General features: G+C 37.5%; 1 long non-coding RNA gene across 1 annotated transcript; it reads left to right on the top strand.

Moving 5' to 3' along the window:
• The first annotated feature begins 6882 nt into the window (after nt 1-6882).
• On the top strand, nt 6883-57067 carry LOC111525868. Its single transcript, XR_002726223.1, has 4 exons — nt 6883-6987; nt 18776-18912; nt 30746-30844; nt 56963-57067. It is a non-coding gene; the product is annotated as an uncharacterized LOC111525868 (long non-coding RNA).
• Nucleotides 57068-72089: the final 15022 nt, after the last annotated feature.

Raw genomic sequence — 72089 nt, forward strand, 5'->3', positions numbered from 1 at the left:
ATCCTGCAATTGAAAGCCTGAGCATTTCTGGATTTCCAGTGGAGGTAAAACAACTCAGGACAATATGCATGAGGGATTTCATGCCTGTATCTAAGAAATGTAAAAGTAATTAAGTTAAAGTGATTAGGAAAAGAATAAGATAGAGATGAAGGACATGATAGAGATGGGATGACATCCGGGGATGTTTACAGTATTGTTCTTGGTCCTTCACAGGACCAAGATACATAATGAGTGAATGAATACAAAAATGAGTGAATGAATAGAATTCTGCCTTCTCAAGTATTCATTTGAAGGAAACTTTAAAGAAAAGGGAAAGACAGAGAGACTATGTATGACCAGTTGAGTGTAACATTACTTGGCCAGTTTAAGGGTTTTATAGCTTTAGGAAGCATATACAGACTTTTAGTTAAGACAGCACTATTCTAGGCCAAAAGTGGCAATGCTGGATATTGCAGGGCACTATCTATAGGCAGGGAGTGACCAACAGACATAACAGATCAAAAAGTGAATGTGAATGGAAAGTGAGCAAAACTAGAAGACATTAATAAACGTCAGAATGATTTATCTATCATGAGCAGTTTCTTTCTCTACTTAAAGTCCATCCAAGTCTTCTTTCAACCTTCCTTTTAAGCTTCAGGTCCTACAACTTTCTCTTGCTGCATTCTATTTATCCTAGATTGTTTGCTCTTTCCCAAAATAGCTTATAAATATAAATGCGATTCCTTCTGCCTGATGCCTGAAATGTACTTTTTTTTTTTTTTTTTTTTTTTTTTGAGACAGAATCTCACTCTGTTGCCCAGGCTGAAGTGCACTGGCATGATCTTGGCTCCCTGCAACCTCCACTGCCTGAGTCAAGCCTATTTCCTGCCTCAGCCTCCAGAATAGCTGGGATTACAGATGTCCACCACCACACCCAGCTAATTTTTGTATTTTTAGTAGAGATGGGGTTTTGCCATGTTGTCCAGGCTGATTTTGAACTCCTAACCTCAGGTGATCCACCAGACTTGGCCTCCCAGAGTGCTGGGATTACAGGCATGAGCCACTGTGTTAGACCAAAATGTACTTCTTACCCTCCTCTTCTCACGTGTAAAACCACTCATTCCTTAGGATTCAATTCAAACGTATTGTTCAGTGCGAATCCTTGTTTCATTTCTGTTCCCCATCCTCCAGCAGAAATAATTTTGTTTTTCTTCAATAGAGTTCCCACTATAATGTTACTACACTAGCCATATTTTTCATAATTAGATATTCACATCATTTTCCACTAGATTAACAATTATTTGAGAGCCTTTGTATCACATTAGTGTTGAAATTTCTAGCACCTACCATAGTCCTTAGCATATAACAAATCTGGTAAATAAATGAATAGATGATGTGAAGACTGGATGGTGAATATGCACCTTTGAATGACATTTATGCATCCCCTAGTCATTTATTTATTTATGCAATCATGCATGCATTTAGATGGCCGAAATAAACAAATATATTGAGTAACTCCTATGCTATTATCTAGAAATATTATTTCCATCATGGGGCTGAAAGGGTTGACTTTTGCACAGTTTTACCCTCCTCCAAACCATCCCTGACGTGAGCTGTTCAGTCTTGCAGTCCATGATAACTGATAGTTTGCTCCCATGCTTTCTTTACCCCAGTGACTTACTGCTGCATAGCTGGTAGCTGAGTTCTCTAGGGAAGGAACCTGTTTCCAGATTTGATTTGTGCCTGAGCAAAACCCTGGTAGCCATTTGGAGGTAAGGTCAACAGTTCTGCAAGGGTTTCTGCTCTTTGATACCATGGACTGCCAGCTTGTGAGTAATGTGGCAAACTGGATCTAATAGCAGTTAATGAAGCCAGTCCACATTTCCTTGGGAGGCACCTTAGTCCCTGTTCTCCATATACTTGAACTAAGATGTCTCCTGCTAGCTTAGTGTGGTGCAGAGGAGAGGGCATGGCCTGCCAGATGTGAGAGTACGGGGGCAGAGTAAATTGGTACAAAGCACCCTGTGAGTGCACTTCATAATAATGGAAACGTGTTTCAATCAGTCCCTAAGATAACCCTCTGCAATAGGGATTATGATCTTCCTTTTATAGAAAGAGAAAAGGAGGTACTGAGATACTGAGTAACTTAAGTTAGAGTCACAGCTACTAAGTGATAGAGTCAGGACTGAAGGCCAGACCTAGTTGATTTCAACGTTCAAGGGTACATTGTTTTTCTGTACAATCAGGTATCATCCCAGGAAGGTTAATTTCAACTCAATATGAAACAAGACTTTCTGAAAAATAGAGCTATCAAATGAATAAATGTCTTCAAAACTCAGTGAACTCATTAAGCCGAATTCAATAAGAGGTCAGAAGAACATGACAGAATAAAACTGTCAAAGAAGCTGGAAAATGAATTGCTCTATTTGTTGGAATGTTGGTTTATATATTCCCCTTTTTGTCTAAGATTCTGTGATTGCATGCCAATTATAGACAGACAAACACACACACATGCACACACACATAGAAAGCCCTCATTTAATGCGTAAAAGATTAACATACGTAAAACTGTGTGTGCCCCAAATGTAAGTGCAGACAAAATTAATAATAGTAGCTAGTATTAATTGCACCTCTACACTACATTCTCCTTTATACTAGAAGATGTGCCTAACACATTTCATGCATTATCGCATTTAAGGGACACCATAATAGTAGGTACCATATGGGAATTTTATACAGATTAAATTAATACATGTAAACTGCTTAGAGCAATGCCGGACATACATTAGGTGTTAAATGTTATCATTATTACTATTAAATGTTAAATTACTACCAAATGTGTGTTACTATTGCTAAAAACTAATAAATGTTTATTGCTATTACTAATAATTGCTATTAAATGTTAAGTTCCTATTAAGTGTTAAATGTTATCATTATTACTATTATTCCTTGCAGCAAGGAATAATAATAGAGCATCAATGAGTCGCATGTTTTGGTAGACTACAAATTCAGTAAGGAAAGAGGGAAAGAAAATGAGAGGAGAAAGGAGCAAGCAAGTTGTCTTACATTTACTATGATGTGGGTAAAGGCAAGTTGGTATTTTAACCCACAGTAAATATTTAGGCAAGTGTCTTAATCTTGCAAAGCCTTAATTTCCTTACCCCTAAAAAGGGAATGATTATAGCACCTACTTCATAGGGTTGTTCTGAAGACCATATAATATCGTGCAACCAAAGTACAGAATTTGGTGCTTTGAAAATAGATGTCTTTAGAAAAATCTCCAAATACTTAAAATAATGTAAATTCACAACTTGGCATAAAATAGCTCCAGATTTTTTTTTTCTTTCTGTTCTCACTGTTTTCTCTCCCCTAGACAATTCCATTGAATCTAATAGGGCATATCAATGCCCAGTGTGGTGGCTCAAGCCTGTAAGCCTAACACTTTAAGAGGTCGACGCAGGAGGATCGCTTGAACCCAGGAGTTCAAGACAGCCTGAGTGACATAGGGAGACCCCCATCTCCCTTAAATAATAATAATAATAATAATAATAAAATTAGCCAGGTGTGGTGGTGCATGCTTGTGCAGCTACTCGAGAGGCTGAGCAATCGGAAAGATTGCTTGAACGCATAAGGTGGAGGCTGCAGTGAGAGAGAAACAGAGAGAGACAAGAAGGAAGGAAGGAAGGAAGGAAGGGAGGGAGGGAGGGAGGGAGGGAGGGAGGGGAAGGAGGGGAGGGAAGGGAAGGAAGGAAATTAGCCATGCATGGTGGTGCACACTGGTAGTCTCAGCTACAAGAGAGGCTGAGGTAAGAGGATTGCTTGAGCCTGGGAGGTTGAGGCTGCATGAGCCTTGCCACTGCACTCCAACCTGGATGACAGAATCAGACCCTGTCTCTAAAGAAAGAAAGAAAAGAAAATAAGGCTAGTGGGATTTGTTAGAAAACAGAAAACAACACAGAAACAAAGATTTATATGGCTCCAAAATGAATTTCATGATTTTACTGAAAATACGATTCAATAAAAATTTATTAATTAATAAAAATGTATTAAGATTTATGATGTTACAAGAGCAATTGTATTTTTCTTAGTGATGTGAAGGAAACCTGAGTATATGAAAATGCATAACATGGAAAAGGCATGCCTTTAGTAGTCAGAGAGCCTAACTTGAAATCCCACATATATATTGAAGAATATTTTGGGCCACTGTTTTAACAACTCTTGGTCTCAGTTTCTCCATTCACAAAATGGGAATGATAACAGTATCACATAGACAGTTGTGAGGATTAGATAAAATAATCATGGCAAATGCTGGCACATAACAGGCATTCCATGTGTGTTAGTCATTTATTGTATGTAAAGCAACAACAATTTCCAAATAAATAATGCTATACATTGACAATTTCATGTACTTTCATAGTAACAAAACAGAATATTTTAAAACTAAAATTAGCATGAAATTTTGTGATTTAGAATCACTCCCACACACATAATGCAACCTCCAAAACTTTATAATTTTGATGAGAATAGAATACTTGCACATAAGTAACAACCAAGAATAAGAAACACATGTAAATATATATTGAAATGTAATAGATCTCAACTACAGAAAAAAAGTAAGTATAAAATGGTAAGCACAACGGATGAACCCTGCACTAATGGTAAGCTCTATAAGGACCAAGACCATACCTCTTTCATTCTTCATTTTACCACCAGTCCCTCACACTGGGCCTGTCACACAGTCTTTGTTCAATACTGTACTTATTGTATAAATTTTAAAAGTGCAAAAAATGATGGCTATAAAGTCCACTGTAGAACCACTAGAAATGTTTATGTTATTGTATCCTAGAGAAAAGCACAATATAATATTCTAATTATATATTACTAAATATATTTATTTATCCATATAAACCTGAACTAAAAGGATTTTTTTAAAATAAAATCTCGCTGATATGTTAATTCTGTAACATGTTTTATTTCAACCCACGAAGTTTGAAGACATCTTAAAGAAATACTGATTCAATCTGCTCAGGTTACAGACAAGGAAACAGAAATCTAGAAAGGAGAAGTGATTTACCCAAGTTTGTTCAGGATCAAGTATCAAAGACCAGATTTGTCAGTCCCCTGTTTCATTCTACTGGACCAACCACACTGCTTCATTCCTACTCCACCAACACACACACACGTGCACACACGCACATACACACACACACAGAGTTAAGCACTTGCTTTAAGTAAATTTTATTTTTATCTATTTATCCAGTATTTCTCAATGAAGTTTAGGAAAATAATTCATCTATATTACCCATTATAATATAGGGCACACAGAATGTGTTCAGTAAATGTTTATTTAAATATTGATTCCCTCCAATGGAATTAATATAGAGTTTCAAAAGATAACATTTTTCAGATCTGGAAAAGGGGCAAGATGAGAGCTCTTTTCAGTAGATAAGAATTTGACAATATTCTGTCAACAAATATTCATGCCATACTTACATATTAGGCTCTAAGAATAGAGTAAAAAACAAAAACTCACAGTGTTCCTGTTCTCACAGTTCTCCCTGCATTGTCAGGGAGGTAACATTAATTAATTAAATAGCTGTACTAGCAATGTATAATTACAAACTGAGAAAAATCTATGGACGTAAATTAACATGATTTTGTGAAAGCATATAATGAAGTAATCTTCCACCAGAAAGTGATACTTGAGTTTGAATATCGGTTGACGGATCAGTAGAAGTTAAAGTATGACACCAGTATAACATGATGAATTTGAGGCTCTGTGAAGAGGCTATCTGATCAGAGTGATGAAGACATGGTGATGAGAAATGAGATATGGGAAGGATTATTAGAAATCAGAATGAACAGATGGATGGAATCAAGGCAAGATTATGAAAAATCTCAAAGATATAATAAAAAGATCAACAAAAAAGGAGACATTAAATAATAGTAAGAAATAATAGAAGATACAAATAGTAGAAGATACATATATATATACAAATAAAAGTAAGAAATAATGGAATAATAGTAAGAAACAATAGAAGATACATCTTATACGTATACATATACATATACGTATACGTATAAGATGAGCCTGATTAAGTACTTTATAGACATTATCTCCTTTGACCTAATTACTTCCATATTTACAGATGAGGAAACTGAGGCTCAGAGATACCAGACAATTTACTGAAATATGTCAATCAGTAAATGCTTACTTCAACCCGTGACTGCCTGCATTTGAGTAGAAGTTTTCCAGAAGAGGACTGAAGTAATGACAATTGATGATGCCTTATAGAATAGATTGGAGAAACTATATAACAATCGATTATGGCTTCTAGAAGGGATTGGAGGAACTAGGATCACGGGGCTGTTTCAGAATCCAAATGGGAAGAAATCTGGGCCTTACGCCAGAGTATTGGTCATGAGAGAGGATAAAGCCAGACAAATTGACAGAATAAAATTGTCTTTAAAAAGAAATTTGAAGAAGAAACTGGTTTTCAAGGAGGCGGGTGTTAAATTAGGAGGGGGAGAAGTCTATTTAAATTTTATACATGGAGTGCACTAGTAAGAATATAAAACATTTTTTAAAAGTTAGTAATTCAAGGTCCAAGGTTCAAACTTGTCTGAAATGGGCTTTCAAATATTCATCAGAATTTATGACTCAATGCCAAATGTATTCAACTAATACATATGTTAAAACGCACACTACACGTCTTACTTTTGACTAATGAGATTTCAAATCCACCCTGATTCACTCCCGTTTACAGAAGGAAATTAAAAAATTGATTGGTTACTTCCTTGGCTGCATACGGACACCTTGATTGGCCAGCTGCCGTGGCTAGGCAACCAGGCGGAGAATCTTTGGAACAAGTAGCAGACTTCATCACAGCAGGAGCCGTGAGGCAAGAAGCTCTGGGATCAATTAAAATGCCAGGCTTTTCCAGGCTGGTTTCCAGCGCATCTGTGCATGATTCCACATAAATTTAGGGAATTAGAGATCAGACAAAGGTAAACATTTCTGTGCTTTGCTTAGCATTGATTTAGAATGCGAAGATGAAATATACCACAGTCATCCAGCCTGGAGGGGGTTTACACCTTCAGCTGATTTTTTTTTCCTTCCTCAATTGCTTCATTATTTTAGGTATGTTGTAATCGAAGGCTGCTTAAATCATCTGTGTGTTCCTTTGGGGAGGGGAGGAGAAAAAGAAACAAAAGAAAAACCAGTTCCTACTTTCATAGACTAAACAGTAGAATGACTCATTCTTTAATTTTATAATCACACCTCTTAAAATAAGAAATTATTAATGATCTTCATTTTCCAGCTATTTGGTTTCCTGAACTTCGGTTAGATAAAAAGCTCACTCGTGTCCTCCTAGAAAATGAAAGACTGTTTCTCCCTTAAAGTCTGGAAAGTCTAACCTTTTGTGGAGTCTTCTCTCCCTTTTTTTGCTTGTTTATTTGTTGTTGGTTTTTGTTTTCTGTTGTTGTTTTCTTACCTTATCTATCAGTTAAAATCTAAGGTTTTGTTTGTGTTCTTAGTACGGAAGGTCTTTTAATGCCTGTATGTTGCGGAGAGGTTTAACTTCTGCACTTCCTTTGTACCTGGGGTGAGGTGAGGGTTAGAGGTTTATCTTTGAAGTACCAAGCAGCATGACAAGGACAGTACAGAGATGAGAAAAGTACAGACAAGTGGCTGGAAACAATGACAAGGCAAACAAATATCATGAACAGCAAATTACAGATTTTAAAATCCTACAGAAAAAGACAATTCCCTGATATCACAGAGGTAGTACAGACTTACCCTTTTATTAAGTAACAAGAAGAAAAGCAGAAAACCATCAGGCTTTAGCTGAGTATTAGGAAGGAATCAGAAGTGGGGCTTTAAGCCATCTTCCAAATGAACATCACCAACTCAATATCTCCTACCCTATTTCCACACCAGTAATAAGTGTTACAAAGATGTCCAAAGTTCTTTTCAGCTTTATGGTTGTAAAATTCTGTGAATTAATTCAAAATTTTAGAAAAGCTGAGGAGAAAATTAACATTTATTGAGCTCTTGGGACTGGGTTCAATGCTCAATACATTTATTCTATTTTTTAATTCTGATGACAATCCTGTGAGGGAGACAGTATCTCAATTCTACAGGTGAGGAACCTGATGTTTTCATTCTATTAATCAAGCTCATATTATTTCTACTTCCTCTACCCTCTGAATTATGTCATCCTCAAGAATTCTTATACAATGAGGACTACCCACCTAAAGTTTGACTTAGGTGAAATAAATCATTCATTCTATATGCATTGTAAACATAAGTGCAGTATAATATAAATCTATAATGACCACTTCCGGGAGAACATAAAAGCTTAAGAAAACATCAGTTAACGATCTCTTGCCATTTGGTCAGCAGACTGTGTGAGAAATGGCAACCTCCCAACAGAACACAATATACGAGAGGGTTGAGAGTCAGACTCTCAAGTCTGGTATTCCAACTCTAGATACCTTCAGAGTAAGGTGATACAGATCTTGCCAAAGTACATGGTGAAATATTTTAATGCGAGAGTGAGTGTAGGTTAAAACTCCAGCAGCTTGGAGTTTTAATATTCTGTCATCCACAAGTGCCTGTAATTAATACTGCTTACATTCAGTTGGCATATTTATGAGTTGAGTTTCCTCCATATATCCATTCTTCAGTTTTTCCCTACCTATTAGCAGTGCTCAGAGACCAGGGAATAACTGACTGCAATTCAGTTGAAGCAGAAAAAATTGCCTAAGAAGACATCAATAAAAGAATGATTTCCATAAAGGAACAATTACTTCTGCTACATTCTTTGAGCTGATATAAATCTAATTTTAAAAGTTCTTCATTAGTTTAGAAAAATTCTGCTTCTTCTCAAAGGGAGTTTTGCTTTGCTTTTGCTTCTTTAGAAAGAGAAGTTCCTCAGTAATACAACTCTAGATGGTAAATTGCTATCTTAGTTCCCCACCGGGAAAGGACCATACCCCTGAAGTTTCAGAACCCGCCATGGGTTGTGTTGGAAGCTCTGCTCTGTCAAAACCTGATGCTCTCTGAATTGCCTTTGGGCTATTCTTTTTCTTCTTCTTCTTTTATTTTTTTTTTTCAAGAATAGTACAAATTTACAGCTGAATAGCTTTATCATTCTGCCCTGTAGAAGCTAAGAAATTTGAAAGTCTTCCTTTATTTCCATTTATTCCACTCTCTCTCTCTCCCCCTTTTAATTCAAATTGGCTGTGATTCCACTCTGTCTGTCCCTTTTAATTCAAATTGGCTGTATCTTTGCTGTATAACCCCATCTCTATTTCTGGCTTCTGTTGAGATGGCTGATTAGGTTCATAGTTCATACCATCATTTATCAACTTAACAAAATGTTGGTCAGTTACCCCCTTGGTGTTCTCTTATGAACGTACCTGCTCATTTTTGCAACACAGACAGGCTGAGAATTTTCAACATCTTTAAGTTCTGGTTCCTTTTTACTTAACAATCTCATCTTCAATTCATTTCCCTCTCCTCTCATTTCACTATAAGGAGTCAGGAGGAACCAAGATGCTCCTTCAACACTTTGCTTAGAAATCTCTCTAGCTAAATATCCAATTCTATCACTCACAGGTTCTGCTCTCCACAAAACACTAGAATACACATTTCAGCGGCGTTCTTTGAAACTTTATGACAAAGAACACCTTTTGTTCTTTGTCATTAATATGTTTCTCATTTTCATCTAAGACCTCTCTAGAATGGCCTTTATCATCCATATTTCTACCAAACTTCTGTACGTGATTGTGTATTCTTCAAGATGGGCACTTTCTCTATAGTTATTTTCCTTTCTTTCTGAGTGCTTAACAGATTCATCTTTAATATTCCCTTCATCCCAATATCTGCTTTTTCTAGCATGCACCTCAATCTCTTCCAGCATCTACCCATTACCCAGTTCCAAAACTGCTTCCACAATTTTATGTATTTGTTATAGTGGCACCCTATTTCTTGGTAATAATTTCTGTCTTAGTTTGGGTAGTGATAACAGAATATCATAGAATAGGTGACTTAAAAATATTAATTAATTTCTTACAGTTCTGGAGGCTTGAGGTCTAAGATCAGGGTGCCAAAATGGTTAGGTTCTAATAAATCTCAGTGGCCCTCTTCCTAGTTTGCATGTGGCCTTCTTGCTGAGTCCTCACGTGGCAGGAGGAGAGGAAGAGAAAGAGATAGAAAAAGAGAGAGACACAGACACAAAGAAAGGAAGTTCCCCCCCATGTCTCTTCTTATGAGGGTACTAATTTGATTATAAGAGCTTCGCTGGGATGTCCTAATTACCTTCCAAAGGCTCCGTCTCCAACACCACATCACAGTGGGAATGAGGATTTCAACATATGAATTTAGGGGAACATAAATGTTCAGTTCATGGAAATTATTACAGGTTTTGAATTCAATGAAATAAACAAGCTGATTGTAATAGCATTAGACATTGAGTTTTCAATAATGATTCAGAGAAGGTGCATTGCACTTATTGATAATTTTGCACAAAATGTGTATTCACAAATATGTAAGAAGACACTTCCGATTTTGGTAACATGAATAACATATCCAACATAGACTCCTCACCCCCTCAAAAATGCACAATAGTAGAAGTTAACAATAGCAACAACAAATGCACACAAATGAATAGGTGTACTCAGGAGAATTAGTAAAAATCCCAAATTTTAGGAAAAAAAAAAAAAAGAACTCAAAAGAAAAAGGTAAGCAATTTTATTAACCCTGTAACATCCTAAGGAGGAGAAAACCCTGATATAGGTCCTATAATCTAGTACTTAGGGTGTGTTTCTTAGGGATAGAAAAACAGTGGTTTAAAGCTGGAACTTGGGGCCCTGAGTAAAGCTAGAAGAGCATTAGAGCAGCCTCCTTCATGTAAGTGAGACTAAAAACAATCAGTCCATAAAAAAGCAAGGAAAGTTGACGCTGATTGGGTCTTGGAGTGTGAAAAAGTCTCCAATTAGCAACCGAAACTCTGAGCCTATTCCACATGCAGGTGTGGAGTCATTTTAGCTATCTTCTATTAATCTATATATTTGTCAGCTTGAACTACCACAGCAAAACAGTTTAGCCTGCTTAAGCAACAGAAATTTATTTTCCCATGGTTCTGAAGGCTGGAAGGCCAAGATCAAGGTTCTGATCAATTCGGTTTTTGATGAAGGCTTTCTTCCTGGCTTGCAGTTGGTTGCATTTCACTATGTCCTCACATGGTTTTTCCTTGGTGCATGCATGTAGGTAAGGCAAAGAAAGAATGAGAGATGATCCACATAATTAGGAAATGCAAATTAAAGCTACAAAGTCATACCATTTCACATTCACTAGAATATCTACAATAAAAAAACAGACAGTATTATTAATGGTGAGAATGTGTAGAAAATGGAACTCCCACATATTGGCAGAAATGTAAAACTGGTACAGCCAGTTTGGAAAAGTTTAGCGGTTTCTTAAAAAGTTAATCATAAACTTACTGAATTAGTTTCCTACAGCCATCATAACACAATACCACAGACTAAGAGACTTAACTAATGGAAATTAATTTTCTCACAGTAATTGAGGTTGAAAATCCAAGATCGAGGTGTTGGCAGTTTTGGCTTCTCTGGATGCCTTTTTGACTGTAGACATTGGGCTTCTCATTGTGTTCTCACATGGACTTTCTTCTGTGCACAAGCCTTCCTAATGTCTCTTCCTCTTTTTATAAAGATACCAGTCATACTGGTATGACAGGTCATACTCTTATGATCTTGTGTCACCTTAATTAACTCTTTTAAGGTGCTATCTGCAAATATAGTCACATATAAATTTTGGCAGAACACAATTTAGTCCATTACAAATACAATCCAGAAATTCCACCCCTACTTGTTTACCAAAAGGAAACGAAATAGATGTTTACACATATATTTTACACATATAAAGACATGTATGTGAATGTCACAACAACATTACTCTTAGTGGCTATAAACTTGAAATAATTTTAATGTCTGTGAACTGGTGAATACATAAACAAAATGTGGTCTATCTATCCAATGGAATAATAGCCATAAAAAACTACCGGTCTATGCTACAACATGGAAGAATCTCAAAGCCATGGTGAGTTAAAGCAGCCCCTCACAAAAACCTATGTATTGTATGATTACATTTACATGAAATATCCAGAGAAGACAAATCTATAGAGACAGAAAATAGATCAATATTTGCCTGAAGCTAGTTGTGGTACTACGAGTTAATCACAAAAGTGCACAAAGGAACTTTTGAGAGGGATATAAATGTTTTAATATCAGATTGTGGTAATGGCTGCTCAACTCTATAAATGTCCTAAAAGTCATTGAATTGTATATTTAAAAATGAGTGAATTTTATGTTATAACTTATACCTTAAGCCAGGCACGGTGGTTCATGCCTGTAATCCCAACACTTTGGGAGGCCGAGGTGGGCGGATCACCTGAGGTAGGGAGTTCGAGACCAGCCTGACCAACGTGGAGAAACCCCATCTCTACTAAAAATACAAAGTTACCCGGGTGTAGTGGTGCATGCCTGTAATTCCAGCTACTTGGGAGGCTGAGGCAGAAGAATTGCTTGAACCCAGGAGGCAGAGGTTGTGGTGAGCCGAGATCGTGCCATTGCACTGCAGCCTGAGCAATAAGAGTGAAACTGTGTCTTGAAAAAAAAAAAAAAAAAAATATAAATATATATATATATATATATGTGTGTGTGTGTATATATATATATATATATCCTTGGAAAGCTGTGAGGAAAAAGAAACATTTAAGGAATGAAATAGTGTAGGTGTTCATAATCCTTGCACTTTCTCATTCTCCTTCTCCATATGCCACATTCCTTTCTGAAAATGACCTGCTTATTTTCCAAGTATTTCTGGGCATTTTTTAAAAAAACAACTTTGAAATGAGCTATTGATCATGAGCCCTTGGTCTCAAGAGAAATTACACAGTCAGTGCTGACTTTCTCTTATGGAAGCATTCATTATATGGCATCTTTCTTTTTAGCACTGTTTTGTTCTGATTCAACACTAGACAGTGAATTTCTTTCAAAATGTTAAATAAACATATTTTTAAGCATTACTCTTCTCTGGTGGCAAATTAGAAGTCAAATGCAATATACAGCTCTCATTAATGACCAAGGACACACTAGACATCATAATATAGGTAAGATGTAAATTTGTTTTCTTAATAAATTACATGTTGACAATTACATTCATTTTATAAATTTTCGTCCCAGACATTTTCCCTTAAAGGAAAAATCATAGACCATGAGATGGTCTTTCACATTCATATTTCAATTAGAGAATTTCAAGTGACTGTGGAAAGGTTAATGCCACTAAGATGCTTTCTCAGAGCCCAAAAGTCTTCACAATCCCTTTGGACCTGGCCCCATTTCCCAAGCCGAAAGTCATTTCCATCTGTATTCTAAGAGTTTCATTGAGCTTTTAGATTTGTATTGTGCTACTTACAATTTCATACAAGTTGGATACACTTTTGCATCTAGAGGCAGTTTATGTCTTAGGCCAAACCCTGAACTTAATTAACTTACCGTAAACCTTCTTACCTTATAGCTATATCAGACCATAACACCAGTGCCCAGTTTGTGAAATCGATGTAAGGCATGCAGTAGGAATCTCTTTCTGTGTCAGCTAATGAGGAATTCTTTTCAAATGTCAAAACCTTCTACCAGATAGGCATTTTTAATCATTCCATTTTGATAGTACAGGGGTCAAAGTTCAAATTATAATTGCCATAGGACAACAGTAAGAAGCAGATCTTTTCCTAATTTCCTTGAATTGCAAGTTTAAAAAATCAGATATTAAGTGATAAAAACAAAAACTGAAAAACTAGATTTGAAGTATGATATGATTAAAATTGACCAAATTCAGATTCAGGTGGATCTGAATTTAGTTTCGGTATTGCTTCTCATTAGCTATGTGAACTTGGGCAAGTAATTATTTTACTTCTTTAATCTTTTTTTTTTTTAATGATAGAAGGGCATACGAATATTTATTTCCAAGACTTATTCTGAGGAATGAGTGGGAGTTCTTAAACTGAGATATTTGAACTACTTTCAGGGTGATTGTGAAGCACTGAAACTACAAGAAAACATGTGTAGGTTGTTTGAGTGTTCATAGCTTTCATCAGTCCTCAAAGGAATTTCTGTGTTCATGAGTCACTAAGAAGAGATACATAGGTGTTTGTAAATACAACTTTGATAACACTTGAGAATATGTCAGTAATGTCAATAATCTATTTCCTTCTTCTTTCTGAAACATGATCATATTAAAATTACAAACAATATAAGATTTCATATTAAATACTGTTTTATACCACATGTATAGATGTTTTCAACAGACAACGAGAAACAACACTCAGTTTTGTTCTATACAGACCTTCAACGGATTGAGCAAAGCCCATCTACTTTGGGGAGAACAATCTGCTTTACTCAGTCTACTGATTCAAATGTTATTCTCATCCAGAAACACTCTCACAGATACACCCAGAGAAATACTTAACCCAATATTGAGTACCCATGGTTCCAGTCAAATTAACACATAAAATTAACACTGACATAATAGATTATGAAATAACTGTCCCTAGAGGTAAAATACATGTTCTTAATATAACTTAGCAGTTATTCATGCAATAGTTTACTTCCAATATTTAGTCTTATAGAAACCACAATTGAAACACGTATTTCCTACACTAAATGCTTCCATGTTGACTAAAGATTGCTAATATCTAGAACTTCTGCTTATAACCTGCTTTCTCCTATTTTATTTTCCAGTTATTATCTTTGTAGAGTTTTATTTTGTCTAATAGGTTATTTGTTCTGCCCTGTAAAGTTGCACTGTTTTTTTTTGCAGTTTCTCAGAGTTTTTGCAAACCATTCAGCAATTTTCTTCAAATTTTTAAACTATTAATAAAGAAAACCTCAAAAAAGTATACAATGCTTACATTTTTATGCATTGAGTCAAGTTCAAAGTTAGTAACATATAATTTGTAAACTTATTTTCAATGAGATTAAGTAAATAAATACTCAGAAACACACATAATTCTTACAGCAGTGACTGCGTGTCGGTTAACATTTCTAGGCTGAGCATTCCAATTCTGAAAACCCCAAATCTGAAATGCTTCAAAAGCCAAAACTTTTTGAGCATTGATATGACAATAAAGGAAATGCTCACCATAGCATTTGGGATTTGGGATTTTCAACCAGTAAGTAAAATGTAAATATTCCAAGTCCAGTCTGAAATTTCCAAGATTTAACTGGTTTGGTGTATAACTTTAGCGGTTTCACCTAGTATAAACTTTAGATTTAAGACTTATTTTTCAGGGTCTTTTCACTTAAAGAGACACATTCTCACTTTTTTTATGAAATATTATTTTTCAGGTTCTTTTTATGATGATTCTCTTATCCTTTGAGTTTTTAGTTAAAACTTCATTTTTTTAAATAAGGTCTTTCTTGACCATAAAATGTAAAAGAACCAAATTTCACCCGCAGTGCAATTAATATTTTTTACTTCCTCAGACTCATCAGTATCTGAAGTGCTCATTTGTTTACTTATTAAGACTTTCCCTCTCTCAAAGGAAAGCACTTAGTACTTTCTATATAGAGACTGAGTATCCCGTATCCAAAGTGTTTGAGACCATAAGGGTTTCAGATTTCAATTTTTTTTTTTTCAATTTTGGAATGTTTATGTTATACTTACTGGTTGAGCATCCCAAACCCAAAATATTCCAGTAAACATTTTCTTTAACCATCATGTACTCAAAAGGTTTTGGATTTTGGAGCACTTCAGACTTTGGATTTTTAGATTTGCAATGCACAACCTGTAGTAATTACACAATAAACACTGAATAAATAAATGAGCTAATGAATGCTTAAGATTATGTTGCTGTGTTAGTCCACTTATGTTGCTGTAAAGGAATACCTAAGACTGGGTAATTTACAAAGAAAAAAGGTATATTTGGAGTCACAGTTCGGCAGGCTGCACAGGAAGCATGGCACCAGCATCTGCTCAGCTTCTGGAGAGGACCTCAGGGAACTTATAATTATAGCAGAAGGTGAAGGGGAGCCATGTATCACATAGCAAGAAAGGTAGCAAGAGAGACAGAGAGAGAAGTGAGGTCTCAGACTCTTAAACAGATCTTGCATGAACTCAGAGTGAGAACTCACTCACTACCATGAGGACAGCGCCAAAACATTCATGAGGGATCTGCCCTCAGGACATGAGCCAAATACCTCCCACCAGGCCCCACATCCAGCACTGGGGATCACATTTCAACATAAGATTTGGAGGCAACAAACATCCAAACTATATTAGTTGGTTGGAAAGATCATATGAAAACTCTTTGGAGTACATTGTAAATATATATACGCCTAAAATGAGTTTTAAAAACTTTTCTCTGATGATAAGAAGAAATAAAATGATGAAAACCCCCAGGCACCTATAAATTAAGGAGAACCAAGGTGGAACTGTGGTGAGAACTGTGTGAGAGAGAAGACTCTGGAGGAATCAGAAAAGGAGAATTCAAAAAGTAAATGCTTTGGGAACATTGTTATCCATGGATCTTTCTCATTTTTATACTGTTTGCAAACAAAGGCACTGGCTGCCATTGTTCCCCATCGTATTTTCAAGGCTGCTTGTATAGCAAATGGCCTTGGTAGATGTAGATATAATACCCCCAACTCCCAGAGCAAAGGGTAGCTTTGATAACTGTCTGGTATACTAAAGATAATGTCTCTTCCTGGAGCAAAGGTCACAGGAAATGTGAATGCTTAGAATCAGACAATCTGTATATGAAATCTGGTTCTGACACTTATTGGTAAGGTATTTTACCCATTTTGGATATCAGATTTCTAATTTTGTGTGACAGTTTTAAGAAAATATGCCTCAAGAACTGTTTAAATAAATAAATAAAATGACATGATGACTTGAACCATGTGTCTTAGTCTGTTTTGTGTGTTGCTATAACAGGATACCACAAACTCAGTAATTAACGAAATACAGAAATGTTTCGGCTCACAGTTCTGGAGTCTGTGAAGTTCAATATCAAGGTGCTGGTATCTGACACATGGTTTCTTGGTGTGCTATGCTATGTTGGAAGGTGGTAGGGTAAAATGGAGAGAGAGAGGGAGAGAGAGCCTACACCTGAAAGCCCTTTTATGAAGGCACTCAACCCTCAATAATTCTCCATGGTCTAGTTGTCTCTTAAGTCTGTACAATGGAAATTAAATTTTAACATGACTTTGGGAGGGACCAATCATTCAAATCATAACAGCATGATAGGCATATCTTTTGTGCACAATTGCTTACTATTTCTATCCTTGTTTCACCTTCCTTTTTCTCTGCCTTTCATCTTACCTTCTTTGAACTGTCTTTAGAAAATCAAAATGCCCCCATTTCCTTAGACGATCACAACCCACCTCAAACTGATAAAGAAACTGACATTTATAGAACACATCCAAATATAATCATCCTAAAACTTTTTGGACAAAACAAACTAACAAACATAAATACAAAGCAGAGATTATAGAGGCTTAGACAATTAGTCAAACTCCTCTATCACAAAGTATGTCTTTCACCCAGTTATCTTTCCCTGACATACCAACCATCTATTGCGCACTCACCAAGTGGGTATATTGAGAGAGAAGAGGAGATGTACTAGTATGAAATGAATTCAGCCCAGATAATAGGAAACCCAGCCAACAGTGGCTTGAACAAGTAAAAGGTTTATTTGACTCTTGCAAAAAGAAGCCCAAGATAATTTGGTTTAAGTGTAACAATGCCATCAAAGACCTTTCTAATATGCCACCCTCAACATGCAGTTCTTCAGCTTCTAATATGCCATCCTCAACATGAAGGTCTTCAGCTTCAAGCTTCTCTCTTCTTGGTAACATCAGATGAACTGTGTGAATTACATGCATTCAACTCTAGTACCTCTTGAACTCTCCTTTCAAAGTTCTTTCAGAATTCCCTAACAGCATTTACTGACCAGAGATCTCACAGCCTACTGGTATTTAGCCTCAGAGACATTTTACCCAATGGGGAATGGAGCTGTATTCCATTTCCAGAGTGCTGAAGGTTGCCACCAGCCTTATACAGCTTTCTTTCCATCAGAAGATCCATGGTATTTTCTGTATCCCAATATGGGACAAGGATCAGGCACCAAGCTTTTTCATGTTCTCTTGCCCTCTCAAGTAGAATTCTTTCTCTCTCTCTCTCTTTCCCTCTCTCTTATTTTTTACCCTAATATCTTTATTATGTTGAAATTAAACAGATTGTTGCAAGTGATCATATCTCAGGTTACATTCCTTTTCTTTCTCTGAGAACACCAAGAAAGATTCACCATAATCAAGAATGGCAGTTCCAGTGGAAGGAATGACCCTCCTGATCCCTTGGCACAGGCACAACTAGGTGGAAGCCTGTCAACTCCTAAGTTGAGGCCATGAGAAGGGTGTAGGTAGGAGGAAAAAACACAGTGAGAGTATTTCTAACAGGCTCATAATTAGGTAACTGTGTACACATACAAATATATATGTGTGTGTGTACATATATATATATAATGTACACACACACACACACACACATTTTAGAAAACAAAAAATTCTGTGCCTGAGTAGTTACATGTAGCTACAGCAACTTCACAATGAATCCAGAATCTAGATCCTTCCATCTTTCTGTGTGACTAACCATAACTAATGTTTCTTGCTCATAGTTATAAGATAGCTGTTGATGTCCCACTCACAGTTATAAAACAGCTGTTGATGTCCCACTCACCAGTTAGAAGGATCGAGAAGAAGCTGCTTTCCAGGAAATCCCAGTCAACTTCCAAATAGATCTCTTTGGTCAAACATGTGTCACAGATCCAACTCTTTTTTTGTAAGGTAGTATGGGGAATAAAATATTTAAGTAGTAAAATTGGGCCTCTGCCAATAAGAAAGAAGGAGAAGATAGATATTGGGTAGATAACTAGCAGCATCCTCCATGTGATAAACTGGAATGAAAGACATGCTAGCTTTGATAAATTACATCTGCCTCCATTTGTTAGCTCTTGTCACATGTTGAATTATTTTCTATTGAATCCAAGGAATGCACTTAAATTACATTCAAGTTTTCAGTTCGAAATGAAAGTACCACATTTGTTCCACTCTACTCTTATTATTTCCACCAAACCCTGAATTTCTCCATTCCTCACCACTATGTTCCATGGTATTACATTCAAAGTCTCAGTCACAGCCCACTGAAATCCATAGCAGTCAAATGGTTAAAAATCAGAGTTCCTAGAAAATCCACCTGAGATGATTAGTTAAAGCAATCTGAAAAGCAAGACATTTCACTGCCTGCCACATAATGTTTCTCCAGGCTCAGCCCCTGTAAAAATAAAATATCGTTAATGGAAGCCAACTCGTTACCCCATAAAATTACTACAACACATGTGCTTGAAAATGTAAGACAGATATTCTTAACTTGGCAAGCCACAGGGAACCACAGAAACGTTCTCCAAGAAATGATTTCATTTTGTTGGTTTTATATTTAAAGTCACATTTTTGGCAGGCAATCCCAAAGACAAAGTTCCAAGAGTAAACTGGCCTATGGGATAGAACTCAGACTTCTGGTCACTTGCCCACACGTGTTTAAATCACTTACCTGTCCTTGTATACCTGACATAATGATCTGGGAGCCTAGCTCTGTTCCTTCTAGTTGTAGACCTCTTTTTGCCATCTTTTCTTCTACCCTCCATACTGAGTGTAGTTTATTACTTTAGCACACATATGTGGGGTTATAAAACAGTCTAGATTTGAAGTGCTACTCTGGCACTTAATAGTAATGTAACTTAGACAAATTACATAACCACATTTTGCTTCAGTTCACTCATCTATAAAATAAGCATCACAATAATGTCTATGTCATAAAGCTGTTACGAAGATTGAATCAGTTAATGTATTAAAGTTCTTAAAATAATGCCCAGCATGTAGTGTGATATAGGTGGTAGCTCTTATTATTATCACCCAGCTGGATAACAGGACATGACCTAAATTAGCCAGCAAAATGACTCCCTGAGGTAAGTCAGCTAAAACCTGAATAAAAAAATTCTGTAGAAATGTGTGTGGAAGCTGACAGATATTCCCCTAAATACTACAGTGATCAGGGAAAGTTACCTGGGATTCAAATTCACTATTTCCTCTGGATGCTTAAGGACTGTGAAATTTTAGTGAACAGAAGATTCTCAGGGTTTATCTCATATAGTTCCTTCATTTTATAAAGAAAAACTCGATCTATGAGTAAATACAAGGTTATAAAAGTAATTAGTGGACAGCTTCCTGGGCCCTGATGCAGTGACTTTTTTTCTTATATTAAGGTAAGATAATTTCTTTATTCCCTCTCAAGTGATGATAGGAAGAGAAAGACAAGAATCTGAAATAGGATGTAAATCTCCATAATCTCTGCTTACAAAGAGGTCCATTCCAACTCAGAAATATTTACTTAACACAGAATCTTGAAACTGTAGAAGTAGTTGGGCTTGGAGCTTTATAACTGTTTACTCAGCTGATTATCTCCATTTCTTACAGTGAAATGTGAAACTTGTTTTTTAAGAGTGTATGTGCAGCTTGAAATCTTCAAGAAAGGCAAAAAAATGTGAGTTAGGTTTTCCCATTTGGGTGCCAAACTTACAACCTTAACCTTTTCTTCTTCTCATCTTTGCTTCTATTATTCTGATTTCAGAATAATGTCCAGCCCCATTATATACATTTCTGTAGCATTTTCAGTTCCCAGGGGTCTTCCTGATTTGACTTATATTTCTCAACAATTGTCCAATTAGCTTTATCATCCTCACTTGACCAATGAGGAAATCAAACTTAGGAAGGATTCAGCGACACTCTTCTATGATCACTAAGTAAAGGGGAAGCCTGATTAAAAAACGACAACAACAAGAAACAAACAAAACAAAACAAAAAACAAAGAGACAGGTTTTCTGAGTCATTCTCTCTTTCATTTATTCAATATTATCTTGCCAATATGACTGTGTGTTTCCCATGTGCACTAAGGATAAGTGTTTTTTTTGTTGTTGTTGTTGTTGTTTTTTTTTAAAAAGTCACTCAAGATCCTTTCTTAAAGCTTAGCTTATATCCAGGTCAGTTATGTTTTTTTCTAACACACAGTAAAACTATTCAGTGTTATCAATGAGTTCACATAGTAGTCAAAAGGTAAACTATACCTGAGATATCAAGTATAAAGAAATAAGAGGTTTTTAGAGTAACTTAATATAAAACAAATTATAAATGTGCTGAGGTCAATAAATCAGTGACCAGATAATTAGAGCCAATCAGAACTACAGACATAACTGAGAAAGACTATCTGTAGGTCAGCTTCACTGCTTCCCTCCCAGCCTTACTGCCCCAGTCACTCTACAGCTCCCAGGTTTAGTCACACTAGACTAGTTTCATTTCTTTGCACACCTCATGCAATTTCATCATGTCTTCCTACAATTTGTATTTCCTTTTCATCTTTTCTTGTGCTTCTATTTTTTAAAAAAATGACTTACTTATCATTTTATTTATCCTTCAAAGTCTACTTCAAAAGTGTCCAAGACTGATAAAACTACTGTTGTTTAGGAACCCTCAACCAGTAACTGGAGCCTCCTAGGAATTTAAGAGACTCTAGGAAATAAGAAGGAAAAGTCAGTTAATAATAACTTCTCATCTTCATGAAGTTTCTCATCCTCATGACGTCAGGAGACGATTAGAGACCAAGAAAGTGATGATGTGATGTTTCCTGCTCATCCCCTAGTTCAACAATTTTATTGAGCACCAACTATTTTATTTTTCTAAGTAAAAATGCATCATTAAATAAGACAAAAATTATCCTCTTATGTTGTTTTTATTATGATAGCAAGGCAGACAATTACATATATATATATTTAACAACACACATAAATATATAACTTAAAATTGTGGTGAGTGTAAAAACTCAAAAAGACAGTAAGATTATATTTGAGGGAAATGTAGACATTTTGGTTGAATCTCCAGCACTTACTTCATCATCTCTTGATGAATAACAGCAATGCATGATTTGGAGAAGGATTTCAGTTCAAATGGTGGTGACTCATATCTCATATTTATAAATTATTCCCATCTACTTTATCAATGATTGGTTCAAGCATAATCATGTGACTCGGTTCCAGTCAAAAAAATGTAAAACCAGTTTACTGCAGGCATCAGAGAAACTTTAAAAAAAATTTTTTTTATGGAAGAACCATAACAAATTAATAGTTTTATGGTATTAACAAGGAGCCTTGTGGCCCAGACTTTTCCTGAAACCATTTTTACCATCATGAAGGGGGAACCAGCTGTAGGAGGAATATAATGATATGGAAGCTGGAGTTAAAAAAGGAACGAACTTGTTAGGGTACTAAGTCAATCACCTGAAACTCACCTCCTCTTGTAGGATCTCATATTTCCTGCTGTTAACATAAACTTGAATCACATTTTCTTTTACCTGTTCCTAAAAACAAATGACACAAAAGGCTAGATGGTCAGGCAAGATCTCTCTAAAAAGTGACGTTTGGACTGAAACCTAAATGATGAGAAGTAGCTAACTGGCCAAAGATCTGGAGGAGTTGGAGACAGTCAGGATAAAGAAGCTAAGGAGTAAAGAAATAACAATCAGCTTTTTGAGGGACAGAAGGAAAGCCAGTGTGGCTGGTGAAGTGTGAACCAAAGAGAGAATGGGATAAGAACCAATTGAAACATACACAAGAGTCAGAGTTTTAACTGAGATTTTAATAGATTCATTCAAAGCATCTCTTCTTTGAAAGGTTTAGCAGAAATCGAAGTTTTTGTTATTCTTTCTGAAGTCATATATTTGTCATGACATCCAAAGCAAAGAACACCTTAAATGCTCTCTAACCCCTCAGCTAGGATCCACGTCTCAAATTTGAAGATCCTAAATTAGGCGATTCTGACAGAATGCTGAGTAATATACACCCTTTTGTTGGGCAATAAAAATCCAAGAACATAGGCAGAAAAGATTTGATGGTAAAAATATTATTGTAAGACAAATGGGAAAGAGACAATCAATATTCTGACATCCAGGCATACAAACAATTCTGCTTAAGTGATTTTAAATATCCAGAGCCAAATGGAGAATTAGAGACAGTATTAAACTATCACCATTTATCTTCATAGTTTATTATTGCTTCTAAATCCTTAACATATTGTAAAACTAAATGCTCCATACTTTACTCACCTGTATAACACTTGTACGTATTCTATTTTAAACCTAATTGTTTAGTTATGTGCGTATGTATCTATGTCTTTCCCAGCAGATTGTAAGTTCCTGGAAAAGACAACTTTGAAATCTCTTTTGTATTCCCTCATCCTCTGACAGTTCTATCAATTTAATAGAAACTCAGTACATTTTTGATGAATTAAATGCTCCTTAGTTGCCATTTAACACTGGCAGACAGGTGCTAAGATTCCATTTCTCAATAATTATACTATATAGAATGCTTACTAGGTAAGCTCATTCCAATAGTTTGTGACAAAATTTTATATAAAAGAAGGATTCTATTTCAGTTTATAAATAATTACAGGCTTTTTTGGTCTAACTTCAAAATTTAACTGATGTCTGAGTTTCTGAAACCAACAATTCCTTCATTTGTTTCATAGAAACAACTGCTCTAAATTGCAAACAACTGTCTAAAAACGTACCCACATTCACATGGTACGTTCACCTCATTCTTCAAATATTGGTTTCCTTAAGGAATCAGTTTCTGGCACCCAACATTTGGTTTTGATGTCCTTCCTATGTGTTCGCAGAGCAACCTGGTTTGTATGACTCAACCTATGTAGTTCAGTCTTACTCTGATAGATACACAATACATGTTTGGTTGATTAATCAAGAAAAGTCTGTGACATCCAACTTCCTTCCCATCTGCAAGCTCTTATCGGGGAGACAGTCAACATAATAATGTCTGCAGTGTGACTGATACAATAAATAAATAAATAAATAAATAAATAAATAAATAAATAAATAAATAAATATTAATGCTGTTGATATTAGCAAAGTAGCATATATTATGCCAAGAGCATTCACACACATTATTTCGTTTCATCCTCAAGACTTCTTCTAAAGCCAGTGATCCTTCCTCTGCTCTTCTCCACTTCCACCTACAGGCTAAGGCAATGGAAATCGAAACTCAAAATGAGCTTTTTTTTTTTTTTTTTTTTTTTTTTTTTTTTTTTAATTTAATTATGAAATGAAAATCTAATTTTAATTTTTTTTTTTTTTTTTTTTTTTTTTTTTTTCTGAAACTGAATTTAAGTCTGAAGGATTCTAGAAATATATGTATATAATTCACTTGTGTTCAATGTACTCTATTCATTGAGTCTAAGAATTCCTTGAGAGCCAGGGGAATTACTTATTTATGGTATTCTTTTCAGCCCCCCACTGTAATGCCCAGCAAGTGTTATGTGCCCATTAAAGGCCAATTGAATTTAAACAAGGAGGATCATTTCTTAAAATTCTCAACAGTGAGGCTACAAGTGCAAGAAAAATCTACTTTATTTTCTAGCCAAATCAAAGCTTTGCTTACTCAGATATTTCTTTTTTCAATTATTCTGCTTAACCAAGATTTTACTGAAGTAAAATAAGTCATTAAATAAAATCAGTTTCTCTTGCAAACTAACATTTTTCATTTTGCTTCACATATTCATTAGCAGCCTTAAAGTATGCTATTTTAAGTATATTAATGATATAAACTTATATATTTAAAACTGAGTATATTACTATGTTTATCTTGCTATTTGCTGGACATCTTAACAAGTAAACTTGATTCGTTTTCAAGCTTTGGAAAGAAAATGTTCCGGCAACTGCTAGTTGATCTTGGTGAATCAGGACTAGTTCCCACAATTAACTTCTAAGATTTTAAATTTGTCAAAGAGAAAGTACAAATGACTTAATGTCTAGAAGAATGTCAGTGCCCACTGTATCATGATCTGCTAGTAAGCAACCTCAGTTCCTCTTCCTGGTTCCAACTAAGGTTAAAATGAAACTTTCTGGATCTGCTTCTGAATATTCTCTATTTTCGGAGAGAAAAACTACTAAATTATTGACATCTCAGTTGACTCCACAACTGATATATTTCAAACTGTGTGTTTACTTTAAAGTATTGCTTTACCTTGACATATTTAATACACTTTAAAAATCCCTCGAAAATGTAAGTTGACATCGAATAAGGAAAATGAAATATTTTTATCTGTTTCAAACAAATGAAGATATAAAAGATGCTGCCATTTTTTTCCCTGGTTTATCATGTAGTTGCTGTTATACAAAGAGGAATTAATTCATCATCAAACATCTGTACTTCAATGTCAACATGCGGTTCAGTAGCAAACAAGTGATTCCATGATTTACATGAAGAGCTAGCAGGTTTTAATTTTAGGTTGAATCAGTTTCTAGAATTTCTTCTAAAATTTGAGCCAATAATTCTGGGGAAATCATCTGTGATAAGTGATGAAGATAATATGTCGTTGTTGTTGTTTGTTTTATTTGTTTGTTTGAAAGACATCCTGGGATTCCTGAGGAACATAAAACAGCTAGAGTCACTATCAAATCAGGCTGGGATTCTTCAGCTCTAATGCCAGTCCATATCACTGTTGAAGCATTCTCACCACAGGTTATTCTCCTGTTAAAGTGGCAATTTGAATATTTCCTCCAAACCTTTTGTTTTAATTATTAAATACAGTTGCCCAGAGAGATTTTTGTTGTTGCTGTCAGACTTTATATCAGGTAGGCTGTATTCTCTGCATTCCATAAAACATTTCAGTATCTCAACAATCAGCTACTTGGTTGCCTTTCAGTTTCTTAAGAAGGACAGTCACATGTCACAAGAGAACTCAGCCAGGTATAAACAGACAATGAATTCAAAGCTGTACCAACCCCTTCCACCATAGAATCATGGACTTTAAGAAGTTTCAGGGACCGTCTAGCCCAATGTTTCATTTTACAGATGAAAAATTCTGAAGGTCACGTTAGCTCAAGACTTTTTTAAGATCATAGCGTCTACTAGCAGGTACATTTTCTGGCTCCTAGATTTGTTCGTCCTAAATCTCGTAGTCCTCAGATCTTCTCGTTGCCATTCTTGTATCCTCCTGTGAAGGACTAGCATCTTCCAGACTTTTTTTCATATGGCTCCTGCTGGTTTAGGCCACTGGGAGGCACTGGTAGAGGACTGGAAGACTAGAAGAAGAAAGAAGCAAACAGTGCCTTAACAATATCTGTACATGGTAATGCCATAATACTGCATTTTTCATATATGAGTATGATTAGAAAATCAAGATTTAGTCTATTAATCACAGATGGAAAATTTCAATGTTTCAAGGGGCTGGTTAGGTCACATAAATGAATAATGCAGGCACAGTAGACACCATGGAGAACACTCAGCCTATCTAGAGAAGATGGACTAACACACAGCTCCAGAAAACTACTGCCCTGCAAAAAGCTGGCCCATGCTGCTGACTTCTCTGAATTTTTCATTGAAAGGAAACACCTAGAACTGCATGTGAAATTTTCTTTTTTTCTAAGTGATAGTAAGCATTTCAATTTTGAAACACAACTATATGGACCAAATGCAATTTAACTGTGAGTTAAATCTGGCAGGCAGTTTATGATTCTGGCTTTGGGACAACAGCTCACCTCTAAGGAGGAAAAGTGTATTTAAATATTCACCAAGAAGTGCAGGGTTAAAGCACTCACTGGAGTAGTTCCTTTCCCCCACTGCCCTGCACGTCGAATACGTGGTTATTTCAAATAATCATTCTATCTTGCTAAAACATCTTAACATAGCTGCTTAAATATTGCACTTTACTTAGTGTGTTTAAACACAGACTAAGCATGATCATACAGAGTTTTGGGGAGTTAAAAGGGCAACATTTGATAAAGACCATCAAACTGAGTTGCCAAAAAACCAAACAAATCCTGTTGTAAGTACATGGCATACCTTCAGTTATTACCTACAAATAAACCCTGGTAATGAGGTTTGGGATTCCTCTCAGTTGCATGTTGATGATAGATTCTCTGTGGAACTGACTCCAACCCATTAAGCAAGCTTGTTCCTGCCACCATGGCTGTTAATTTGACAAGACACTGTCGCATTAAGTAGAACAAACATGTTTTCATCCAGTCAGCCATCCAGAACCGACATGGCTGTTACTCTAACAACTGGATATTGATTGGAATCACTCACCCCTTCTGACCCTCCACTGGGAGGTGGAGACCAGGCTCAAGCTGACTGAAGATTTGCCTCACTGGCACACATGGGTAGCATATTAAGGATAGCCACAAATTTTAAACCATTTAGCTCCTTGTCATGTTCATCCTTCAGGCACTGTCTGGTTCTCAGTTTCTTCAGTGGAGCAATAGGCTCCCAATAAATCATTGTTTATTAATTTTATAGATCTACACATCCATTTGTGAGGACGAATTTGTGCTGTTTTAGCATTTACAACTTCATAAATGCAAAACATCATAAGGCACACAAAGAAATTTTACAGGAAGTCCAAAAGATAAAAAATTAAAAATTTTTAAATTCTAAAAGGTAGGATGGAGTCTTCCCTCTCTTTTTAATCTATGTGATTGAGAGACATCCACTTAGTTTTTGAATGACCAATCCATTTAATCCAGATATAATCTTAAAAGGCTATAAATCAAGCTAACTGAAAAAAAATGATATTTACCTGATGTTAACTGTTTTTAATCTGGCTATTTTTAACCTGCTTATTAATATGGGTACCTAACATTTAGTAGAGCTTGCTTTTCACTCAGTCATTCATTTACCACAGATAAATTTTAACATGTGAAATTGCTGGGGTATCATTTACCCGTGTCTCTATGTCAATCTCAGCATGTGTTAGAACCTGCTCTGTTCACTAAACTTCATATTCATGACAGCATCCCATGGTTGAAAAGGACCTTAAAGGACATTTAGTCAAATTGTTCACCAGACTCCCTTGCCTGCTCTGGAACAGTCTCAAGAATTGGGCATTCAATATTTGCTTGAACACCTCCAGTGTTGGTAAACTCATTAAACTCATAACCATCTGGAGAATTCTATTAAAATATTAGACATAGATCCTCTTTTTTTCTAGTATAGGTCAAATCCTTCTTCTGCAGGGAAGTGATTCAAATATCCAAAAATAGTAATGATATTCTCTTTTTGTCTTCTTCAAGAGATATGGTTTGAATTTATGTCCTCACCCAAGTCTCATGTCAAATTGTAATCCCCAGTGTTGGAGTTGGGGCCTGGTAGAAGGTGACTGGATCATGGGGGCAGATTCCCCCTCTAGTGTTGTAGAGTTCTCATGAGATCTGGTTGTTTATAAGTGTGTGGCACCTCCCTGCATCTCTCTTCTGCTCCGGCCATGTGAAGTGCCTGGCTCCTTCCCTGCCTTCCACCATGATTGTTAAGTTCCCTGAGACCTTCCCAGAAGCTGATGCTGCTATGCTTCCCTGCACAGCCTGCAGCACCATGAGCCAATTAAACCAATTTTCTTTATAAGTTACACAGTTTCAAGTATTTCTTTATAGCAATGTGAGAATGGACTAATACACCCAGCTAAACACTTCAGTTCTTTGAACTATTTATCTTATAGCAGCAGTCTGCAAACTGTGATCTAAGGGCTGCATCCAGCCTTTCACCTGTTTTTGTAAATAAAGTTTTATTAGAACAGGTCCATTCAATTACATATTTTCTAAGCTGCTTTTAGACTACAATGGCAGAATTGACTAGTTGTGAGACAGAGTGTACAGCCCCCAAATATTGAATAACCTGGCCCTTTAAAAAATAGTTTGTTGGCCACTGTCTTATACCGTGGTGTGCTAAGAACCCTCATCATCTGTATTCTGGATGTCTTTCAGTTTTTCACTACTGCTGTAAGACTGTGATCTGCAAAACTTAAGAAGCTTGTGTCACTTGTTCTGGATACATTTTCTATGAATGTAGAAAAAAGTCCTTTGGCTTACAAAAATTCTCCATCCTAAAGCACAAAGAAATCGTCAGTTAAACCATTGAGATTAGCCTGATTTATAGCAGAAAATATAAAGTTTTGCTGTTTTTCTCCAAGTGTATTCTTATTTTACTGTTCCATCATTGCTTTAAAATATACTTTTGAGTACCTGCTATTGCAGAGCATTGTTCTAGACACTATATAAAATACTAAGACGGAGTTCTTCCCAACAGAGTTTGCATCTGGTTGTATGGAGGAAACTGTTTACAAAATACCTGATATATTTCGGGTTTTACAAATCTCCCTTCACTGGATTATCAGCTGGATAAGGTCAGGCTGCTTTGTCTGCTTGGCTCTGTAACATCTCCCCAGTGCCTAGAATGGTGCTCAGCATGTGGGAAATTATCAGCAAATATTTGTGGGATGAGGGAAACGATTAGAAGAGGGAGACAAAATATAATCAAGTATTAAATTATGTGATAAAGATGATACAAACAACAGGAACTCTGGGAAGAAATAGATCAACATGGTCTGGACAGAGTGCTGAATGGAAACTGCATCATGGAATCTAACCTCTCCTTTAAAAATAGATATCTCTTTTACAATCTGCAGATTGTTATTTCTCACTCACATCAGAATCCTCTAGTTGGCTTATTAAAAGGAGAGATTCTTGATGCCTACAAGGACCTCCTGAATCAGAATCTGGCTGCCATGCCCAGAAATTATTCTTATGAATTCTAAAATTTGAAAACTGCCCCTCTCGACAGAAGGTGACAGAGTCTCTATGTGAATACCTCTAGTGATGAAGAACTGACACTCCCACAAGCTTCTGTATTTGTTAGCTTTAGTTGTTGTGAAAAATAACTTTACTGAGTTGCAATCTGCCTCCCATCATTTCTAATCATTGGTCTCAGCTGCATTCATTAGAGCCACAAGAGACACATTTATTTTTTCTCTTGCATACGACAACTCTTCAAATGTGGAGAGTTCTATTAAATGTCTTCTCCTAAATCAACATGACTTAGATGCTCTTATCTTTGTAGTTGTTGTTCACTAGCAGAACTTTCCAAGATGTATCAGCTACCCCAACATTCTGCTGAGGTGCCAGGGGAACCCGGCACTCAGAGCCAAGTAAGTGGTTTGGGAATCTGCAGATGAATCTCTTTTCCTTCTATACCAAATGAAACAGTCTGCCACAACCCATTCATCATTCACACCTGAAGCCAGAGTGTGTACTTCCCCCTCTAGCCCTTTATGTTCAGTCCCAGCAGACTCATTGGAAGGGGTTGAGGAGAGACATGTTCATAGATTGTGGATTCCCATCTCCACACCATTCTTAACACTCCTGTCAAGTTCCATATTTCCCAACATCCATCTTAAAATGTGTCTCCCAGAACAGACTAATGTAGAGGTCAAGGTCTAAGTCAGAGTTAGACTTCACCACTAATTAGCTGTGCAACATTGGGTGATTATTGTTTAAATTCTTTTACCCTCCATTTGCTTAATCTATAAAATAGAAATAATAGCACTGCCTCATGTGGTTGTAAGAATTTAATGTGGTAAAGCAATCAACATAGTACCTGGTGGTATACAGTGAGTTTTCAATAAATGTCAGCCATAATTACTACCTTCTTGGTAGAATGAGACTATTACATCCCAGCAATCCTGAGTGTTGTAATATTTTTATTTATATTTCTGTCTCTTTGTGCAGATGGTGAACACAGGCAGGGGCCACATCTGACTTATCTCTAGCTCCAGGTACTAAAGAGCCACTGGGGAGAGCTCAGTCATGTAATCCAATACTACCTAAGTAAGTTTTCAACCTCTCCAGTATTTTGCATATTACCAACCTCCTACCTTGTGCTTCTAAACTAGGCCAACCTAATACATGCAACTCTGTGAGCAACTAATTTTAGAAAGCCACCATCACAACAGCCTCTTCTTCATAATTGTCTGAAATCCAGCTTCCCTGTCCCTGCCCTTGAGCCTATGCTGAGTCCATCTCCCTGTCTTACACCTGATCCCCTGGCTTGGTCACAAATTTTTACTTACATGCTCACTTATGGACATACGGACTAGATTTGAGCTTGCTCTCTGACTTGCCCATATTCTGACCCTTATGAGTAGCCACGCTGGTTTCCTGAGTTGCAAACTCCCAAGCTTAGAGCAGTACCCTGTGTTGGACGTCTGGCCAGCACTCCAGTCATGCCTGCCCTATCATCCCAGAGAAAAGCAGTCAGGGAATAAGAAAGATGCCACGATACAGGGTTTGCTACACATCAGACTGATCTGGCTCACCATGTCATTTTAGTTTCAATTCTTTTGCTCTGCAGACAAAGGGTAAGAGCAACACATCATTAATATGTTATTGCATTATCAGTGATGGGGTGCTAATAAAGTTAGTTCAACAAGACATGGGTTACACATAGGTAGGTCCCAGAAAATTTTATCAGCATCAGCTCTGGAAGTCAGGATGATGATGACATCAGGTCTTAAAAGCAAACTGCAGGGGCTGAATCTGACCTCCTTTGTCTTTGTGGCGGTGGCTCAACACCCAATCAATCTTAAACAGCAGTGTGATGCTTTGCGCAAAAGAGGCTGGCGCAATTCAGCTGAGTGGGCGGGTTGATGGAAAGTGACTCTGGCATTGCTGAGTTCAAAAGGAATTAAGGATTCATGAGAACGCTGCACAGGCAGGCAAGCATAGATCCCCGGATGAATGCTGAATGAGTCACAAGGGAGACCTGGCTGGGCTTCGAATCCCAAATAAGCAAGGAATTGCTTTTTGATGATGCCAAACTATAAATATCATCACCTCAGAAAACCAGGTTCTCCTCTTACAGTGTCAGGAATCAGCAAAGAGGACTACAAGACCAAATGTGTATGTTATTGACAAACATAATGCTTTACATAAAGAACACTGCCACTCTAAAACCAGTTGTGAAGCAATTTTGAATTTTTCTTAATATTTTAATTGTATTTTAATCAGTAAAAAATCATGGGTGGAATTCAAAAAATTTCATTTTTTGGGGCCACTTCACTGGCAATATATTTACAAACATTTTCTCTGGTCCTAATCTGGGTTTGGTTATGAAATTGCTAATGTCTAAGTATCACATATCATAAAAATGAGTGTGTTTCAGGTTTGCCTGCCACTTTTTCACTCCAACTCCTTACACTTTTTTGAATTTCTTTCTTTTGACCATGGATGGAAAATAAAGAAACAAAAATTGTATTTTTTTGCCAAAATTTTCCAAAAAGCATTGAAAACAATGTGTCCAAAATCCTTGGGTTTTAAATACTTGTCTCTGTTGTGCTTGTCACGAGCAGCTCTTGTGGAATCCCTCACTGCAGGACTTGATGAATTAGTGCAGACCTTGCTCACAACCAGGAAAGGTGTTAAGGGCTGTATCCTTGTGACTTATTCAATTCTGCAAGGGTCGATGGGCCTTATTTTCAGCAAAGCTGGGCCCACATAATTGTCACAATAGAGGAAGTCAATATCCTGCTTAACATCCAATATTGTTCTGTATTCATCAAATGCCTGGGATAGGGTGATATGTGTCAACACTGGAGCTCTATGTATAATTTTTTAAGTATATACAAAGCACATACATACATAAACCTGATACAACACCATATTCTCACCATTGTGCTTTCAATATAATGTGTCAAACAATGAGAATTAAACAAGACCTAATTTAGGGGTTAATAAATTATGTATGTAGAGACTTGGATCAACATGGCTATACTCAACTGTAATGTTCAGCAAGCTGATTAAGCCAAGGCAGGTCTGAGCTCTAGACTATGTGACCAGAATTCCATTAACAGGGTCCCTGCATCGTCTGGGAAGAATTCATCTACTTTCCCTGCTCTCTTCCAATTTCTGATTGTTCTCTCTGTAGTTATTTGTCAATTAAAAGGAAGGAGACAGTGCTGCTGCTACACTGTGTTCCTATCTTCACTAACATCTACTAAGAAAATTCCAGCACCTTGCCTGACAAATGCAAATAAATATTGTATCATTTTGATTAATCACAGTGATATACACAGACCACTCAACTTTTTTAAAAAAAGAATCACTGGCTTTTCAGAACTTTCTGGGAGTTTTTATTGTTTTCCTTCATTTTATGGTAATGTAAAGGAGAATCATGCTACAAAAATCTAATACTTATCTTTTCCTTGAATGTAATTTATACCATCTAAACTCCTCTTTGATACTTTAAAATTACTCTGTTGGCTCCTCACCTGGGATTTTTATAATATAAATAAAATGTTCCCTGCATTAAGACTTAGGTATATAAATAAATACATTTATACATTCCTTTCTCTGAAAAGAATTACAGATCGGAATGTACAATACACAATATATTTTTATTCTTACAATCTTCTCTCACAATATGCCTATACATTGTACATTAAAACCAGGTTTGGGCCCTGCTAAACTTCATCTGTGCCTGTCACATATATTAATGTAAAAATCTTATTATTTTCCTCATAATAGAAGCACTTGAAAATTTGCTTAGAATCTCCAGAAGCAAATAATAGAAAAATTGGTATCTAAGAAAGTTGGGGGAGTATCAGAATAGCATTAAAGGCCTTTTTGAGTTTTAACAAAAAATGACTGAAAGAAAGGAAGGAAGGAAAGAAGGAAGGAAGGAAGGAAGGAAGGAAGGAAGGAAGGAAGAGAAAGGAAGAAAGAAGAGAAGAGAATGAGAAAGAGAGAGAGAGACCCTCCTTCAGCAAGGTGTTTAGAGGTTCAAGCTCTAAGATACCATTCACCATGCGCCATCTGGCCTCAGCCCATCTTCCCAGTCCTCCCTCTCCTCCTTACCCCTTCCACTAGCCTTCCTCTCCTGTCCTATTGGCTACTGTTTAGTCCCTGAATATATGCACTATCATACCACTATGACTTTGCCCATGCTGCTCGCTATCTTTCCACCTCTTCACTCCTCCTCTACCTATTGGGGTCCACTTATTTTCTGAGACTTAATTCAAATCTCACCTTTTCTGTGAAATCGTCCTCAAGTACACCTTGCTCCACATCTCCTACTCACTCAACTGAAAAGAATGTCAGCCCCTGGTGCAGTAAGTACAGCTTGTCTGTGTCCTTCAGCCTCTAGTACAGGAACTGGCATAAGCAGTGGATTATGAACAAATTAACCAATTGCCAATGAACAAACCTTACTTCAGTCTCTATGACCTTTCTGTTTTGAACCACATTTTGCATTTTATTATTTTTGTTTTTTAACTTTTATTTTAGGTTCAGGGGTACATGTGCAGGTTTGTTATATACATAAACTTGTGTAAAAGGGGTTAATTTACAAACTATTTCATCACCCAGGTACTAAGCCTAGTACTGAATAGCTATTTTTTTCTGTTCTTCTCCCTCCTCTTACTCTCCACCCTCAAGTAGGCCCCAATGTATGTTGTTCCTTTTTCTGTGTCCATGAGTTCTCATCACTAAACTCCCACTTATAAGTAAGAACATGTGATATTTGGTTTTCTGTTCCTGCATTAGGTTTCTAAGGATAATGGACTCCAGCTCCATTTATATTCCCACAAAAGGTGAGATCTTGCTATATAGTATTCCATGGTATATATGTCCCACATTTTCTTTATCCAGTCTGTCATTGATGAACATTTAGGTTGATTCCATGTCTTTGCCATTGTGAACAGTGATGCAATGAACATGTGCATGCATGTGTCTTTATGGTAGAATGATTTATATTCCTCTGGGTATATCCACAGTAAAGGAATTGCTGGGTTGAATGGTAGTTCTGTTTTTAGCTCTTTGAGGAATCATCACACTGCTTTCCATTATGGTTGAACTAATTTACATTCCCACCGATGGTGTATAATTGTTCCCTTTTCTCTACAATGTCACCAGCATCTGTTATTTTTTTCCTTCCCTAATTTTCCAGTGAACTCTGCTGCTTATTGGTGTTTCAAGTGTCCTTGTCAAGTCCTGGATTTCTTCCTGTTGATATAATATTCACATTATCACCAATATTAGGCCCTCTACAATTTCTTTTGGAGGTTTCTGACATGTCTTAAGACTACAGAACACCATACTGAGTAAGAGTTAAGAAACTGACAGTCTGGACCTTAATATTTTACTTACTTACTCCAAGGCCTAAGACAACCACTATTTATTTCTGGGTCTCTGAATACTCACTTGTAAAATTAGGAGGATACACTGAGTGTCTAAGGTCCTTAGCAATGAGAGAAAAATCTGTGACTGGTAAGGTTTTCAAGAGTAGTGCCTCCGGTAGGAATAATTTCAGCTTGATGAAGATTTAATTTATTCATGTATTCATCCAACAAATATTCATTAAATACCTATTTCATGTCAAGCATTTTTTTCTAAGATCTGGAAATACAGCAATAAGCAAAATGTAAATGTAAATACCATCTATGTAGCTTACATTCTGATAGAAGTAGAGAAAATAAATTATAACTCATCTATGTATGTGAATGTGTGAATGAATATTTATTCTATCTTTCTATAAAATCAAGCAGTTTTAAATGCTGTAGCAGGAAAAAGTTTAAGAGCAGTTTAATGTGGAGAGAGAGAGAATATTGTTCAGGGCAAAGGTAGAAAGATAGACGGACCTATGATTTCATTCAGTATATCCAGTGAGAGAGAGAGAGAGAATGTGTGTGTGTGTGTGTGTGTCCCAGGCAGATGGGACACTAAGTGCAAAGGGCCTGTGGGGTCAGAGTACGACCACTTGCTCAAAGAAGATAAAGAGGTTAAATTGCAACAGAATTAGAGAGTGAATGAGAAATGAAGTTAAAGAGGCTGAGGTAGAAGAAATAGGTCACTAGGGCCCTGTGGGCCATTGTAAATGCTTGACTTTGAGTGTTGAGAGACTGTTGGAGGAATTAAAACAAAGGAGTGACAAACTCAGATTCAACCCCTTGGAAAGATCACTGTAGCTGTTGACTTGAAAATAGACAAGATATGGTCAGTGAAGAAGGTAAAGTTAATTAAGAGGTTATTATAATAATCTACATATAAAACTACAGGTAACTTAGACTTGGAAAGAAACCATGGAAATGGTGAGAGGCTGTTGGATTCCACTCATATTTTGAAGACAGAGCTGACAGAATTTCCATAGATTATTTATGTGCAGTGTAAGGCAGAAAAGGAGTTAAACATTGCAGTATTTGTGGCCTCAAAAGGGTAAGGAGACAGTTGGCACTCAGTGAAATAGGGAAGAGTGCAGGAGGAGCAGGGAAGGAATTCAGGAGGTTAGTTTGGGACAAGATAAGTTTGTAGTGCCCCTCAAATATCCAAGTGGATGTTTCAAGTAGGCTGCTGGGTAAGAGTCTGGAATTCAGGAACAAGTTGCTAGAGATACAAATTTTAAAATGATTAGGACAGAGATGGCTTTACGAGATCTCAGAATGGATGATATTACTCACGGAGTGACTACAGATAGAGAAGAGAATAAATGCCTAAATATCAAATACAGTCCCAGGACACTCTGAAAATAAGAGATTAAGATGATGAGGAGAAATGGGAAGGAGTGATGAGTGAGGTAGCAAGGGAGCGAAGCCAACATGTCCCCAAAGCCAAGTGAAAAGTGTTTCAGGAAGTAGATGGTATACTATGTCCAATGCAACTGAGAAGTAGAATATGGTAAAACTTGAGCCAACTCTCAATTCCCATTGAATTACTGAGAGTCTTTCTAACTGTGGTCGTTGTAGATCCTGAGCAGATATACATGGCAGCCTGGGCCAGATATAAAGAGCCAACAGATCCTTGCCTCAAGGCCTCTTAAATTAGCATCAGGTAGGGGACTAGATAATAGCCAGCATATAGGCATTCCTCTCCACCATCATCACCCCGACCACTACAACATACACACACACAAACTTGTCATATGTAATTCTAAATGCAAAAAGCAAGTGAACTTTGTAACAACAAAGTGTAACTTTGGTGTGAGTTATAGCACATCAAATGTTTGATGAATTACAAAGTACAGCTTTGTAGCACTAATTGTTAATGTTGCTATTATGTTATTACTATTAACTGCTTTTTTGACTGAGTAGCAACTATCTGGCATTATTTTAATCATTTTACATATATAATTTTGTTAAAACCTCATGATGACTTCTGAGATTATTATTAATATCACTCTGATTTTCAGATGAGAGTATGAAGCCTTAGAGAGGGGAAGTGGCTTGTCTAAGGTCACATGGCAAGTAACTGGCAGATTCTGTTTCAAAACCAAAAGTCTGCTTCTAGGTCTCTCAGTCAAGAAATAAGAATGGGAATGTTCAGTTCTCCTAAATGCCCTGTTCTTTGGATAATACATGTATTTTCAACTGTCTATTACCAAGTTTTCTTCTTTGTGATTCCCAATAGGGATGGGTCATCTGGAACTAACTCCAGAAGTTTCCTGATGTTTAAAATACAGTCAATAGCTAGCTTTGCCATCCTTTCTTAGACAGTTAGTCATTGCTGAAACAAAGTATTCCATGGTTAGACTGACCCATGAGTGGCCAAGAGACATTTGAGTGGTAGCCTTCCATTCCCTCAAGACTGTAAAGCTGACCCAAATAAAGTTACTAGCTATCATTTCTAGAATTACATGACCATGTTTCCCAGCCTCCGAGTTTACTTTTAAGAAATAATATTCCAGAGGTTAGATACCAGACCTCTAATGACTGGGCAGCAGCTGGAACTTTACTATTATCAAGTATTGACTTGGTAAGATATGATAGAATCCTTTTTTTTTTAAGTGATTAGTGGTTGAGATGCCTACTTTGAACATAAACAACAATCCATACAGCAGAAATGCCAAGCCATTTGTTAGAGAGGAAAAGGAATCACTCAAATCCCTTAGTAGACAGAAAGAACTTCAAAATGTCTACACTATTTAAAAACTGATTTAGAGCACCTTTCCTCCCATATTTATAAGTTCAGACTATCAGTTTACCCCTTTGTATGCTAAAAATATATATATTCTTGGAAAATCTTATTTCATGGAGAATATAGTGAAATGACACTAAACTCCATGTTTGATGACTGCCAAAATGCTGTTCTTGGACTGTTTTCATTATTCTTTATGCTCTTCCATTTCCTATGACAACCTTGTTCAGGTAAACCCTTGAAGTATTAGAGAAGAGAAAGAACAACTGACTCATTCTCAGCAAGGCAAGTATGGCCTGAAATTGAATTTCCTAACAATGTGATAGGTTGTACTGAGTCATCCATATGCTCATCTGGTCTCCTCTATTCTTCATCAAGACCTTCCACATACCATTGGAAAAAGTCTCACTGGGATCAAGCCTGTGATGTCTAGCTGTAATTGTGTGTGTGTGTGTGTGTGTGTGTGTGTGCGTGCGCACAGGGACATGCAGAACCATTGGCCTTTACTAGAAACAAGATTACGGGTCCTACTTCATTAACAGAACAGTCTAACTATGAGAGAGTTGCCTGATGCAATTTGAATCTGGGCTCTGATCCCATCTTTCCTTCCTCAGAGGCATAAGGTAACCAGAACATCAGATTTGAAGTCAGATACAACCAGGTCCAAATCCTCATTCTGCGGTCTTATTCCTGTGGCATCTTAGAAACTGATTTACATTCTCTGAGCTTTGGGGCTCTCATTTGATCAAGAGGAATAAGTAGACTCATGGCATGTGAAGTGTACTTATATATAGCAGGTGAACACATGTTCACCCCTTTATTTTGGACATCAGTGAAACTTGAGCAGTAGTATCTTTTGTCAATTTCTTTAAAATTATCATCCTGCTCTAGAAAGTAAAGTTATCAAGCTGTTCTTTATACAGTGAGAGCATTTAACTCATAGCTAGTTCTAAATTTAGAAATCACCTCAAAATCCGGTCAAAGCACTTACACAAAAGGATTTGTCCAGCTTTAACCAACTGGAGCTTTATGGAACTCGAATTAAAAGATTGGGTGTGCTCAGGTGCCTCAAAACAACTACTGAGAGTGAAGGAATAATAATAATGACTAACAAATCTTAAGTGCTTATTACATTAATCATCATCTGCTGCTGTATAACAAACAATGCCCAAACATAAAGCAGCAAATACGTATTAACTCTCACAGTTTTTGAGGGTTATGAGCCCAGAAGTGGCAAGCTGGATAGTTCTAGCTCTGGGTTTCTCATGAGGTTGCCGTCAAGATGATGACAGTTTAGTCATGTGAAATCTGTAGGGTCTGCTTATAAACTCGTTCACATGGTTGTTGGCAGGATTCTGTTCATTGCTGGTTATTTACTGAAGACCTTAGTTCCTCACCACATGTGCCTCTCAATTCAGCAGCTAAGTGCCCTAGTTACATACAGTTGGTTTCTCCCTGGAGCAAATGACCCAAGAGAGCAACCAGGACACAGGAAATGACTAGCACAGGAAGTGACATATCATGAAAACTTCCATAGCCTATTCACTGGAAGTAAATCACTAAGTGTAGCAGCTGTCAATGGAATGCGAACTAAGCTCCACTTTGAAATTCACCACACCTATTATATGCTCTGAAGCCATTCCAAGTATGTGATGTAAATTATTTCTATTTAGTTTGTACCATAATTCCATGAGGTTAGAAATTATCATATTCCCCATTTTGTAGATGAGATACATGAAGCTTAGAAAGTTTGATATTCACTCCAAGATGCGATAGTGCTGGGCTCCTAAACCAACCAGTCTGAATCTAGAGATAAAACATTTTGAATAATCAAAAAATTTATTTACTTCAGTAAAAAGTTTAATATTTGTCTTTGAAATTGATAATGTATATCTAGAGTATTTAGCATGCTTTAGTAAACAGCAGTTTTGATTAAGCAGAATATATCATTTTCTGACAATGTCAAGTAATTAAATATTTACTGTTTATGAATTACGATGTATTGTGACAGTTAAATCTGAGTCTACAACATTTTTCTATATGGCTTATACTTCATTCTCAAACATCTATCCCAGAAGACTATTATTTAACATATAAGCAGTAGTGAAGAAATTTAGCCACATATTCAGGTACAGAAGTTAAAAGTTCTAAGAGATTCTAATGGATTCTGGTATAAAATTATCTTAGTATCTTTTCACTCCCTTTTTTTAATGCTCACAGATTTATTTCCAATTATCTCATAAACGTGAGGGGGGACAAGAGCCCCAGTGAGAAATAACTTACACGGTCATTTAAGAGCTGCTTTTCTGCCAGCAATTACTTGAGTTTAATTTACCAGGAGACAAAATTGCAGTTGTTGAGACAGTCAAAGCAGAAGGGGGAAGAGCCAGTGATCCAGATCAAGGCTTCAGTAACGGGCAAGAAAAATGTCAGAAAGATGTTAATAGGATAGGTAGAAGAAATGGGAGGGGAGAGAGAGGGAAGGGAAGGAAGTAAAGAATGGAAGGGCAGAAAGGAAGGAAAGAGGACAATGAACAAATGAATGAATGTATAAAAGAATGGATGAAGGGAGAAACTGGGGCCTGCTATGATCTGATTTGTCCCCCAAAATTCATGTGATAAAATGTAATGGCCAATGTGATAGCATTAAGAGGAGAGGCCTTTAAGAGATGATTAAGTCATGAGGGGGAAGCCCTCATGGAAGGAACTAGGTTCCTTACAAAAGCCTAGAGAGAGTGGGTTCAGCAGGGTTTATTTTTTTTTTTTTTTTTTTTTTTTTTTTGCCATATAAGGACACAGTGTTTAATCTCCAGAAGACGCAGCAACAAAGTAACATCTTAGAAGCAGAGAAACTTGACTCTATTAGAATCTCAAGGTGCTGGCACTTTGATTATAGACTTCCCCATCTCCAGAAGTGTAAGAAATAAATTTCTGTTGTTTATATATTACCCCATGTCAGGTATTTTGTTACAGCAGAAATAATGAATGAAAGGAAGGCCTGAAAGTAAAAGAAGGGAAATAATGGTGTAGGCAAAATGCCCTGCGGTGTCATGGAGAACAAACAAGTTTTGTGCAAAAGCTTTCAATGGGCCTCCATTGTCTAGAGCAAGTATGAATGAGCAAACTACTGCCTACTGCCTGCTGCCTGCTGCCTGTCCCCAAGAGGGTTAACAGCTGAAGGGTGACAGCCAGAGCTTGACAACAGCCTGGGGAATAAGTTATTTATTTCTAAAGTGGGAACTTGTAACTGCCCAATAGGTTCTTCCTGCCTGCTGCACAAGTAAAGACCACAGCATTTCAGTAAATAAAGAGTTTAACTGACATGAGGCTGGCCACGGCACGTGGGAGATGGAGTTATTACTCAAATCAATCTCTCCGAAAATTTGGGGATGAAGTTGTTAAGTACAATTTGGTGGGTAGGGGGTTGGAAAGTGGGGAGTGCTGGCTGGGCGCGGTGGCTCAAGCCTGTAATCCCAGCACTTTGGGAGGCCGAGACGGGCGGATCACGAGGTCAGGAGATCGAGACCATCCTGGCTAACACGGTGAAACCCCGTCTCTACTAAAAATACAAAAAAAACTAGCCGGGCGAGGTGGCGGGCGCCTGTAGTCCCACCTACTCGGGAGGCTGAGGCAGGAGAATGGCGTAAACCCGGGAGGCGGAGCTTGCAGTGAGCTGAGATCCGGCCACTGCACTCCAGTCCGGGCGACAGAGCGAGACTCCGCTAATTGGTCATATCAAAGATGAAATCATAGGGAGTGGAAGCTATCCTCCTGCACTGAGTCAGTTCCTAGGTGGTGGCAAGAACAGAAGAACCTGTTTATTGATTTGGTTGGTGCCAGCTGATCCACTAAGTGTGGGGTGTGCAAAATATCTCAAGCACTGATCTTAGGTTTTGTAATAGTGATGCTATCCTGAGGAACAATTTGAGGAAGCTCAGAATCTTTCAGCCTTCAGCTCCATGACTCCTAAACCATAATTTCTAATCTTGTAGCTATTCTGTTAGTCCTACACAGGCAGTCTAGTCCCTAGGCAGGCAGGGGGTTTGTTTTGGCAAAGGGCAGTTACTATCTTTGCTTCAAAGTTAAACTATTAACTAAGTTCCTTCCAAAGTCAGTTTGGCCTATATGCAGGAATGAATGAGGATAGCTTGGAGGTTAGAAGGAAGATGGAGTCAGTTAGGTCAGATCTCTTTCACTGCAATAATTTTCTCAGTTATATTTTTTGCAATGAGAGTTTCAATCCTGAGGTCACAGCATAGAATCCTTCCCCATCCAATTATCCTTTTCGGCTTTAGACAGTACCATTTTTATGCTGCTTTATCAATAAAGGGAAATATTTTAATTCAGAGAAGATACAAGACTCAAATCTCAGTTGTTTATCTGAAGGCTGAAGATAATACATGATTCATCAAAACTCGTATAATGAATATTCAATGAGATAAAACAAGTAAAGTATTTACCACAGTATCGATGTCAGCTGCAATTATTATTATTACTACCTATATTGCAGGCTTTTGAAATACATTTGTCTAGAAAATGCTCCAAAGTTAAAAATGAATATATAGTTCACAAGATATCCAAATGCTGGGTTTACAGCTATTAACATGTTTAAGCCTGCTCAATAAATGGCACGTCTGTAATTTCCCCGGGATTTAAACAAATTAAAAAAATAAGGCCAAGGAGTGACAGGTGGTTGCCCATATATCTCATTTTGACAGATAAAAGCTGAGGAGGGCCAGTTGATGTGTGTATCTGGGAATTAGGCAGACTTACCAATCTAATCTCAGCCTCAGGGAACTAGGATAAGCCCCCCCTTCCTGTCCCTCACAGGTGAAGAGCCTAGCCTTGGAGGAGCAGAGCAGGAAGATTATTTCAAAAACTAGATGAAAGTAGGAGAGCTGAGCACACCTATACCCTGTTCACTCTTTTCAAATGTACTAAGCAGATAAGTCACTCCTCCTCCTTCTCTAGATTGAAGTAACCCAACATGCAAGAAAAATGTCAGAAAGATGTTAATAGAATAAATATAAGAAGTGGGAGGGGACAGGGAAAGAAGGGAATAAAGAAAGAATGGGAAGGAATAAGGGAGGGAAGGAGGACAATGAACAAATGAACTAATGTATTAAAAGAATGGATGAAGGAAGAAATGGGGGCCTGCTATCACCTGATGTGTCCCCCAAGAGATAGACTAAGGTCTGCAGATTCACTGAGTTAGTTCCCTTCATATGGAAGAAAACAACTAGCATGCAAGGTAAGTGTTCCCCAAAACAGATTTTCATAGAGAAATTCTGAATGTTCCCACCCCTGGGTCAGGCCTCAACTAGCCAGAACATTGGACCTTGGAACAAAGACACCAAAGGGAAATTCAAAATTTCTCAAATTCTCTAGATTTAATACAGTGTGTACTCTATAACTTTTTTTTAAATTTTAGTAATGTACTTTCATTTTTTGCAACATACTTTTATTGGAGAGATCATTACTAGTTTTAAAGCCCGAGGAATCACTTTATTTAAAAAAATCTAAAATATATAACCAAGGAAATAATTGCATTAACAATTACCACAATCAGGGAGAGCCCTAAACTAGTAATGCAAATACCTGATTTTCTATCCCAGTTCCACCACTTCCTAGCTAAATATCCTTGACTAGTAATTTAAACTCTAAATCTGTTATCACATCTTTAAAATGCAGACGATACCAGGGTGCATAAGATTTTTCACATACTTCTGAACAGATCACTAAAGGATATATGAGAAAGCACTTTAAAGGTGTTGCAAATGTAAATATGGCATCTTCAAGAATGCCAAATGTATTTTAATATAACAGAAATTTTTAAAAAATCTGGTATACTGGAACATAGACCAAGAAAAAGCATCAGTGTTTTAGCAGTATGTAACAACAAAACACAAAGAGAAAAGAAAAAAAAAAGATTCCATTTTTTCCCACTCATAAATCCATTAATTTTTCATGATGGGCTCAGCCTTGGAGAGATTTTACATAGAAGAGGAGTTTTTCATTATGTTGTTCAAGGACCAAATATTTGGGAATCAACAAATAGCCAAACAATTGGACATTTCATATAAATGTAAAACCACTGTATTTATCCTTTTTTTAAAAAAAAAGTCAGACTGAATCTACCACGAGCTTCTTTTTTCAAATGCTTTTCATTCAAAAATGAAACAAAAGACATGCTGCTGCTAAGAGCTTCAAGGTCTAGAATGCCTATGTGCTCCTTATTATAATTCCTTTCTTCAAAATAGGCATCTTGTGTCCCAGAAGGACAAGCCTTGTGTTCACTCAGCTCTAGGAATTGATTAATGTCTCGGGATGTGATGTATATTTAAGCCAAACTCGCGGCCTATTAGCAATTCACAAACCATGACTTGCACAGTGCTGTGCTCAAATCTATTTTGCATTACAAAATGTTTATAAATCAGCCTCTATTCCCAGAATGTTATATAAACACGTCAACAAATCACATGTGTATTAAGGGGAGAGAGGTAGAAGGTTGGGAATTTATCATAGCCTCAGGCTGTTCTGGGACAAATTAAATACTGCCCTGGCCACCAAGGTCCCCACTAGGCAGTGGTTCAGAATGAACTGTAGATAAATTGAACTTCTCTTATTGGAGACAAGCCAGCAGCTCACCCAAACATGAAAAATTGTATCCCCACACTAAAAAAATTAAACCATGCTAAACACAAGCTTTTCATTTCTGCAAGACTGCAGTTTTCCTATTTCTTTAGAAAATGAAGATATTTTATGGCTCAAAAATAAAAGTCACAAGAAGTAGGTGAATAACAGGGAGAAAGGATGGTGAGGACATTACCTATTTGTATTCCCAGCACCTGAGACATTTTTGTGGGGAGATCTGGGAAGGGGGCTTCAGATTAATTAAATATATATAGTCAACTATATATATACACACACACATACATACATACACACACACACACACACACACACATATGTAATCACATAGTTTAAATGTAGAGGATGCCAGTTTGTCTAATACATATATATTACGTTTCTAGCAGGTGAATCATTTTTCCTCTTATATTTGGAAACTTAAAATCATTTCCTCTTATATTTCCTCTTATATTTGGAAACTTAACTTAAAATCATTTTCCTCTTATATTTGGAAATTTAACAGGCAACAGAAAGTGGATAGAAGAGAGGCCCCTAAGCAAAGGCTCACAAATTGTCCCTGAACCCACCCAAGAGATAATTGCATAGATTCTGGTCTTCAATGGGATTTAGTCTCACACAACCCTCATTTTTCTCTGTTAATCTAAAAGTATGCAATTGGACATAAAACATAAGTGGTTTCTGTGCAGTGACTGATGTGAAGATATGCTTTGATATGAACCAGCTCTCCTAAAAGTTCTTTCAGTCAATTCAAAGGTTCATCTGATATAACACTTTAGCTTATAAAATAAGGTGTGTTCTTTTATGTTATACATATTTTACCACAATTTTTCAAAATAAGAAAAACTGGTTTCTCCTGGAGAAGCACACTCACTAACTTACAAAGGGGAAAATGTTTTGTGTAATTGGATCATAAAATTGCAGACTTTCAGAGCTGGAAGGGCTGGAAACTCATCTGCTGCAGTTTTCCAGGATGTAATTCTACAAGCTAGTTTTAGCTTTTACAATAATAAAGAGTTCCACAGTTGTAGTCATTAGTCCTGTTCATCGCCATCCAATTTTTCTGTCCTCTAGGCTCTTCCTATCTTTCTCCCTCTTATTAGACCACAGTCATGTGACTAGTTCTGACCAATGAGTTGTGTGTGGAAATGAGATGCCTCATATTTGGGAGGTAACCTTTAAAGACTGGTTTGAGACTCCCCTAAACTTCTTTTCTTACTAGCAAAATGACCTGCAAGTTTCATTATGGTGTCTACTCCACCAGCTGGTATCCCTAAGTAGCTATGAAAAAAAGAGCTCTTCTCCATAGTAGTTAAACTATGTTAGACATATAATGGGTAGGGGGAAACTTTCTTATTTTAATCTGATGAGATTTTCATGTGTTTTTTTATTTCACCATAGCCTAGCCTATACTGACTTATACAATGGTCAGTTAAGTTTGAAGAATACAGATTTACACAAGTTTCTTTACTATGTAAATGTATAAGGCTTCAAAATGCTAATAGGAAACATAGGTCTTCAAGAGAGGAATGTATTAGGAAACATTTATCACACCTGTTTGACTATGAGAATTTTTTTGCTTTGCTTTATTTTAGTATTTGTGTGTTGTGCAGAGCACGTGTTAGGATGTCAGTGATCACAGTGTTCCACAGAGCAATTAGGGAAATCACTTTTGGTCCAATTTCAGCACTTTACAAAATAATTTAACAAAGTTCTAAGGAATGAAGGTCTTTTCCAAGTCCATCCTCAGTGAGGTAATCAGTGAGTGACAGACATGGGAGCTGATGCCTCTTGGTCATGCCCTGCACCTAGTAGAGTAGCTTTACAACTATACCAGGTGTTTGCTAATGATCCCTTTTTTTTTTTTTTTTTGTTTAGACTGAGTTTTGCTCTTATTGCCCAGGCTGGAGTGCAATGGCGTGATCTCAGCTCACTGCAAACTCTGTTTCCAGGTTCAAGCGATTCTCCTGCCTCATCCTCCCAAGTAGCTGGGATTACATGCACCACCACACCCAGCAAATGTTTTGTATTTAGTAGAGATGAGGTTTCTCCATGTTGGTCAGGCTGGACTCCTGACCTCAGGTGATCCACCCGCCTCTGCCCCCCAAAGTTCTGGGATTACAGGCATGTGCCACCACGTCCGGCCAATGATCAAACTTTTTACAGAAGTCTTTAAAGAGCCACACCAGTGAAAAATATTCATAACACCTTACCACCCAAATTAACATCAACTCAAAGTTATGTTTTGCCCACAGAGAATTAATATGAAGAAATACCTATAAGAAAACCTCAAAAATTTCACATCAAAGACAAAAGCCAGAGATTACAGAGTTAACATATTTTTGGAGCTGAGGGGGAAAAGTCTCTCAGCTAGATCTTCTGAACCAGAGCTCCACAACTTCTTGCAAAAGATCATTTCCCCTGCTAAAAACCTGGCAATAAGAACCTCCTTTTTTATGGCGAGGGTCGGGGGGGAATATTTGGCCAAAAATGAGATTTCAGCCAGAAACAAAGGGAAAAATTTCTGATTCACTGAACTTGTTAAGCCACTGAAGACACTGCTTTCCTTTGAAATAACTTATTTTGACTGATGCTACAGGAACTGGTAGAATTTCCTTCCCTTCATAAAATCACTGTAGTTGCAATGATAGCTCTGAAGTTGTGGGAGTAAAGATCTGCTAAGACATCATTTGGATTTAATCACAATACCAGAGGAAAAGAATAAAAGCTGTTGTTTTTTGTTTTTTGGTTTTTTTTTTCCAACAACAACAACAAACTGCTGGATGGATATTGCCAGAAATTAATTGATCAAGAAAAGCTCCTAGAAATCTTTTTTTTTTTCCCCCCCAAAAAGTACCTTTTGTGACAGCTTCAAACTTGATCTCTGAGCTCCAGCGAAGCACAAATTACTGTGTGGCATTTTATCTCACAGATTAGAGCAGGTCCTAAATAGCATGCTGTGCCTTTCTTAAAATGCTGTCCCCAATACAGGTTTTTTTTTTTTTTTTTTTTTTTTTTTTTTTGTATTTTTGTTTTAGCTTCTTTGAAATTTCTCATATTGCATTGGGTTCTTCACCCAAGGGAAATGACATTTTTAGTTAAAAAGTAATAAAGTATAATTAAAACATAAATAATTTAAAAAGATTTTGAAATAAGCCTGAAAATGGGCATGTGAATAAATTTGCACCATGTCCCAGGAAGTATATTGGTAGACATATTTGGGAAGGATGAATTCCAAGTACTGCCTGAGGGGGCCAGACATAATGGCTAATACCCCAGGTTCTCCAAGTACTCTCTTGAGGTTTCCAGACGAACTGCTTTTTTAGTCACAGAGCCTCTACAGAAGGCCTGCTGCTGCATTACCTCCTGGAGAAGAGAGAGTCCCACCACTTCTAGTCAGCTGCAGAAGCACTCTCTCTGCCTCAGCAAACACAAATAACTGCAGTATCTAGCCAGAGAGGTCCTTCCCACAAAACAGGAGGTGAAATTAGGATAAACAGGACTTGGAGAAATAATTGATTTTACAGAATATGGCTGCTGTAATAAATGGTTTCCTTGGAGGACCTAAAATACAGACGGAAGCCACAACTAGAATACAGACAGAAGCAGTAGACCTGAACCTGGAAGCCTACAAAACCTTTTTCTGTTATCATTCATTCACATATCCACCTCCTCTCCTCTCCCTGCAATAGGATATACACAAAAGGGCTACTTGTCAAATAGCAACAATTATGCAATGACTAAGCATCATTGCCTGCCTTCCATATTAAAATGTGATTTTAAAATAAAATCGAATTGGAGGCCCTTTTCTTGCTCCTGAGTTGTGTCCAAGCCTTGCACAGAGGTTCATTTCAAAGCTCATTTTGCCTTCCTTTTTTTCCTTGTGACCCAGTTCTTTCATTTTCTCTTTCTCTCTGAGTTGATAAATGTATTCTCAGGAAAATATCCTGGATTTAACAGTTATTCTTTCCAGACCTGTGGCTTCTCAAGAGATAATTAGTCCACAATAATATGAAATAATGAATCTCTAATGGTGAGCTTTTTAGATTCACTGCTATTGATTGATAGGGAGAGAAGGTATACCTATCTACTAACCTAGTCATGAGTATTAGGTATTCACCAGTTTGATTCAGTCTCTCACTCACTCATTTATTTAACAAACATGTTATGAACTCCAGTAAACAATCACTGCACTCATTACTGATACAGAGAATCTTTAAAAGACACAGATCCTGATGTAAAGAACTTTAGACTGGAGAGACAGATATCTAAACAAATATCTATAACACAAAGCAAAAAGACACAAGACATATGATAGAGGTAGCAGCAACATACTATAAAAGACAGAGTGAAGAAATAATTCTGATTAGGATGATTCAGGTCTCATTAGAGCCTTGAAGTAGGAGTAGCAGCTTCATACATGGAGTAGGAGGGTAGTGCAGATGCACAGAACTGAGAAAACAGCATAAATGATGAACAAGAAGCCTAAACATAGTCTGGTCAAAGCACAAAAGGTCAGATCATGGGAGTCACTGTGTGCTGTGCTAAGTACTTTGTGAAAGTCTATTAGTAACTATATTAGTTTCCCTTTCATGCTGCAACAAATTAATACAAACTGGTTGACTATAAGCAACAGGAATTTTTCTTCTGCTGTTCGGAAGACCATAATTCCAAAAGCAAGGTGTTGGCAGGGCCATATCTCTGAAGGTTATAGAAAAGCATTCTTTCTTTCCTCTTTCTAGATGGCAATTCCTAGCATTCCTTGGCTTGTAGTTGAATTGCTCAAATTCCTGTCTTCTTCTTCACATGGCTATCTTCCTTCTGCTACTGTCTCTGTATATCTGTTTTCTCTTATCAGGACACCGGTCATTGGATTGGGGCTTACCTTATTTCAGTATGGATTCATCTTAACTAATTCCAACTGCAAAGACCCAATTTACAAATAAGATCACATTCTCAGTTCTGAGGTTCCAAGTGGTCATAAGTTTTAGGGAAACACTGATTAACTCAATAGAGTAATCAATGTCCTTTACCGTATTTGAGGCCAGTGGTGGAATAACCTAACTGTTACAACTTCAATCAGGCAAATTTTGTGTCTAATATCTCTAATAAAATTTCCCGGTAAAGACAAGTAGGAATAGGAACAGCTCCAGCCTCCAGCTCCCAGTGTGAGTGACACAGAAGACAGGTGATTTCTGCATTTTCAACTGAGGTACCGGGTTCATCTCACTGGGGCATGTCGGACAGTTGGTGCTGGTCCGTGGGTGCAGCCCGACCAGCGAGAGCTGAAGCAGGGTGAGGCATTGCCTCACCTGGGAAGTGCAAGGGGGAAGGGAATTCCTTTTCCTAGCCAAAGGAAATTGAGAGGACACCTGGAAAATTGGGTAACTCCCACCCTAATACTGCGCTTTACCAAGGGTCTTAGCAAATGGCACACCAGGAGATTATATACCACACCTGGCACAGAGGGTCCCACACCCACGGAGACTCCCTCATTGCTAGCACAGCAGTCTGAGATCTAACTGCAAGGTGGCAGCGAGGCTGGGGGAGGGGCACCCGCCATTGCTGAGGCTTAAGTAGGTAAAAAAAAGCCACCTGGAAGTTCGAATTGGGTGGAGCCCACCACAGCTTAAGGAGGCCAGCCTGCCTCTGTAGACTCCTCCTCTGGGGACAGGGTATTGCTAAACAAAAAGCAGCAGAAACCTGAGCAGAGGTAATTGCCCCTGTCTGACAGTTTCGAAGAGAGCAGTGGATCTCCCAGCACAGAGGTTGAGATCTGAGAACGGACAGACTGCCTGCTCAAGTGGGTACCTGACCCCTGAGTAGCCTAACTGGGAGACATCCACCACTAGGTGCAGACCAACACTGCACACCTCACACGGTGGGGTACACCCATATGACGAAGTTTCCAGAGCAAGAATCAGACAGCAACACTCGCTGTTCAGCAATATTCTATCTTCTGCAGCCTCCGCTGCTGATACCCAGGCAAACAGGGTCTGGAGTGGACCTCAAGCAAATTCCAACAGACTGACAGCTGAGGTTCCTGACTGTTAGAAGGAAAACAAACAAACAGAAAGGACACCCACACTAAAACCCCATCAGTATGTCACCATCATCAAAGACCAAAGGCAGATAAAACCATAAAGATGGGGAAAAAGCAGTGCAGAAAAGCTGGAAATTCAAAAAATCAGAGTGCATCTCCTTCTCCAAAGGAATGCAGTTCATCACCAGCAATGGAACAAAGCTGGATGGAGAATGACTTTGACGAGTTGAGAGAAGAAGGCTTCAGTTGATCAAACTTCTCAGAGCTAAAGGAGGAACTATGTAACCAGCGCAAAGAAACTAAAAACCTTGAGAAAAGAATGGATGAATGGATAACTAGAATAATCAATGCAGAGAAGACCTTAAAAGAATTGATAGAGATGAAAACCGTAACATGAGAATTACATGACAAATGCACAAGTTTCAGTAACCGACTCGATCAACTGGAAGAAAGAGTATCAGCGATTGAAGATCAAATGAATGAAATGAAGCAAGAAGAGAAGTGTAGAGAAAAAAGAGTAAAAAGAAATGAACAAAGCCTCCAAGAAATATGGGATTATGTGAAACGACTAAATCTACATCTGATTGGTGTGCCTGAAAGTGACGGGGAGAATGGAACCAAGTTGGAAAACATTCTGCAGGACATCATCCAGGAGAACTTCCCCAACCTAGTAAGGCAGGCCAACATTCAAATTCAGGAAATACAGAGAACACCACAAAGATACTCCTCGAGAAGAGCAACTCCAAGACACGTAACTGTCAGATTCACCACAGTTGAAATGAAGGAAAAAATGTTAAGGGCAGCCAGAGAGAAAGGTCGGGTTACACACAAAGGGAAGCCTATCAGACTAACAGCAGATCTCTCAGCAGAAACTCTCCAAGACAGAAGAGGCCAATATTCAACATTCTTAAAGAAAAGAATTTTCAACCCAGAATTTCATATCCAGCCAAACTATGTTTCATAAGTAAAAGAGAAATAAAATCCTTTACAGACAAGCAAATGCTTAGAGATTTTTGTCACCACCAGGCCTCCCCTACAAGAGATCCTGAAGGAAGCACTAAACATGGAAAGGAACAACTGGTACCAGCCATTGCAAAAACATGTCAAAATGTAAAGTCTATCGATGCTAGGAAGAAACTGCATCAACTAGCGAGCAAAATAACCAGCTAATATCATAATGACAGGATCAAGTTCACACATAACAATATTGACCTTAAATGTAAATGGACTAAATGGTCCAATTAAAAGACACAGACTGGCAAATTGGATAAAGAGTCAAGACCCATCAGTTTGCTGTATTCAGGAGACCCATCTCACATGCACAGACACATGTAGGCTCAAAATAAAGGGATGGAGGAAAATCTACCAAGCAAATGGAAAATAAAAAAAAGCAGGGGTTGCAATTCTAGTCTCTGATAAAACAGACTTTAAACCATCAAAGATCAAAAGAGACAAAGAAGGCCATTACATAATGGTAAAGGGATCAATTCATCAGGAAGAGCTAACTATCCTAAATATATATGCACCCAATACAGGAGCACCCAGATGCATAAAGCAAGTCCCTAGAGACTTACAAAGAGACTTAGACTCCCATACAAAAATAATGGGAGACTTTAATACCCCACTGTCAACATTAGACAGATCAACGAGACAAAAAGTTAACAAGGATATCCAGGAATTGAATTCAACTCTGCACCAAGTGGACCTAATAGACGTGTACAGAATTCTCCACTCCAAATCAACAGAAAATACGTTCTTCTCAGCACCACATAGCACTTACTCCAAAACTGACCACTTAGTTCGAAGTAAAGCGATCCTCAGCAAATGTAAAGGAACAGAAATTATAACAAACTGTTTCTCAGACCACAGTGCAATCAAACTAGAACTCAGGACTAAGAAACTCAAAATTAACAAATGGGATCTAATTAAGCTAAAGAGCTTCTGCACAGCAAAAGAAACTACCATCAGAGTGAATCGGAACCTACAGAATGGGAGAAAATTTTTGCAATCTACTCATCTGACAAAGGGCTAATATCCAGAACCTATAAAGAACTCAACCAAATTTACAAGAAGAAAACAAAAACCCAGAGTGGGCAAAGGATGTGAACAGACACTTCTCAAAAGAAGACATTTATACAGCCAACAGACACACGAAAAAATCATCACTTGCCATCAGAGAAATGCAAATAAATACTACAATGAGATACCATCTCACACCAGTTAGAATAGCAATCATTAAAAAATCAGGAAACAACAGGTGCTGGAGAGGATGTGGGGAAATAGGAACACTTTTACACTGTTGGTGGGACTGTAAACTAGTTCAACCATTGTGGAAAACAGTGTGGCAATTCCTCAAGGATCCAGAACTTGAAATAGCATTTGACCCAGCCATCCCATTACTGGGGATATGCCCAAAGGATTATAAGTCATGCTGCTATAAAGACACATGCACACATATGTTTACTGTGGCACTATTCACAATAGCAAAGACTTGGAATCAACCCAAATGTCCATCAGTGACAGACTGGATGAAGAAAATGTGGCACATATACACCATGGAATACTATGCAGCCATACAAAAGGATGCAGCTGGAAACCATCATTCTCAGCAAACTATTGCAAGAACAGAAAACCAAATACCACATGTTCTCACTCATAGGTGGGAATTGAACAATGAGATCACTTGGACACAGGAAGGGGATCATCACACACCGGGTCCTATTGTGGGGAGGGGTGGGGAGGGATAGCATTAGGAAATATACCTAATGTAAATGACGAGTTAATGGGTGCAGCACACCAACATGGCACATGTATACATATGTAACAAACCTGCACATTGTGCACATGTACCCTAGAACTTAAAGTATAATTAAAAAAAAAAAAAAACCCCACAAGTATACTGGCTACTTCAAATGGAGCACAGACTGAATAGTCAATAAGACATGGAAGGATGAAGCTGAAAAGGAAAGGGTCAATGATAATGAAGGTTTCAGGTGGAAGCAATAGGATGATGATGATGATGCTGCTGATGGAACCTAACATTTGTTGAGAGTTTCCTATATGCTAGGCATTTTTCCAATTGCTAGTACTTTATTCATGTTCATAACAATCCCAGTAAGAAAGATTTTATCATTTTGCAGGTGGTGAAGTGTTTACCATTTTTCAAGTGATAAAATTGAGGCACAGAGCAGTTACAGAGTCTGCCCAAGGTCACGTAATAATCAATGTAAGTGCTGGAAATTGAAGCCAGGTAATCTAATTCCAGATCCTGTGACATTAACCACTACAGTAGAACTGCCTCCCTGGGAAACACAGTGATATTACATTTAACTAAGAGAACTCAGGAGACATCGTATTAGGGCAGAAGATTAAAAAGGGGGGACAAACATGAATTGGAAGAAGATTCAAAGAAATGTGTGTTTCCTAGCACTTACTTCACTATCACAATTACATTTGATGCATTAGGGTGAGCATTATCTCCCTAACAAAAATGTCACGTGGGTAAAAGATCCAAATGTTCAGAATGAACACTGTGTTATAGCACAGCAATACAACATATCAGGACATTTTAACATATTATCAGAAGCAGAAATAAATTGACAGAAAACATTTTTCTGAGTTTCCCTTTGGACTTTCTTTTCAAATCTTTATCTTCACATTAGTCCATGGCATAGATTCCATGTTTTGCTCCTCTGCAACTTGCATAGGTGACAGCAGAGGCCTTGGCCAAGGGATGAAGGACTGCAGTATCACATTCCACATGGCTTTTTTTTCTTCTTTGTTAGTTATCCTACAGAGTCACCTTATCATCAGAAAGCGTTTTGTATGTTGCATCTCTTTCTTTTTAAAGTCTCTTTTAAGCACAGATCGCCTCTATCTAGCACACACTCTTCTTTCATCACAGCAGGATTCTTTTGAAAAAGTCACCTGTTCTCACTATTTTTACTCCTTATCCACAGTAATCTCCTTCCACTCCCCTATGGTAATGCAATTGCCCTGCCTAGATTACCAATGACACTCTCAGGGGTGGCTTCTGATATTAGTATAGTATTTGACATTATTTCCCAAAACTTTAGTGGTTTTTGGAAGCCCCTTCTGGCTTCTCTCTTGCCTCTGCAGTTTCTTATGTCCCAGTTTCCATTTTGAGCTCTGATTTCTCTGCCCATCATTTAAATAAGTGGTTTTCAAACAGGGTATTATGGTGTCCTAAGAAAGGGATGCCATGGAATAAAGACTTTGATAGGTGGTCTTAAAGATGAATCCCACTGATCTCTATAGTATTCATGTCCTTGAGTAATCTCCTCTTCATGAGGGTCAATGGGACTTACTAACTCTGATATAGTTTGCCTCTGTGTCCCCACCCAAATCTCATCTTAAATTGTACTTCCATAATTCCCACATGTTGTAGGAGGGATCTGCTGGGGGTAATTTGAATAATGGGGGCGGTTTTCCCCAGACTGTTCTTGTGGTAGTGAACAAGTCCCATGAGATCTGATGGTTTTATCAGGGGCTTCCACTTTTGCATCTTTCTCATTTTCTCTTGCCACCACCATGTAAGAAGTGCCTTTCACCTCCTGCCATGATTCTGAGGCCTCCCCAGTCATGTGGAACTGTAAGTTCAATTAAACATCTTTTTTCTTCCTAGTCTCAGGTATGTCTTTATCAGCAGTGTGAAAACAGACTAATACAAACTCCCTTCTAATAACTGGAATACCACAGATGTGATATGACGTCACTTCTGAGATTAGCCTATAAAAGGACTGTGGCTTCTATCTCTTGGATTGCTCATTCTGGAGAAGCCAGCCATCATACTGAAGGTCCATGTGACAAGGGACAGAGGCCTGACAAAATGCATGTGAGTGAGCTTGCAAGAGGGTCCTCTGCAAGATAATCCTTCAGATGAGACCACAGACATAGTTGACAACTGGACTGCAATATAATAAAACACCTTGAGACAGAGGCACTCAGCTAAGCCTAACCCAGATTCCTGACCCATGGAAACTGCAAAGTAATAAATATTTGTTGTTTTAAGCTGCTAAATTTGGGGTCGATTTGTTATGCAACAATAGACAATAATACAGGACCCTACGTGTTAGGCTTCATCATTCAGGTCATCTTTAATATCTTACTTTCACTCCCCACTATTCTTCCAATAGTCATTTAAGATTCCCCAAAATTTACTTTCTTAATATACCTTGGATTTATATCCCTTATTTCTACTATCACTCTGTTAGTTCAGGCCACCATGACTTCTGCCTTGATTATTTTAACACACCCATAGATAGTCTACCCACATCTATACAATATAGAGGTGAAGAGCTCAGGTTCTTATTTCAGACTACCAAGTCTGAATTCAACCTCTGCTACTTACTATGTAAGTAATATTAGACAAATTATTTAACCTCTCTCCTTAGTTATATCATCTATAAAATGGGAATATTAATATTAACAGTACTTACTTCATGGTGTGGTTCTAGCATATTAGCTTTTGCTTGTAACATGCTTAGAACATTGCCTGGTATAGTGAAAGCGCTCAATAAATGCTGTAGTTATTGAAAGGGAGTCTAACATAATGGTAAGAACATGGACAGCCAGCCTGTTGGATTTGAGTTGTTATTTTACCATTCATTATCTGAGTAAACCTGGAAAAATTGCTTTATAGCTCTGTGTCTCCATTTCTTTATCTGTAAGACAGAAATAATAATAGTACTCAAGAATAAAATTGTTGTGAGGATTACATGAGTTAGTGCCTAAAAAGCAGGCTGAAAAAGACTGGCATTGAACATTACCAAGTGTTTTCAATTATTACTATTGCTGATCATTCTGCTGCTTTTTGATTCATTCATTACCTTACAAAAGTGATATTTCTTAACATCAGATCTGATTATAGCATTCTCCTGTTTAAACCTCTGTGATGGTCCATTCATTAGCCCCTACGTGGCCTAACAGAACCTTCATAATCTGGCAAAACTCTCAAACCTCACACGTCTCCACTCTTCCCCACTAAACCTTAAACTCCAATCAGACTAAGCTGCTCGACCTTCCTCAGATGAGCCATGTTCTCCTATATTTCTCTATCATTGCAAATGCTCTTTTCTAGCATAAATACCCTTTCTACTATACTGCCCTGGCTAACTCCCACTCATTCTTTCAAAGTTCCATTAATAGTATTAAATTTCACAGGAATCTTCTCTAACCATCACTGACATTCTTTGCAATACACATGTATACACACACTAACACATACGTAGGTGGATCCTCCCTTAAGCACCCATAGTTCTCTGTGCACACCTCAATATCTAATATCTAAGAGATTGTAACTAACTATGAACATTTCCATTTCTCTCCACTAGACATGAACTACGGAGTCCCCATCCAAGGCAGTGAACAAGAACATCTGTAACATTGTAGGCACTCAATAAATATTTCATCAACAAATAAATGAGGGCTCTAATTTACCATTTCCTTTGAGAAGCCATATGAACTTCCTTTATTGTGTTCCTACAGTTGACTTTTGTGGCACTACTTTGATATGGGGGTGGCAAAAACTAAAAGGGTTCTTCGTAAAGATCAAATAAGAACATGCTTTCCAGACAACTAAGAACCCTGAGAGGCTCCAGAGACTTTGCACCCATGTGTTCAACCCAACTCAGGGGAATGAAGTCATAACAATCTCTTTAAGCCCGTATGTTCCATAGCTTTGAGAAGGTGCATACCTGGCTAGAGTCTCTTATTTTAATTCGCCATTCCCACAATATACTACAAGAATTTGGGGCAAGGCACAGTGGCTCACGCCTGTAATCCCAGCACTTCGGGAGGCCAAGACAAGCAGATCACGAGGTTAAGAGATCAAGACCATCCTGGCCAACATGGTGAAACCCTATCTCCACTAAAAATATGCAAAAATAAGCTGCGTGTGGTGGCACGTGCCTGTAGTTCCAGCTACTCAGGAGGCTGGGAGGCAGAGGTTGCAGTGAGCCGAGACCACACCACTGCACTCCAGCCTGGCGACACAACAAGACTCTGCTTCAAAAAAAAAAAAAAAAAAAAAAAAAAAAGAATTTGTATGAAATTGAAAGTGTTTGAGTACTTCAAACAAAAGCCTCAGACCAAAAACTCCAATGTGGTAGGTTTTGTATCTCATCTTTCAACAACTCTCTAAGTGGGCAGGTGGCCTTGTATTGGTACTCCATTACCCAGACAGTGCATTGATTTCCAAATGTGGGGAGGGTCAAGGTCTGAATCACTTCAAAAGTACCAAGAAAAATAAGTAAAGAGACCAAAGAGTTTCTTGTCTTTTCAGATTTAATCAAGGAACTGCTAAGTCCCTCGTTCTTAAGAACTTATAACAATGAGGAAGTTATGCTTTTTTCTCTCCCAATACCACTTGCTCTTTTTATATATCCTGAAAAAGGAAAATAACTGATGAGAAATGACATGTACTGCTGATGGAAATGGGAAAAACTGTCGAGGTCTCACCAAAAAATGAGCAGTGTCGGTGTTACTAATAAGATCTCCCACTGAATTCCCTCATTTCATAAAGGTTCTATCTATTTGAGATGAGCAAAGATTTTTTTTTTTTCAAACAGAGCCTGTGTTCTATAACTAGGATAGAGAAATGAAGGGAAAATATACCTATAAAACTGACTTAAAAAATAAAGAAAAGCTCTCCCTAAATTTGTAATACAGAGAAATTGAATCAATTTTTAAGAGTGTATTTTCATTACTAGAGTAAGTAGATCAGGGTAAGAGTGACAGACAGTATTTGCATTTTTTTTGCAGTATATACATAGTGAGATCTCTGGCATTTCCTTTGACACAAATAATTTTCCCACAGATGTTTGCTTGAAGTTTCTATGCTACCGCACAAATGGAAAATAGAAGTAATAAACAAGTGATTGGAATGTTTTATGTAAGAAAATACAACTCATAAAAAGTGATGGCAAATAGCAAACTAAAGTGTTGATCAGACTAAGAAACGATATTTCAATTTAAGTTAAAAACTAAGAAATGTGTCCAATAAAGAATATAGAGAGCTACACAGTGTAATTCAACTTACTCTGTACCATAAAACCACTCTAGAATATAGAGGGAAAGGAGTTAATGCTTTTCAAAAAATGCTTTGCACTCTTATCTTCAAATCAGTGATATATCCTTGCTAAATGATCTCCCTGTAGAAGATACTGACTTTATTAGATCTCAAATGATAATATTAATGGAAGCCAGTCTTGCCTGGAGAGGATATTATCAAGATATTTATTCGGCAAGAGGATGATATCACAGATGATAGAAAGGACAGTGGAGGAACAGACAAGGTTACTGAACAGATATGCGACAGAAAAGGATATACGAGTGGCCACCTGGCACATGAAGAAGCTGTTCATCAGGGACATGCAACTTAATAAACAATGCCATGCCACTATGCACCCACAAGAATAGCAAAATTTTAAAGGACTGACCATAACAAGTGTTGGTGAGAATATGGAGCAATTAGTGCTCTCATATATGGTGGTGAGAATATTAAATTATACACTTTGGACAAAAGTTCTGAGAGTTTCTTATAAAACTGAATATACATTTTATGATTCTTCACACCAAGATAATTACCCAAGATAAATAAAAATGTATGTTTACAAAATGCCTTAATAAAAATTGCTTATAGCAGCTTCATTTATGATTAGCCAAAACCTGGACAGAATCAGAATCAATAGAGTGTTTTAGTAAACTGGTTCACGTGATTGTGGGGCTAGCAAGGCCAAAGTCTGTAGGGCAGGCCAGCAGGCTGGAAACCCAGGCACAAGTTGATGCTGCAGTCATAATGCTGAATTTCTTCTTCCTCAGGACTTCAACTGATTGGATGAGGCCCAAAGACATTAGTCAGAATAATATGTTTTACTTAGAGTCAATTGATTGTAGATGATAAATATATACACAAAATACCTTCACGGCAACATCCATATTGGTGTTTGAGTAAATAACTGGGTACTATGGTCTAGCCAAGTTGATACATACAACTAACTATACAGAGGCCTTGCATAAGATACTATATTGTCTGATTTTATTTATTTAAAATTCTAGGAAAAGGAAAACTAACCTACAGAAGCATCAAATTAGAAGAAAGTTTGCCTCTTGGGGTTGAGGGAGGAGTGATGAGAAAAGAACATGAGAAAACTTTCTATGGTGATGGTAAGTTTCTATGTATTGAGAGGAGTTTGAGTTACACAAGTATGTGTATGTAATGAAATGTCAGTGAATGTACACTTGAGATTTGTTCATTTTATTTTGTAAATTTTATAACAAAATAAAAAATCTGTAAACAACATTCAAATCTATTTAATAATACATGTGATGATGTATTTAGGGAGAAAAGTACTGATATAAAATGAGACTGATGGATGGATGTAGCATTGAAGACATAGATAAATAATAAGGTGAGTACAGTAGAATATTTATGGCAAGAGTATAGGTCAGGAGTTCATAGAGGTTCACTGTAAAATGTTTTTGGTTTTGCTGTATGTCTAAAATTATCACAACAAAATGTTGGGAAAACAAACCAATCTCTCAAAATAAGTTATACATATATTTTCTTCAACCAACTGGAAAGCAGCATTTTATCAGTGGTGAAAACCATCTAATTTGGGGTTAAGTGACCAGGTTTCAAATCCCAGCTCTGCAATTGTGCTGGTTATACAGCCTCTACTATGCTATTTAATATCTCTAAGACCTAGTTTAATCATTCGTAAAATGTGAATAGCAAATGGGATTTACGCATGTGGGTGCACGTGTGTGACCAAAGTATTTAGTGTGGTATATGTTAGGTGATCAATGTGCTTTGTGGCACTATTATCATTATATTGCCTGAAATGACTTTTCTCTACACTTTTCCAGTGACCAAAATGGCCGAGTGGTCTCTTCTGCTTGACTAACCTTTAGACAGGTTCCTTCCTGACTTTAGGTCCCTGACTTCTATTTTATTAGAGGGTTTGCTTTAGAAAGCTTGCAAGTGTAAATCCTTCCTCTGCCTTTTAGAAATGTAAATCTTCTCCCAGTCTCTTGCCAGTTTTATGACCCAGGAATGTCTTTCTTTAGGATCTGAGAGCCATGTATTTGAAACACAATCATCAAGGAAAATAGAGCCCCTATCTCCCCTATCTCATAGTCTCTCTTGGGAGAGCAGGAGCCTAACTTTGGTGGGCAGTTTGTTCCATGCAGTGCAACAACGTCCTATCACATAGATATGAGAAGTTTGTTTTCTCTTTTGGACAAAGCCAATTGGCAAACATCGGTGGCCTATGACTTATCTCTAATGTCCCACAGTACTTTTCCACTAGCTCATCCCAGCACTTAAAACCCCTCCCTCCTTTTGTTTCAGTGGAGTTGAGTTCAGACTGAGTTCTTTCCTCTTTTGCCTATTTAAATAGACTGAATCAAGTCATCTTTGCCTGTTTAACTTTGTCCCATGCAATTTTTTCTTTGACATAGGGTAATTGTTACTTATCCTTTTAAGGGTCAGCTTATATGTCACCATTTTAAGGAAGCTTTAGCATCCTCCACATTACCTTCCTCACAAAGATTTGATTGCCTTCTTCACTTTCACAATACTTGGTAGTTGCTTCAAATAAGATATATTTGTTTTTGTTTATCTGCTTCATCTCCCACACTGGGAATTCCTTGATATGCGAGTACTTCTTGCATCTCTGTATCTCAGCTTCCAGAACAACCATTATTCCATAATAAACATCAATTAATGGTGGCTGAATGAATAAATAATCAAATGAACAAAGATATCAGGTCCAGTTCTTGCCATAACATGACGCTGAGCAAAGGATGACCAGAAGGCTAGCAACTGCTTATTTAATGTCTGACGGATCTGAGGCAATCACAAAGAACACATTATCTGATAAATGTAAAACAAACAATCTGTACTGAGCAAGTGGGAAAAGAATATCCATCCTTCTCTTGGAATGCATCTCATTTTATGCTGTCTAATAGTTTCTAGCATTTTTGGATTTTAAACATCTCCCTACCACTAAGCTACACTTTTGGTTTAACAAACTTATACATATATGTGTTAAAGCATTTTTATTTTCTTTTAGATAAGGAATAACATTACATCTTAGCTCAATTGCTTAAGCTATAAGTGTGCTAAACTGAATGTTAGAGCGTTGTGAGTTACATGTTTGCCTTGATAGTATTTTTCTAAAAAAGAATACAATAATCTCAGTCTTCTATGCCTCAAAGTTTGTGCATACCAGGAAAAGACAGATTTCAAAGCTAATAGAACACATAGTTTCACCACATACACAAGTAACACAGGCTACATTTATTGGGTGCTAGGTAGTAGGAAAGTATTGAGCTAAGCACTTTATAAGCATTATTTTATTTAAACACCAATTCTGTGATTCAGATATTATTTTTACTGACCAAGCTCATCTTGAAATCTTCCTTTGCTCACTTTGTCCTATCCATGTGACATTCTTTCTATTCTTGAATTTCCCACCTCTGAGCTTTTGTATTAGCTGTTTTCTCCATCAGAACTCTTTTTTTTCCTGCAAGTCTTCCTTTGGCTGGTTCCCTCTCATCCTTCACGTCTCAGCTTAAATCTCATCTTCTTACAGAGGCTTTTCCTGACCACCCAAGCTAGAGTCGCTGCCTACTCTCCCCAAGCCAATTGATAGCCCTTCCCCTTGAATTATCTTTATTATATCAGTGGTTTTCAAAGTGTGCTCTACAGCCCTGTGAGAATCTCAGGCTCTTTTAGGGCATATGTGAGGACAACCGTATTCTCATAATAATACTGAGATCTTATCTGCCTTTTTTGCTGTATCTACATTTGTACTAATGGTGTAAAAGCAATAAGAAAATGAGTAAATAAGAACCTTGGTGCCTTGGCATGGATCAAGGCATTGGCCCCAAGCTGTGCTCGTGGTCATTGTGTGTTTCACCACCATGCAATTCTAGATACAAGACAAGCAATCCCATTACTGGGTATATACACAAAGGATTATAAATCATTCTACTATAAAGACACATGCACACATGTGTTTATTGCAGCACTATTCACAATAGCAAAGACTTGAAACCAACCCAAATGCCCATTAATAAGAGACTGGATAAAGAAAATGTGACATATATACACCATAGAATACTATGCAGCCATAAAAAAGGTTGATTTCCTATCCTTTGCAGGGACATGGATGAGGCTGGAAACCATCATTCTCAGCAAACTAACACAGAAACAGAAAACCAAACACCACATGTTCTCGCTCGTAAGTGGGAGTTGAACAATGAGAATATATGGACACAGGGAGGGGAACATCACACACCAGGGCCTATTGGGGAGTGGGGGGCTAGAGGAGGGATAGCATTTGGAGAAATACCTAATGTAGATGATGGGTTGATGGGTGCAGCAAACCACCATGACACATGTATATCTATGTAACAAACCTGCACATTCGGCATGTGTATCCCAGAACTTAAAGTATAACAATAACAAAAAAGAACGAAAAACAAAAAGCGTCACTTAAGAATTTCCTTGACATAATAGTAAAATCTATTACTTTTATTGAACCTTCACCCTTAAATACACATCTTTTCAATACTCTACGTGATGAAATGGGAAGTACACATAAAACGATTTTGCTGCACAAAAAAGACAATGATTATCTTAAAGTAAAGCACTTACGTGATTGAGTTGAGAACTGAAAACTGAATTAACCGTTTTTCATGGAGCAGCATTTTATTCAAAAGAACAACTGAGAAACTTGAGTATTTGGCAGACATTTTCTAAAAAATAAACAAAGTGAGTCTGTCGTTTTAAGAAAAACAAGTGACAGTATTTGTTGCCAGAGATAAAATTTGAGTTTTCCAACAAAAATTAGAATTTTGGAAAATCTGTATATGCCATCATGAGCTTGAAGCTTCCCAATGCTTAAGACTTATCTGATGATAACACTGGTCATATTAACAAATGTTTTCTGGTATTTTAAAATGAAATATGCTAAAATTTGGAAGATGTGCATAATTCAGTAAACTAATACTTTCCACATGGCCAATACTTGATGGTACAAAATCATAAATGCATAAAAGATTTATTCAGAGTGCAAGGCCGACTGATGGCTTTTAATGTAACAAAGTATGAAAAGTTCATTGATATGATTTTAGACTTTACATTGTAATTAACATTAAGGAAACAACCACTTGTCAAGTTGTGATGTAGTATTGGGGAACAGCCATAATTACCTGAAAATGCTATTATGGTAGTCTTCCCTTTTCCAACTACTTATCTGTGTGAGGCTGGATATTCTTTTTTTAATATTTATTTTTTAGACCCAGGGTCTTGCTCTGTTGCCCAAGTTGGAGTGCAGTGGTGCAATTATGACTCAGTGGTGATTCAAGCTCCTGGGCTCAAGCCATCCTCCCATCTCAACCTCCCGAGTAACTGGACTACAGTCACGTGCCACGATGCTGTTTTTTTGTTTGTTTGTTTGTTTTTTTAATTTTTATATCGACAGAGTTTCACTATGTTGATCAGGCTGATCTCGAACTCCTAGATTCAGGTGATCTTCCTGCCTTGGCCTCCCAAAGTGCTAAAATTACAGGCATGAGCCACCATGATATATTCTGTTATGCATATATTAAAGAGACTTGCAAAAATATGGAAAATGACACTCTTCCCACTAATTTGTTTTTAATTTGTAAACTATAGTCATTTTCAATGAAAAATGTTTTTATGTTAACACGTAATGGGATAATTCTTGTTATTTTTAGATAAATTAATAATCTAAAATTTTTATTTTAGTTTTTAATATGATAAATATCAATAGATATAACCTAAACAAACAAAATTTCCTTTGGATATTTTGTAATTTAAGATTTTTCAAAGTCCCAAGACAAAAAAATTAAGGATCAGTCATTTATAGCAGATATCACCAGCTTACATTCTATTCTATATTTTTAGCTTTTGTTTATGGTCTATCTCCATCTATCAGATTATTAGCCATGAGAAGAGGGCTATATCTGTCTTGTTTGTTAATATCTTCCGTGCCTAAAAGAGTGACTGGCATATACTAGGTGCTTCATAAAAATATTTGTTGACATGAATGAATCTTAATTTTAAGGATGAAGAAATGACATCTGAAACAGGTTTTCAGTTATGTACCTAAGGTCACATCACTAGTAAGTGGCTGAGGAAGCATTCAAATACAGCTTTGTCTAATTTCAAAGCTCATGCACTTAATTAAATTATTCAATGAAATTGCCTCTGCAGTGAGGATTTGGAGGTGGTCTTATCACAGCAATATTCAGCCTTAATGTCAAAAGACTTGTAGTCTTTACAAACTTCTATAGTATTTTGTCTTAGACATGAAATTATTATAAAACTACAAAGAACTTTAGAGGGTATTTATTTCAACTTCTCATAGAGTTGGGTCATACAGTTACTTATTTATACAACTAAGGGACTGAGCCCCAGAGCTTCCATCCATACCCATGGGGGCAATATGTTGTGGAAACAAAGTCATGAGAATCACATGAAGTTACTTTCATTTCTTCTGCCTCATCCCAGATTTCTTTTCTAAAATCCCAGATGATAAGGAAAGGCATGGAAGAAATGGAGCCTGGCATGCTAAATTGAGGGCTCTGACTTTCTGAACCCAGCAAATCTACTTTTCCATCGCTGACAATTAGGCCACACATCCTTTAGAGGTGTGCCTTGATCAATGACACCCGGCTACACAAAGCAGGCCCTGCCCTCTGAGTGACCACTTCATCTAAAATGGATGCACATTCTAGCTTTTCCTGCACTAGGCCAAGGTGCAGTGTATAGGTCTTTAGAGACCAAGGTCCTTTGGTAAGTAAGGCCCTTGCCAAGTCTCTCTTGTAATTGAATTGCTTTTCCTTTACATTTGATACTTAAACCAACAAATAAAAATGTTTTATTTCCAAATCATTTCAAACGTTGTAAGGCAGCAACCAGAGCAAATGTGACTCAAATCATCACTAAAGAATATGTTCATGGGAATGTGCACATGAAACATAGCTGAGTAGTTGTAGAATATAATAAAAAAGGGCACTGTGCCTCCCATACTTTGCTGTCACAGTGCTCAGGGCAATACCTATTTCACACCAATTCCAATGCCCAGGGAAACACCCGTGATCAGTGCTGGCTTTAAGCACTGAGTGGCTACTTAGGGTGGTAAGCTCCCGAGCTTCTAGCATAGAGCAGATGATCAATACATAATCATTGAATGACTAATTTTCCACAATGTCAGTACATATTTCAAGCATTCACCATGAGTACGGCCCCTCTAATCTGGAAACAATATGCTTGTGCTGAAGACCCAACAAATCCTGTAGCACAGAAGGTTAAATTCATAAATCCTGGAGGTTTATGTACTTCTGTTTGTAAAGATGATAATATTTTACCTGTAGAGAGATGTTACATCCAGATCACTGCCGTCAGATGAAAATATCGGCTTAGCCTACAGCCCTACTACAAAATATAAAATCGTAATGTCTAGAGAAAACAAACACGTTGTCATTTGGAGGGAGGGGTGTGGTTAGGAAAGCAATAAATAAGCCAGATAATTAAGTCAAATTGACTTAATAGAAGGTTTAAAGTATCCTAATTGCTACTGTCTGAATGTGTTTCCCCCAAATTCATGTGTTCAAACCTAATCACCAATGTGATAGTATTAGGAGGTAGGACCTTGGGAGGTGATTAGGTCATGAGAGACAAACCTTCATGACGGGATTAATGCCCTTATAAAAGAGGCCTCAGATGAAGGTTGGGGTGAAATCGCAGCATATAGCAGATGCTACAAGATCATACCACTGCACTCCAGAGCAAGACTGTCTCAAAAAAAAAAAAAAAAAAAAAAAAAAGAGGCCTCTGAAAGCTGTCTTGCACCTTCCACCATGTGAAGGACACAGCAAACAGTTGCCATCTATGAGCCAGAAAAGGGGCCCTCACCAGACACTGCATCTGCTGGTGCTTTGATCCTGGACTTGCCAGCCTCCAAAACCATGAGAAATGGATGTTTGCTTATAAGCCATCCCATTTATGGTATTTTCTTATAACAGTCTGAATGGATTAAGCACAAACTATTGCATTTTGTAGTTATTTTTCCCCACCCTTGCTATTACTCTTTTATTTCTGTATTTCAATATATGTATTATCCAGACATTAGCACAAACTAAGTGCTTAATAATTTTTGTTGAATTAACTGAATACACTGGTTCTCCCATTATGGTTTGAGGATCCCTGGAGGCAATGGTATGCTGGAGCAGCTTCTATCATCTCTTAAGGACCCACTGTCAAATTTTATTTTTTACTATTATTTATTTTAGTTTAGTTTAGTTTTTTGAGACTGAGTCTTGCTCTGTCACCTAAGCTGGAGTGCAGTGGTGCGATCTAGGCTCACTGCAAGTTCTGCCTCCCTGGTTCACACCATTCTCCTGCCTCAGCCTCCCAAGTAGCTAGGACTACAGGTGCCCTCCACCACGCCTGGCTAATTTTTTTTTATTTTTTATTTTTTATTTTTAGTAGAGACAGGGTTTCACTGTGTTAGTCAGGATGGTCTTGATCTCCTGACCTCATGATCTGACTGCCTCGACCTCCCAAAGTGTATATTTTATTTTATTTTTAAGTTCCAAGATATATATGCAGGATGTGCATGTCTGTTACATAAGTAAACATGTGCCATGCTGGTTTGCTGCACCTATCAACCCATCACCTCGATATTAAGCCCCACATGCGTTAGTTATTTATCCTGATGCTCTCCCTCCCCCAAACCCCAACAGACACCAGAGTGTGTTGTTCCCCTTCCTGTGTCCATGTGTTCTCATTGTTCAGCTCCCACTTATGAGTGAGAACATGTGGTGTTTGGTTTCTGTTCCTGTGTTAGTTTGCTGAGGATAATGGCTTCCAGCTCAATCCATGTCCCAGCAAAGGACATGATCTTGTTGCTACTTATGGCTGCATAGTATTCCATCATACACATGTACCACATCTTCTTTATCCAGTCTATCACTGATGGACATTTAGGTTGATTCCATGTCTTTGCTATTGTGAATAGTGCTACAATGAACATACACATGCATGTATCTTTATAATAGAATAATTTGTACTCTAATATCCCGAATCTACAAGGAACTTTAACAAATTGACAAGAAAAAAAACCCTATCAAAAAGTGGGCAAAGAACATGAACAGACACTTCTCAAAAGAAGACATTTATATGGCCAACAAACATGAAAAAATACTCAACCTCACTGATCAATAAGGAAATGCAAATCAAAACCACAATGAGATAACATCTCACACAAGTCAAAATGGCGATTATTAAACAATCAAGAAACAACAGATGCTGACGTGGCTGTGAAGAAAGAGGAACACTTTTACACTGTTGGTGGGAATGCAAATTAGTTCAACCATCGTGGAAGACAGTGTGGTGATTCCTGAAAGATCTAGAATGAGAAATACCATTTGACTCAGCAGTCCCCACTGTCAAATTTTAAAGAATTTTGTGAGTCAGTCCTTAAACATAATCATTATTAAAAAGTATATTATAAAAACATTCAATTAAACAAATTATATGCCGGGCGCGGTGGCTCAAGCCTGTAATCCCAGCACTTTGGGAGGCCGAGACGGGCGGATCACAAGGTCAGGAGATCGAGACCATCCTGGCTAACACGGTGAAACCCTGTCTCTACCAAAAATACAAAAAAACTAGCCGGGCGAGGTGGCGGGCGCCTGTAGTCCCAGCTACTCCGGAGGCTGAGGCAGGAGAATGGCGGAAACCCGGGAGGCGTAGCTTGCAGTGAGCTGAGATCCGGCCACTGCACTCCAGCCTGGGTGACAGAGCGAGACGCCGTCTCAAAAAAAAAAAAAAAAAAAAAAATTATATTAACATAAAGATAATAAATATTCACAACCCATCATTTCCTAATCATTTTACTACAATCTTGTTAGGCTCTTGCAGTTATTTCTAGCTATTGTATTGGTATGGTAGAAACACTATATAATAATGTGCTACTGCCTGTCTTTTCCCAGCTTTGCATTATCAGTCATGTTGGGAGTATTTACACCAGAGAAATTGGCAGTGCTACAAAGTGGCCTTTCTCTCCTTTAATAATGAACTAGTTTTTAAAACACTGTCTACAAGTGGAGCAGCACACCACTTACTGAGAGTTCTCAAGAATCTTTCTGGTACTAGGTCCTTTTTGTATGAGTGGCTAAATTTCTTCACGCATGTTAATCAAAGTAACACACTAAAACAGATTGAATGCAGAAGCAGAGATGAGACTCTAAGTTCCACATTAGTTTTCAAAAAATGGAAAACTCTTCTCATTAATTTTCCTCATAAAAATGAGTTATTTGGGTTATCATATAATGTTTTACTGCTATTTTAAAATGAATTAGTATTTTTATTCCTAATTTTGCATTTTAGTATGATAAATAGTGATAGACACAACTCACAAAAACGAAAGTCCTTGGGGTCTTTAATAATTTAGAGTGTGAAGGAGACTGAGATCAAAAGTTTTCATTTTTCAATGCAGTTAATTCCACACTTCGCTTTTTCTGACTTAGCGTAGTTAAACCAGAAAAGCAGGTCTGTATTCTTATGGCTTTGTGACCTTGGTAAGTTAATTCTTTACCTCTTCAAATCTTCATTTCTCCAACTGTGAAAAGGCAATGTTGGAAAAGATTTTGTCTCAATGAATCATTTTTTTTTTTAGCTTTTCGCTTCTGTAACTACAAGAATTATAAACGAGCTTTGCTCCTAGCTTGAGGGCAGTACAATTATTTCTGCTTTGTCATCCTTTTTATACCTCCAAATCCCATCATCACTGTCTTTAACAATCTGTTCTGCCTAAACTCCTCCCCCTCCCAAAGATTTTTCATTAGATTACATCACTGTGCAGTAATTACAGAATTTACTGTTTCCAGTTGTCAAAAAAAAAAAAAAAAAAAAAAAAAAACAGTTCTGCACTAAACTGCACGCATGCAGCACATACAAAACACAGTGCAGACCAAGAAAATGCCAGTTTAGTGTCACCCCATCCATCAGGTGGAAAAATGAAATGCCTAAAGCAGGCACTGCGACCGAATTTAATAAAGCATACTATTACTCAGGCCCTGCCTTGCATCTCCTCACTGCAGCGGAGTGAAATAGAAAGACATGTGCTGCCTGTGCAGTTTCTCTTTTCTGTGAAAACACCACGGATTGCTATGTGCTTTGGCGTCCTTAACGAATGTGTGAATATGTGTCTTAATTCCAGGTTAGTGCGCGTCTGCTTTGCCTCCGAAATCACTGAGGCAGAATACAAACAATGTATAAAATAAAAAGCCTTTGCCAAGTGCGCCAAGACTACAGCCTTCACTTACGAATCACATCTGCGTCTCCTTTCCTTTTATGTATCCGCAGTACGATCAACATGTGAAATCGCACCCCAGTCTGCCGGGAATTTGATTTCCACTTCCCCTCCCAACATCAAAACACCACGAAAACCAACCCTTCCGGGCGCGAAGCTGCACGTAAGGTGGGGAAGGCCAAGAGACTGCGTGGCGAGCGCGCACTGTGGGGCGCGCCTGCCTCTCGCCGCAGACCCGCGAGTGAACTGCGCTCCACGGCGGCCTGTGCGGGGAAGAAGCCGAGGAGTAAGAGATGCGATAAAATGGCTGCCAGGAGGGGGTTGCTCTGTGCTAAGGACAGCATGCCCTCCCCAAGGGATCCAGTGTGCTCCCAGCCCGCCTCCAGGCAGCGGCCGAGACGCCTCACGTTTGGGGCGCATCCCAAGGCCAGGGCGAGGCGACTTTCGCAGCTTCATTTAGCTCGGCAGAAGGTCACCTCCGCCCCCACCCCCATACGGCACGTGCGGCAAGGCATCGCCATGGCAACCTTGCTTTCCGCCCCTCTCGTTATTGAACAGCTGAGACGCCCAGCGTCCCTGAACTTGTTACTGCACAAGTTAATGCGGTCCTCTGAGGGCTTGGTTTCCTAACTATTGTTCTTTGGGCAACTGACTGCTTCCTGAAACAAACAAACAAAAAAAAAAAACAAAACCCTATGCGTGTATCTCAGACGTTCTCCCCACCCCTCCTGGCCACAAATGTGAGCGAATCCGGTCATTCTCTTCCTAGGAAGCGCAACAGAATAAGCTGGAAGGAAGCAAGGATTCAAGTCCAACCGTGATTTAGTGACACTAATGTTGTCACCATTTTGATGTTTGCAGCCTTCAGTTTCGCTAGATATAAACCATTAATAGTTATATGACTACCTCTCTCATATATGGTTGGTGAGTGAGTAAACTGATGCAATCTTCCTGTAGGCAACTTTTTCAAGAAATAAAGAGGCTTGAACAAAATATAGCTACAAAGATACTCATAGCAGCAAATGTTTATAATAGTTGTTTTTAAATCAAGCTAAATGTAAGAAAACAGTTGGTTAAAGTAATGAATACAATGAGATAACCACAGGGTGATGCGATTACAGGTGACTTTTTCTTATTCTTTCTTTGACAGTGGTAAGAATTATTTTATATAAGAACAAAAACATGTTTTGTTTTATTGTTTCAACAGGTCTGATGTGGTTTATAAACATATAAACGGATCATTACTTATAGATTATACATAAAAATGTTTTCGTCAAAGGAAAGTATGAAGATTAAAATGGAAGAGCTCTGCATCATTTGGATCATTTGTTATTGTTTTTGTTTTTTTTTCCCCTCAGGTATCAAAGTATTTGCATTTGGTTTGGGAAAAATTATTTTTAATTATGTTCTACCAAAGAAAACAAAATTATTTTCCATTGAACACATAATAGTATTAAGAAATGCTCAAAATCATCTTATTGTCATAAACCTTCATTAAGGATAAAGGCTTTCATTTTGTTCTTGTTCTCTGGCTATAGAATTTCAGTTCAAAGAGCAGTTGTTGTTTTAAAATGGAAATTCATGAGTGCTGAGAAGCCTGGCTGCAGAGCCAGATTGTGCTCAAAGTGGAATCCTTCAAAACCGCCTTATCTGAGGTCCCTGCACCTGGGCCCTGAAACAGCAGGGAGTAGCTTGTCATCTCATTTACACAGAACTGCGTGATCCTTCAGGGAAACCACTTTCTTCCCACTGAAAAAGTGAACCTGGCTGTTGTCGAGTAGCCTGTAAGAAGCCCTACAGTATCACACTAAAGACACCTCATCTCTGAGGAGTGCTCAGGGAGAGCCCAGGCCTGACCAACAGTTGCAATTAAATCAGGACCTTTTAAGGCTTGGAAAATGCTCACTGTGAATTATTCTAAAAGAAAAAAAAAATCATAGACCTGGGCAAAAATTTAGCTACGTGAATTTAGTTTTTATACTATTTTATAATAGTAAAATTTTAGAATCCACATAAATGTCAAAGAATTAAAAATAAATCTGTGTTACAGCTGGATGATAAAACTATATGCAGCCATTAAAATAGAACATATAGGAGAATATGC

Source organism: Piliocolobus tephrosceles, chromosome 13 (genome assembly GCF_002776525.5).
Source record: "Piliocolobus tephrosceles isolate RC106 chromosome 13, ASM277652v3, whole genome shotgun sequence".
Taxonomy (NCBI): Eukaryota; Metazoa; Chordata; class Mammalia; order Primates; family Cercopithecidae; genus Piliocolobus; species Piliocolobus tephrosceles.